At 43.1% G+C, this 52,422-nt stretch overlaps 1 protein-coding gene across 2 annotated transcripts; it reads left to right on the top strand.

Annotated features, from left to right (window-relative positions):
- The first annotated feature begins 4,485 nt into the window (after nucleotides 1–4,485).
- On the top strand, nucleotides 4,486–46,427 carry SEC14L1 (SEC14 like lipid binding 1). 2 transcript variants are annotated; one of them, XM_037410460.1, is made up of 16 exons: nucleotides 4,486–4,570; nucleotides 5,972–6,062; nucleotides 29,004–29,153; nucleotides 29,244–29,375; nucleotides 30,869–30,997; nucleotides 31,250–31,484; nucleotides 32,199–32,308; nucleotides 33,095–33,284; nucleotides 36,219–36,307; nucleotides 37,248–37,318; nucleotides 38,971–39,142; nucleotides 39,455–39,589; nucleotides 41,039–41,173; nucleotides 41,622–41,873; nucleotides 42,880–43,058; nucleotides 43,619–46,427. In XM_037410460.1, exons 2-16 carry the CDS (start codon nucleotides 6,000–6,002, stop codon nucleotides 43,722–43,724), a joined length of 2,148 nt encoding a protein of 715 aa, XP_037266357.1. In that variant the 5' UTR covers nucleotides 4,486–4,570; nucleotides 5,972–5,999; the 3' UTR covers nucleotides 43,725–46,427. The 2 variants fall into 2 exon arrangements, with proteins under 2 accessions (XP_037266357.1, XP_037266365.1); XM_037410468.1 differs by lacking the exon at nucleotides 5,972–6,062 and having other exon boundaries at nucleotides 4,525–4,570.
- The last annotated feature ends 5,995 nt before the right edge of the window (nucleotides 46,428–52,422 follow it).

Genomic DNA, 52,422 nt, shown 5'->3' with positions numbered 1-52,422 from the left:
ACTCACTTAAAGCCTGTTAACAGGCTGTTCACTGTGAAGCAGGTACCAGGTGGCTCCCAGGCAGAGGCACATGGGCACAAGCGGTGTTTCCAAAGGCAATTAGAGAAGCTGGGCATTCCCAACAGCCCAGTAAACCCTTCCTTGCTTGCAGCTCCACCCCCCTGTATTATGAACATGTACCCCAGCAAATAAGCTATCATCCGAGTGGCTTTCCCTTTATACTGGAAAAAAGGTCATGGGGCTGAGTTCCCTTCGACATTTCCCCCACCCTGTGCCACCTCCTGATGTCTGAGGGATAAAATAATCCCACAGGAGCTCCGAAGGATGTCTCTGCCTCTGCACACTCCCCCAAAGAAGCCTGTGCTATCAACCTTTTGGGTGTTACAAATATCCAACATGGGTATCAGTATGAGTGTTGGATTTGATGCTTCATCCAAAACATACACTCCACTAGCTCCTCAGGCTTTAATTATTTCTCTACTAGCAGCCCCCCCTGTACCACCTGCTCACTTTTGCTTTAGCACACTGCTTATGGGCGGTGACACTGAATTCGATGCAGAATGCCTCCTGTGGCTACAGTCTTTGCAATGAGAGGATGTGAATAAGGGCTGGAATACTTTCCACATGCTCATCCCAATTAATGTATTTTATGAATCAAGATTTAGTCCTATTTGCTAATGTTTGCCTATTTTGCTATGTCAGTGGTGCCTGTGCTCTCATGCCAGCTGCTGGAGTCCAAGTGCGGGAAGCAGGTATCTCTGGCCAGCTCCCAGCCTACAATTCAATTTTCCTATCAGTCCCTTGAGAAGAAAGGAAAAAAAATATGTTTCTGACTGTTAGTGGCATCAAAACATAAAGCGCTCCAGTCCACAAGGTAATTTAAGGCTTTTCTACACTGTGACACGTGGGAAAGTCCAGATGAATCAAATAATGGTATAAAGTTAATACACCACTTCCACAGCACTAAACTACAGTAAACTAAGGCCAGTTTAATCCCGAATAAAAATCTCAGCACAAGAGTTCAATGCCGTCTAGGTTTTGTACATTAACATCACCTTTCTGAACACAGGCCGGTCTGGAGATATTTTACCCTGTTCCCAATCTTGTCAGTGGTGGAAAACGACCACGGAGCTAAAAGGCAGCAGGGTTTGGGAACAAGGGGATCACCCAGGAAGTGAAGAGCTCTGGTTTGTGCTTTTTCATACTGACTTACTACATGACTTTGCCTAAAGCAAAAAAAAAAATAATTATGGTGACCCACAATATTTATATCTGCATATTGGGATTATTAGTATCTTCCCTGCCTTTACAAAGGGCTTTAAGATCTCCAGAGACACGTGGAGAAATTTCTCCTCCTGTGTACCATTTCCCCAGCATGGGCTATACAGGGAGCTTACAAAAATACATACAGCTGTATGATGAGTGCATTCAGGTATGTGTCTGGAGGACTGAACTTGAGTGTCACCATTACTTTAGTTCTAAGAGTAAAGGAGTGACAGAATTCACAGCGCCCCATATCCAGCACCACCAGATACTGGCTCCCTAGACTGACAAGGGAAAGAAAAAATTGTGATACCTAGTTAAGTACTTATAAGGCATTTAATAACAACTCTGTGTAAACCAGAATCGCACGTCCTCAGGGCACAACTCTGTCCCATTAGCTGTTTGTCAGTCATCATGCTTATTTTAGCTGGAAATGTTATCACTTGGGACCTTTTTCATGGTTTTAAAGGTTTAAGAAGCAGGCATTTATTTCAATGTAGCCAGCGGTGCATAAAAAATTCTAACTCAGATGGGACTGATTTATTAGGGAATGGCTCTTGAAGAATTCAGTATACCTGAATTCAAAAGCTCATCCCTCTTTCACATACTTTTAATAAACATACAGCTCAGCAGCAAGACCTTGAATGAATGCATGTTCTCTCTCATTGAGAACTCTAACAATATCCTCTCTTTAGTACAAAAGCTGTGAAGATGAGACCTGTGGGACAGTAGGAAGCCAGGACCACTTTGCTTTTATTCACTTTCTGGGATGCAGAGAAAAGAAACCAGAGCAAGTCTCTGCCTGCTGAAATTCCAGGGGCTTGCACTGAATTACAGCAAGGCCTGGAGGCATTTTGAATCTTTTCCTGTACACTCACCCCTGCACGGCTCCCAGGCAATTGTACTTTAAGTTAGTTATTATTAATAATAAAGGATTGACTACCAATAGTTGCCATTTATTTCCACAGCAATATAGCCTTAAACCAGATAAATGGCTGGGGTTTTAGTTGTGTAACCCAAGTTCGTGAAGGAATGCAATCCAGTAAAGCATTCAGATGGTGGGGAGTGGCCGACCTTGCATAACCTCCCTCAGGCCCAACTTCCCTTCCTATCTAGCAAGCTGCATTGCTCATTTTCTGAAAATATTGAATGGTTTGCACTTTCAGCCTGTCCTCTGGGCTTCAGTCTTCAGCATGCCTCACAGCTTTCCTTAAACATTTCACCCACCCGTTTATTCATTTATATTCCTTCTAACGATGCACTGCTGGAGCTTCTGTAAGAGAAAAGGTAACAGGAACATAAACAATAATAGAAAAATTTAAAAACATATGGCTTTCCTCTTCTGTGTCTATCTTGTCAAGATTTTTGTTTCTGCAGAAAACAGGTGAGATACCTACCATGATTGATTTAGACATGAAATAATAGGCTTTCACTTTAATGCTTTCACTCTATCAATAAACTCCGAATACCTTTAAAAGCCCCCATAAAGCTTTTCTGGTTATATGGCCATTTGGTTAAGTAGAATAGTGGCAGTCAGGAAGAATTAAAACATTTCCCAGAATCTAGAGAGGAACGTTACGAACAAAGAGGAATCTGAGTGGGTGTAAATTCCTCGCCCTGTTATGCCGGTAGGATTATATCTCAGGCTTTCGCAGCAGGAAAAGGATGTTACAGGCATAATGGCAGGCAGTATCAATCAGATAACTTAATTCTAATTACAGAGTTACTAGATTAACTAGTTATCTTCAGCTACATGAAGGCAACTGGCCAAGTGCCACAGCAGAAACCAGATTCAGAGGAACAATTTCTCAACACATTAAACAACTTCTTGCAACAACTAGCTTCAGATCAGACAACAGACTATTCTTGACTAGCTTTAAGACATATGGTTTGTGTAAGAAAGATCTGTAGCTGAATCACTCAATAGTAACCACAAATTCAGCCTTCCTAGAGAAAGAATTGCACCAAAAGAACAGGATAATGACTCTAAATTTTAGTAGAAAGATTCAGTTTCTGAGGGAGTAAGCCAGTAATAAAACATGTTCTGGGTAAACAAATTGCCTTAATAGAGTCACTGAAGGGAGCAGAGGCAGGGGCCTTTTCAAGTCCTTATTTTAACTCGGGTTTGTAACGTACTGGTACCATACAAAACTGAACTGTATTTCTTGCTTTTAGTACATCACAGTTAAACCATGCTAGACATGGTCCAAGACTGAACTCTTTCAACTATCCCAAACCGCAGAGCACCCCAGCCTGGGTGACAGCTGGCTGAAGAGACAAGAAGCAGAAGATGCTCAAGCGGTGACTGAGGCAGGCCTGCGGGCAGAGCAGTGTGCCTGCAGAGCTCGGGTGGGTGCTGCTGCCCTGGCCTGCGCACCTCTGCGCCCCCGGGGTGGGACCGGCACCTCCTCGTGATCAGCCTAAGCAGGGTGACTGCTCACTACTAATGAAACCACAGAGTACTTCATCCCAGGAGACACTGCCTGTGATCCTGGGTGGCAGCTCTCCGCCCTGTCAGGAGAGGTAACCATGTCCCAGCCAGGCCTTTGGGGCAGCTTCTCTCCCGCGCTTGCTCCTTGCATCCCGGTGCCATCACGGCGGCTGCCCTCCTCTGCGCTCACCTCAGCCCCAGCATGGCTCCCTAAACTCACCCCGTCTCCCACCCTACCCAGCACCCACCCCGAGCCCCTCAGGAGCCCCAGGCCCAGGCGGACCTGTGGCCTCTACTCCAGGAGGGCTCCATCTGCCAAAGCCCTGCACTGGGGGGAGCATGGAAGGGTTTAGGACCGAAGTGATGCTCAGTGAGGGGCTGAGGGAAGCGGTGCTGCCCACCCCGCAGGCCCGTGCTCCTCTATGAGGGGTGCGCGTGTATGAGGGGAGCGTGTGCCTGTGTGAGTCGTCTGTGTCTGAGGGGTGTCCGCGCCCGTATGACAGGCGCGGGTGCCTGTACGAGGGCCTGTCCGCTGGGTGCGCGTGCCCGGGCGACCGCCATCCCCATGGCCGCGGCCCAGGGCTCGCCGCTCCCCGCACTGGGCATGCGCCGCGCCGCACCGCCCCCCCCTCCCCCACCCGCCGGAACCAGCGCGCAGGCGCAGCGGCAGCGCGGGGAGACGGCGCCCGCCCTCGCCTCCCCGCCGCGCGGCCGCGCATGCGCAGCGCCTGGCCGGGGGCCAAGCTCCGCCCCCGCGCCCTGTCACCACTAACAACTGGCGGCGGCGGCCCCGCCCCTCCCCCGGCGGAACTGGCGGCGGCGCTGCCCCGTGCCGGCATGAGGCCAGAGCGCGGCCGGCCGTCGTGACGGGAGGCGGTAAGGGGCGCCGCGCCGGTACCTGCCCCCCCCCGCCCTCCCCTCCCCTCCCCGTGCCCCGCCGCCCGCGCTTCCCCCTCCCTTCCCCCGGAGCCCCTTCGGCCCCGCCGCTGCTGTCCCCCGCAGCACCCTCCCCGCTGCCCTCAGCGCTGCCGGTGGGGGTGGGCGCAGAGAGGCGAGCGGCGCTCCCTGGGGTGTGGGGGCTAACGGCCCGCGGGACGGGGGCGGCCGGGCGCCCCGGGGCTGTTACAGGTGCCGGGCGGGCGGAGGCGGCGCGGGCCGGGCGGGCGGTGCGGGGAACGTTGAGTTTCTTTGTTGTGTAACTCTTTTTGTCCATGGATTAGGGGAGGTTTGCGGCTTTTTTTTTTTTTTTTTTTTTTTTGCTGATTCAGGTGTTTTTTGTAAATGCGGGGTAGTCATGGGTAAATTCCGCTCTTGAGCAGGCGGTCGGGTGAACTTTGTTGTGCCGCTGGCCGCGGAGCTGCTGTGCCCCGCTCCCGGAGCCGCTGACGGTGCCCCGCAGCGCTGCCGGTAACGCCAGAGCCCATTAAAAAACCCAATAAAACTAACTTATTGTAATAAACCCATTTCTCGCTAAAATGAGTCTGGCTGGCAGCCCGTGGTTGCGTCTGCCAGCGCTGCTGCCGGTGTTTTTCAATAGATGTGATGGCATTCGGGAGAGTTCGGGGCACACGCTGCCGGGGAGAGCAGCCACCGAGCCGGGGGGTCACCGTTCCGTTTTGCCGGGGAATGTTTTCTGGACGTCTGCTGGAATGTCTGTAGTTTCTCTTAAGTTTTTCTCCCCAGCGCTCTCTCAAGTTTCTCTCGCAAAACTCTTGATTAATTTGATTTGGAAACGATGAAGGAATGCCTGGTATCAGTGTGCTGTAGTGATCCATTTTTTTCTTTATTTCTAAAAGCAAGGTTTTTTTAGCACTTGGTATATTTTTTAACCTTTTTTGTTTTACTTTTTTTTTTTTTTAAGCCAGTCCCAATTCAGGATAACCTATAGGCAAGGCAACCCACTTCCCTTGCTGGGGGACTGGGCAACGCTTTTCTGCTTTTAGCTGGTGTGTGTCAGTGTTTGGTTCTCAGCCACGCAGGAAGCCTCACCATCCTGATGAAGAGTCATGAAAGGTGTTGAAGATTTGTTACTAAAGCTGGACTGAAAATGAGTTAATTAGGCATCGTCTTTGGAAGAAATGATAAGGCATTTCTGACAAAAATATACATAGCTTTTCTTAGATCCCATTGCATCTTCCCTCCAAAAAAGGTCATCAAAGAATCGTGAAGGATTTCCTGTAGAATTGCTAGCGTGGTACCATGCATGGAACAATTGTAAGAGAAGATTGAAAATGGCTTCCTACACTTGACAGATGGCTTTAAAAATTTCTTTTTCAGGTTTGAGTTGATCTTACGAACTGCAGCTATGGTACAGAAGTATCAATCCCCCGTACGGGTGTATAAACACCCTTTTGAGTTAATTATGGCTGTAAGTATTAATTTTTGCTGTAATTTCCTTCCTTGATGGTTACTGGCATCACTAAAGTACTTGGCCTGGTTTGATAAGTACTGTGGAACGTACAAATCTGAAACAATATACAAAATGAGAGGCATTATGTTTTAATGGTGGCTTCTCTACCTGATGGGTTTTTTTGCAGAATGTGTTCTCTCTTTCTCCCAAAGTTTAGATGTAGTTTATAGATTTTTTTTTTTAAGTTACAGCAAAAGTAGGCTTGAACCATACTTCCCAGCTGATTACTGGGGGTAGACTATTCTAGTATGGGAGAAAGCATCGAGGATGACGTTTAGAAGGTTGTTGTTGTTATTCATCAGACTAGAGAGCACAGAGAAGACCATGAAAGCAAGGGTAAGCCTGAACAAAAGAGGAGAAAGTGTTTTGAGTGTTGGTAATATTCTGGGGGGCAGGGGGGAAGAAGACTGCTAGGGAGGGCAGAGATGAACAAAAAGCCTCTTGGGCGTGTGGTTGGCAATTTGTGTGCTAATGTTACAAATAGTAACAACAAAATCCTAATTGGGCTCACTTTTCTTTCCCTCTTCCCCACCCCCCCTGCCCTCTTATTTTTTCTTTTAAAAAACAGAAAGGAAGTAGGTATTTGAGATTTCTAAATATATTCAGCCAAAATGACAACTGTGTGGTTCTCGTGAGTTAGGAAGACTAGTTGAGGAGAGCAATCAGGTCAGCTACCTGATAAAATCAGTTAAAACTAAGTAATAATCTAAATAGTAATTGTTTTGTTTCACTTTCTGAAAATGCTATGTTTAATGGCTTCAGAGGAGAGTTTTAATAGAGTTCATAGTGTAAATATTTGGGTAGATCACATGGCTTGGTGTGCAGAGTTCCTTACAGAAGTGATCCTTCACAGTCACAGGGCAAAAAAGGATTAGATCACTCTGCAGGGAATACCTCCGTTTCTTTTTGTCTTATTTCTAAAGCTGCCTCCAGTATTACATGCACAGGTCTTGGTCTTGTGAACACTTCAGGGTGGAGAGTGGTTACTTTCATGAGTGGTGAAGAATCTGACTGTGATGCATTTAAGGTTTTTTAGGATTTTACCACACTCGTGACAGGTAGGGTTCAGATGGTTTCCACTTTACATTTGGTTCTGCGTCTAACTAGCTTTCAGTGAAGTATACTGATTGTTAGATCAGTCAACCAAAATGAGTTTCTTTGACAAAATTCTTTGGCTGTTTGCTGAACTGACAAGTCTTTACCTTGCTGTTGAATTGAAGGCAAAAATTCTTCTTTCAAGTTATTTCTTTAAGGGTATTTTGATTCAAAGTGCTGACATGAGGATTTTTTGCAATGCTTTATTGGGTTTAATTAGAAATACTTCTGACTATTAATAACTTTGAGTTCTCAAACTGTGTCTTGGCAATAACATTTGAAGAATAATTTTTAACAAATATTAAGTCTTTTCTTACATGAATGCTTTTCTCCTTTGCAGAGGAAGAGGCTATACTGTCTATGCAACTAGGATAAAACAATAGCTGAAAAATTAAAACAGTGAACTAAGAGGAGAAGAATCTTTATAAAAAGAAACAGCTGAACAGGATGCTTTTAGACTGGAAGTTTAGATTAGCAATAACACATATGATTTATTTAATCTGTGTCAAGGCAGTGAGTTACCACTTGCACTTGTTCAGAATGTGATCATTGGATGAACCTCCTTCTCCTGCCATGTTGCTTCTGTTACTGTTTTTTTAAACCATGTAAAATTCCTCATGGTGACTTATCAAAACTGTTCATGCATTTTCTGAAGTATGTAGAAGAGTACCTCCATAAACCAAATTCTTTAAAGAATATAAACAGTATAGGATAGTTTGAAACTTTTTGTTTCTGTTTTCCCCTGATTGAATAGCGATTGCCTAAGTTGATGAAGTATTTCTGGAAGGAATATTCCTGTCAAATTTTGTGCTCACTAAAGTGGAAGTACTATGTAGCATATTCCTAACAAAAAAGTGCTATAATGTTATTTTAACGGTGCCAGCAGCTCATCTGAAATGAGGAACACATGCTGGTATATACCAAGCTTGAATTTAAAGCACTCAACAAATGACTGTAACACTATGCATTTTATTTGATTTTTCTCTATCCCTCTCTTTTATTTGCACCCAGCCTTTGAGAATATGCGTCCTCAAATAGAGATTTAAACCCACACACCAGAGACACTCAGCTGTCAGTAAAAAGCCTCTTGAAGAAACCTTTGGCCAATGTGGCAGCAGTGTTCTTTATTATGAATTGGGTAAAAAAAAAAAAATTAAAAAAAAATCACTGTTTCTAGCCTGGATCTTGTTGTGTGGGATCTCATCTTTGTCTTAAGGTGCTGAGTACTTTAAAAAAATTTATTTGGAAAATTGTTCTCCCTTCCCTGCAAGTTTCACAGAACTGGAGGTAATTCCACTCTATAGAGTAATAATGAAGATCAGTGTCAGTGAAGCCCACGTGGACTGTAAAGATTTCCTGGATGATACATGTTCCAATTACAAATTGGAACTCATTAAGTCAAACTAATATTTAGCTTTCAGGCAGAAAAATCAGCATAAAATTCTTTTCTACAAGCAACTGAGTGAATGCCAGTTGCAGAATGGGTCATTTACACTACAGATTTCCTATATGCCCACATTTCCTTTCCTGGGTTTCAAAGAGGTACTTGAGGGAGAATAAAGTACAATCAGCATTCCATTCATGCTACCCTAGTGTGTTTTGAGAGAACTTTTTTCTCTCTGTGAGGGCTGAGTGCAGCTTTATTAAGACAAAAAAATGGATTTAATTCCACTGTGATCTAAACCAAGGTTGACAAGACAAGTGTTTTGCAGGCAATTATGATATAAAGACTTTTAAAATAGACACAGTGAAAATTCTTTTTCTAAGTTGAACTGGTGTTGAAAATAAGTTTCTGTTATGCTCCTCCACTGAAATCCAAAAATCATCTGTTGAACTTTTAATGTATCTCTATGACAATGTACTTGAAGGCACAACCCCTTATCTTTCAAGTCAGCGAGAGAATTGGTGAAGTACTGTTAATGCAGAGTCAGGAGGTCCATTGCTGATGCTTCTTGCCTGCCCTTGTCAGTAAAGGCAAGCTACATGAAATCTAATATGTTACTTGCCTTGAAGATTTCCTTGTACTAGCAAATCGCGTGTTCCAGGCGATACTGTAAGTTGCTTTAAAAACAGTAAGAACTGCATGCAAATATTTTAATGAAACTGTCTTCTGAACTTGAAAAGATTCTAGAATCATAGGCTCCAAATTACTGCATTTTGGTCTGACACGCCTATCACAGGCAACAGATTTCGCCAAATGGTTACCAATGCTGACATGGTGCCTTCTGGCTGCTCTGTCACACATCTGTCATAATCAACTTCTTGAAAACTGTGTGTGTATATATATATTAAAAAAAGCAACAACCAAAGAAACCAAAACAACAACTTGCACCGCTGTTTAGCAGACTGAATAGAATCTTTCCTCATTTTTCCTCCTGTTCATGTTGAAGTTTACGTAATGCTGGAAGCAGCTGAGATCTAGAAAAGTGACTGTTTACTTAGAATTGCTTGTCAAGTTACCAAGGTTCGATATATTGGAGAAAAACTGAGAAGCTGCTTTTATAAAACTTTTAAAGATTATAGATTCAATTTTTTATTTTAGCTTAAAGAGGTCTACATTTAAATTAACATAGGGACTCTGCTGAATAAGTAGTTTTTAGTGTTAAAAGGCAGTTAAGAACTTGAATCTTTCTTAACACACATGAGGCTAAAATTAACTTTGGAGACTCACAGCTCATTTTCAGTCTTGACATGCATTAGAAAATGTCCCTTGAGTTTAATTTCCAAAGTAAATTTAAATAATGAATAATCAGCTACTATGGCATTCCAAGAGTGGAATTTATGCAAACTGAAAATAAGTACGATTTTTTGGGGAAAAAAACCACATTGAATTGAACCATTGACCAGAGGGGTCTTTTGTAGTTTCTGGAAGCTCTGTGGAAAATCTATTGCTTTTCAGCCCATTTAGAAAATGTCCTATTTACAGCCACAAATTAGCTTCAGAAATACACATGAATAGTAACGTGACTGAACACAGCAAGTGTGCTCTGAACCTGTCCTGTTACATTTAGTCACATTGATGTAAGTTTTAAGAACTTGTGGCTTTGTGAAAATGACTGTTTTTCAAATCTGCCAGTGACAGGAGGCAGACTTTCAAAGGTATTTTGCAGTCTTTTGAATACCTAAAATAATGTTTCCACTTTGTTAAAGTTCCTGGCATTTGTCAGCTTCCACTGGTGCCAAAGTATGAAGAGAAGTCTGTAAGTAAATTAGTCATCACTGTCAGGAGCTTGCAGTTGTGGAAAAATGCATTTAATTTTTATTTTAAAGTCAAAATTGCAATTAATCTTGTGCTGCCTTGACGCTGGAGACTACTTCCTTCCAAGCTATGTATTTTCATCAAAATACTTACAAAAAAAAAAATTGGTCTCCTGTTTTCCCTTTGTTTTGGTGGAATATCTAAAGTATAAATCTTTCTCAGTAAGTACAATGTGTAGTGCCTTTTTCCTTACAATATAATTTTAATGGTTCAGATTTGCTGCATGTGGACAGCAGGCTGCCTGGCTTGCTTTGGTTTTATAGATCTGAAAAAAATAAGCATTTAAGGTAATGCTTAATTCTCTGTGAATGAAACTATCCCTAAATTACAGGAAAGTAATAAGATTGTAGATGGCATGAATATGCTTCAATGATAGAGTAGATTAGAAAAAAATTACGTTTTTCCAGATGGAAAAATCAAAGTATAATCCCTTGATCTAGATTGTAATGAGTTTCCTGATCAGGCAGTACATCATCTTCATTGTAAAGGTTATTACTTTAAAATGTCATTTAGAAAGAATAACTCTATCAAGTGTCACACCTGCTCATAAATCCCTACAGTTTTTATTCCTTCTATAGTCTCATTTTCTTTCTCTTGGAAAAAATGCATTCCACACACCATATGGAGAGGTGCTGAGAGGCCAGGGAGAAAAAGAAGACATTCCCCAAGTGCTTTTGAAAGCACAGAGTAGGCTTTAAATGTATAGAGAAGTAATTTATTCCCTCGGCACGGTACACCTTCTTGAGGATTTGTCTTGGATGCTTAAAGCCTGGGGAAGGGAGCAAACAGTGTCCGCTGCCGAGCCTGCTCAGCTGTTCTCCCTTTTGCTGCGTGACTCCCAGACTCTCATCTCCTTTGCTTCCTGTCTTTGTTGAAAATTCAGGCTTATTTACTGATGGAAACGTGTTGGTAAAACTGCAGTGGAACAGTGTTTGTATGGATTTTCTGGCGAATTTTTGACCAATTGTTTGGAATGAGCCGTGGTTAACAAATGTAAGAGTTAAGCTGAGCACTAGGGAAAAATGTTGACTTAGCAGCCTGCTTACTGTGCAATTCACTTGTTGTTTCATGGCCTGCTTAGATATTTCCATGGCTAGCTGTTTCCTGTTTTTTTTCTGTGGGCAAACACATGACCTGACTGTAGCTGACAGCTGCAGTTCTCTTCTTCACCAAATGCTTTTAGTGAGTTTTTTTAACAAGTCTTTTACACTTTAAAAGCTAAACTACCACTACTGTCAAACTGTGAAAGGTGTCAATAGAAGAAAAAAAAAAAGTAGCAAACCCATTTTTGTTGCTTTGTTCTGAAAGCACTCCAAGCTTTTAACGCTTTGCAGTTGTTTTAGCTCTGAGGCTGGTGCGCAGTGCTGCACTAGGGTCTGTTTATCAGCCAAGTGACATTGCCTTTGAGCGAAAACTCTTAAACATGTGGGAACCTGGCAGAAAGGAAGTGGTTAACACGCTCTGCAGAGTCCTAGACACTCATGATAGTCAGTTACGATCTGGAAAAGGTATATAACTTCATGCCCGTAATTTAACTTGTGGTTAGCCATTAAGATGTATGTGTAAGAACCTTCAAACCCTGCCCCCCTCTACCCCTGTGGGAAAGAGATACGATGTATTTTTTTTTGTCAATTATAAAAACATGTCCAATGAGAAGCCAGGAGTTGGAGATCAGAGACCTCAGCTGTGTGTCGTGTGAGGCGTTTCTGTATAGTATGGCCACTGTGTGCACCTCCAGCTCGAGCGATAGGCACGTCCTGTTCATGCGGAGTTCTTGCTGCTCTTGCAGCAGAACGTTTGAGCAGCTCTGCCAACAAGCACACCACGAAAGGGGGAGTAGAAGGAGAGCCTGAGGGATTGGAGGCACCCCCTGAGGGCTTTCCATAAAGCGTGCGTTCACTCGAGAGTCCACACTTTGAAAGAACACGGAACTGAGGGGTATTCGTTGTAACCAAGACTGGTTTTGCTTTGCACTTGGTTTGAGTTCAGTTCTTTTCTAGAAGGAGGGCAGCAATGTGATCTTATAACTGTTGCGCTCTGAATATAGAATGACTCTTCTGAGATTTTGCATGGAAATCTCTTAATTAGCTCAAGTTAAAATTAATTACAGGTTAGTCTTAAATGGTCTATTTTCTTTTCTCCCAAGTGAATGTCTTCCAATTTTTCATGTAGTTTAAAACTACTGTGTATATATTCTAAATGAAGAACTAGGCTGTTAAGCTGAATTATTAACTTTTTATCTCATTTCTGTGCTGTAGTTAAGACAGGTCAGGTTAAGTAATGTTAAGTAAGGCCTATTACAGGTAATATAATTCAGCTTTCTCACAGTCGATTCACATGCAGCTGGTTTCAGTTGTTATTGGTGATGTCTGAGGTGAGAGTCATGCCAGGGACCATGCTGGTGGCAGCATGGCTGGAAGCTTGTGTTGGAAGGACCGGCTGGCATCCTCTGGGCTCCACTGCGGTGTGGGGCAGCGTTGCCAAAAGAGTACAAGCAAGCAATGAGCCATCAAAATTTGAGATCAAGTCTCAAGGTCTTGGCTGTCCCCTGCATTGCTTTTGCTTGAGCAGTGCTGATTTCAGCCCTATCCACAGAGGTTTTCAGCTTGTGGTTCATGGGCTCTGTCTTCTAAGGGGCAGAGAAACATCACCAACTGTGTGGTTTCCCATTACAGTAAAGCTGGTGTACCAGCTCGCTCTTGTTGCTTTCTTGCAAAGACACGTTTCATCAGCAAGCCAATTTAGGGAGATAGGCTGGTCAAAAGCTGTCTTGGAAAGAAGGGAAAATAAATACCTTGTTAGCTTGGTTTCCTCACCAGGCTCGCTTCAGGCTGGTGAGCACCCATGTGGGAGCAGGTGCTCATCCCCTCCTGCGCTGTTAGCAAGCTGATGGCAGCTGGCCACAAGAAAGAAAGCAAGTCAGCAGGGCATTTGTTGGTACATGTTGCCCTGTGGGAGCCCTTGATTCTATGGGGAAATAATTAGGGATCTGCAGTTTGAAAAATGCCAAAGCCCATTGCTGTAACAGTAAATGAAGGGCCCATTAGATACTTGATTCAGCAGTCTTCAGGCCTGGTAGCAGGGTAAAGTATTTTTTGCTTAAATTGTGCTTAATTGCTTGGAGTTGTGGGTTCTGTGAGTTGCTTTTGCAGAAAGGGGAATCTGTCCTTTTTTTTTTTTTTTAGAAAAATGAAAGAAAATATACAATCTAATGGTGGGGTGGTGTGTGAGCTGACTGGTTGGCTTTCTTGCTTTGTATTCAGATTTGAACATTTTCGGTCTTGGATTCCTCTTGGGTTTTACTTTATGATAATTAGGTTTGGGGACTATATATCAATAAATCTGAAAATAAAAATAGCATAGGGCTGTTGAAACCTGACAGCTTTAACTCTGGCGACAGCAGAGTGATCGTGGGAGGGAGCAAAGAGAAGCTACCTTGTATTAAAAACAAATTTTTAAACTGCTTTAGTTCTTGATTATGTATGTTTGGGTTCTCTTAAATTAGCATTCCAAGACTTTGTCACAGTCAGATTTATGAAGTTAAATATCTTAAGTCTGTAGAGTTATGTACAGTTTGGATTGCTTGTTGGATAATTACATCTGTTTTCATTCTGATGTTATTTATATTCTCAGAACTTGAGTATAGATGCTTTTTGAAACACGTGCAGATCACTAACAGTTCAAAACTACATTGCAAACCTCTCAACATTTCAGTATCTCTGTGACTGGTAACTTTCTGCCTTGCCTACTGCTGCTGTGACATTATATCATATTGCTTGGATAATAATAGATCTCATTTTGTGAAAATGTCTGTTTCTCTAGTGATGGTCAGGATGGCGATGTGTCATTTATATTTGTTTATGCCACCACAGAAGGGGAACAGTTAGTTTCCTGATGAGAGCACTTCCTTTCTCAAGTGCATTGTCTCTTCATTTAGTGTAAAATATGAATGCTATAGCTGTTAAGTCCAGTTCAGGAACATCAGTCAGCAGAATCCTTTCCAGAGGATGTTTTTTTTCTGGCTGTTTCATTCAGTGTGTAAATTATACTACTTAATTTGCAAAGCTCTCTCTTTGCTGTGCAATTCATTGGCCTGTGGATAAATTCTTCATTACTGAATTCAGGGCTCTATAAAATTACTTATTTCTATTGAAGTGTTTCATGGTCTGCATGGTGCAGCCACTGATATTGTAACAAACAGAATTTAAAGCAATTTCACTTGAACCTTGTTTGTTCTGTGTTGACTAAACTTGCTTTTGTTTGCCTTTCTTTGCTGTAAAGGAGGGTAAAGAACAAAGAACTGATTGTCTATAATCTATGATTTTAATTGCCTTTTAGGAAAGAAAGGAATCTTGGCTGTTCCTCTATTAATTGGCTTATCTTTTGAAGCTAGGTAGTATCTTTCTGTTTGTATTTTATTGGGGAACAGGGTTTGGGATGCAGAAGTTGTACCACCTTAACATACCAGTGATGCATCTAGCAGTGGTATTACCTGATTGAGTGCTTAATGATGTATTTGGATGTGGGAAAATGGATTGTGTTCTGTCTCTTAATGAGAACAGTGCTGATGCCCATCTAGCTAGTGTGCTATGTATCTGGCAGTGGCCAAGGGCAGTATCTGCCTCCAGGGAAGAGGATAAGAATGATAACACCATACTGTAACACTCTCGGGATACTCATCCTACAGTGATGTGTCTTGACAGCCCTTCTGGTCCAGAATGTGCCCGTTGTCTATAATAGCACCGCATGCACTTACTTTCTTGTGCCTGCCCAATTCCGTTCTGGAGCCAAGCAAACTCTTATCGTGACACCCTCCAGCAGGAGTTTGTGCTTCATGACACGCTCTGTCAAAAGATGTATCCTTTATGTAGAGCCTGGCTCCTGCTCGCTCAGCTTCACACCACCTGCTTCTTGTGTTGGAAGAGGCATTCAGACTCTGCTCACATTCTTCATGCTGCTTGCCATTTTAGATCTGTAAGATATCTCCCTCAGTTTTTAAATCAGTCTTTTTCATGGAGGCTTAGTCAGTTTAATAGTTTATGGTTCCATAGGAACATAGGAACCACTGTTAATCTTCCACCATCAATTTCTAGCCTTTTTGAGACTCTCCTGATAAATCAGACATGTATGTAAGGTTAAGATTTTTTTTTTGGTAAATGTTACATGTAACTTCCTAGCTTAAGAGGTAAATTGTCTGCAGGCCCCAGATCCTATCATGCTGTGTTTTGATGATATTCCATTGATATTAGTGAATGGTCAAGATGTAATTGATGTGCTTAAAATTTAATTGGTTTGCTTAATGGAGTACAGCTGCTGTCTGTGGAAGCTGGTGTTTTGCTGGTCCAAAAGCCAAACTGAGACCTTTACGATTGAGCCATGCTACTTACTTTGAATTATGCCCTTTTGGCAGAGCTTTCTTTACTGTACTGATTATACTGTTGGTAGAGTGAAATCACTCTTACAGTGCTTGTTGGAGGCCAGGTGCCTCTGGGCCAAATGAAAACCTGGTGGGTGCAGTTTGAGACAATGAAGTCAAACCTGTTTCACTGAACCTCCATGGCAGGGGTGATCTAGATGGAGATCAGGAGACCGTTTCTTGTGGTACTAGAGTCTTTGACCTTTCAGGCAATGGTTTAATGACAAATTCTGAGGCTACGCCGACTGTAGCTATAGTCATCCTTTCTTTCCCCACTCCTAACTTAGTTTTTGTCGACACAGTAATAATTTTATTTAAACTACTGTAATATCTTCCAGATGTTAAACATGTTTTAACAGACCTGCTTATTTAAAGTGTCTGTGATTCTAAGACCAAAAAAGTGACAAATACCAGTTGTAGGACTTGTAAAAGTGAGACTTAAGCATGGAACAGTAGAGCAGTAAGGAATATTTAACTATTCCAAAAATAGATCCTCAGTGGACATAGTAGGATTGCAGCTGAATTTTAAAGTAAAACTGGCTGCAGAAGAACCAGACCTGCAGTTTTGTTCACTGGAAAGGAATGGAGAACCTAAGTACCAAATTCTGCTTTCAGTGTGACAGTATCCTGTGCACTTGAGATGCCTGTTAGCAATGCAGAACATAGTTGTCACTGTTCAGCTGCTATAAGACAAGTAATGGTTATTTACAAGCAATGGGAAGGCAACCTTTATGGTTTATAGTCATTCTGATATGCGTATCTTAAATTTCAATGAAAGATATGTTCCTGTGTTGTGTAAAGGTTTACGTATTGCCATTGTTGCAGAGAAATAGGAAGTGCTTGATAATAGCTCACATTCCTCAGTAATCAGGTCAGTCTCCAAGCATTTAAGCTTTCACTGGCCTGTTGCCAGCCTTTACTGTGATGCTCTTTTGGAGGTCAGCCTCTTCTCCATAGTACTTTGACCTTGAGCCAAAACAGTCATGTCCTGTGCAATTGGGGTCAGAAGCCAAGCTTCCTATCCTAGAAACTATTGAAGTTGACTCTAATTGCAGGGCACGTTCTGTCAAACAAGGCACTGTGCTTAGAGCTATGCGGCTTCTGGGCCAGAACTGATTTCCATCTGTCTTGCTTGGAACATGGGCAGAGCAAACACTCATTTTCTCTGTAGAACATAGTTTTGCACATGTGCGTAATATATACAAGTTAAAGTGGAATTGCAAGTTAATCTGATATTGCTGTTGCCCCCACTGAGCCAGCTAAGCTCTGCATACACTGAGAAGCAACTTATAGCAGCATGGCTATAAATTCTGTCCTTGGTGTTCCACCTTCAACATAGACCAGAGCAATGTGAGTTGCTTTTTTTTTTTTCCTAAGCAGCAATTTGATATTGGTCTTCCAGTCACAAGCCAGCCTAACCTGAGTGATCAGGCTTTCCTAGCTTACTCCAAAGGGAAGGAAGATTAGAATTATTTTATTTACATTCAGTATGTTTGCGATTCCCGTTCTTAATCTTTTTTTTTTTCCATGAGGGAGGCGTGTAACTTGCTCAACTCCTCTATTCTAGCTTCTCGTTTAGAGATTCATGTCTCAAGATTGTGCAGAGGTTGCAGTTGAAGTTAGCCTTGCTCACTCTTTAGCGCTGGAGTGGCGGTATGCTTTTGGCTCTTTTAGGCTCTCTGACCTTCTTGAAGGGAGGAAAAGAATTATTGATCCTCTTGTGGGTATCTGGAAGGCAAGCAGGTGTAACTCTATACTCTTACACTGGCTACCCACTTTCTCAAATCCCTGCCTGGTCATTCACTTGTTCTCTGAAGATGGACATTCATTCAGGCTCCCATGCAAGAATCAAATATTACACAGTTCCAGCTGTGCAAATTTATTTAAGCAAACCACAAATGACTTGTATCTCTTTTACAGAAACCACTCTTCCAATTAAAGTATTGTTGAGACATGCCTGTGGTCATTAAAGATCATCTTTTACAGATAAAAGGTGGAATGTTAGCCCTTGTCTTCAGGTCAAGTTCTTTATCCCAAAACTGTTTTGCCTCCCGAGTCAGTATACCTCTTGCCACCAGGAGTATGAATAAAGTTGCATTAAGTCATTGAAGAGTTTACTTTTTATCTGGAAGAAGATTGCATCTCTGCACATAACAAAATGGTTCTTGGGTGGTTAAGAGCCAGTGCTCTTCCAGTTTCATGACATGCAGCTGTATGCAACAATCAGGCCACTATCGTTTTGCTAGTAAAGCTTCCCTGTGCGATCACTCTTCTGAAATGAAAATGCCCAGCTATTGAATAATATCCATGAGGGAAGGGTACGCTCATGGGGATAAAGTAGTGATCTGTATAGAAAGAGCCTACGTGGGCAGCTTGACTGGTCACATCCCTTGTGAGAATAGAGGCTTCTCTGTCTGGCTATCCCTTCCAGTGCAGGAAAGCACAGGCTCTTTGCTTGGTCTGGTAAGTTGGTTGCCACAGTTGCATAACTCAATAGTGAATTACCAGTAAAATTCCACTTATGTGGAAGATTGCTTCATAGACTGCTTTGCATCTCCTGCTTTATTTATAAGGTCTAAATTATTTTAATGAAATATTAAAATAGTAAAGTAACATTATTCATGCTTGAAAACACTGGACACCAAAGCTGAGATTCACTAGCTCGGTACCTTACATATTCATGTTCCAATACAGAGGAAGTTTGCTTCAGACCTTCCTGTCCCCTAGTAACTCCTTGATCCTCCTTTTTGCCTTTTCTTCTATCTCCTACCTTGCTTTTGGTTTTACACAGTCTTAAGAAAATATGGTGAGCTTTCTTTTAGTATAACTCAAACTTACCAAGAATGATTTATGAGTATGTGTTATCAAGTATTACCTTGGATAAGCTTAGAGTTGTACTGATACTTAGTTGTAGGTGCTATCTAAATAGAGCATCCTTTCAATAAGTTGCCTGTGAAATGCTTTTGATTTTTGGTTTGTATGCTAGTAGAAAATTGAGCACTTGGTTCACACATACATTCACAGGGAATGTAAGCTAAAATTCTGAAATGTGTGTGAACTTTTTAAATTACTACAAGGAAAATGGACTACTTTTTCCCAGAAATTGTTAGTATCTTCTTGACGTTGCTTGATGTTGTCTATAACTTTTAATAGCAGTAGAAGATAATTAGTTCTAAATCCTGTTAATGAAAGTGACACTAATGCATAATCCTATCTGGTCAATGCATACTTAGCATGAATTTCTCCAGAATACTCTCTGCAACAGCTGCTTTGAGGTGTACTTGTTGCAAACAGTATCCTGTGATTGACAGCTCAGATAATATCCCAAAGTGCATGTAGTTCAGGGTGGTGATTTGTGTAGTAATTTTGATGTCTGTAGGACTCTTGATGGCATCCCTGCATGGTGGCATCAAGGGAAAGAAGTTTAAGCACAAGCAAGGCAAACTGATTTTTGAAACTGGTACTGAAGTTTTAGTGTATGCTGTAGATGCTGTGAGGAAACAGATTGAAGATCTGTCCAGTTTAAGTGACTGCTTTTACAAACGACCTGGATGATCTAATGAACAGTGCGCTTGCTAAGTTTTCAGTGGTGGGCTTGGCAGTGCTGGGTTAATGGTTGCACTTGATCATCGTAAAGGTCTTTTCCAGCCTAAATGATTCTATGATTCTGATTTGGGAGTGCATTACACCTCACAGGGACCCAAAGCTAAAGAACTAGCCTGCAGGGTAGCTAGGGCTCTTTATGCGTTTAGTCTATATTTGGAATGTACTTAAAGCAATAGTCATCAACACTGTAACCATGGAAATGCTGCCTGAACTAAAGAGATGAACAAAAACGCCAGTATTTGTGTGTTTGTGCTATTACATTCACATAAGTGCTTTGTAGCAGTGTTACCACATGAACGGTCCTGTTGTCAGAAATCCAGGGTGGTGTGTGATGTGCTGTATAAGCAGCACTTTGGCTGCAAGATATTGAGTGTACAGTTATGTTTATAATACAGTTTCAGTGGTATTTCATGATTTTTGTGATTGGCAGCGTGTATAAACTATTGCTGTGCCTAAAATCTGACATGAAGCTAGCTGTGCCTTTTATACTGCATAAGACTTCAAAGAGATTAAATAGGTGTGAAGAAGCCTGGACTCTGTATGTGGGCCTGGAGATAAGCATTGATGCTTCCCCTTAGGTGTGATGGGGCTTTGTTCCTTGTCAAAAGCCACAGGGTCTCTGTTCTGAAAGGTGGTTTTGCTTCCCCTGTGTACATCTCATACGTGTTGGGGGTGACTGGTGGTTGCACGCTGTTTGCAGTGATGGTGATCCAGAAGCAAACACAAAAAATTGTCTCTAAATTTTTATGACCTCAGAGTAACTTATTTGAAACAGCACAAGAATAGCTTCTCTGCTGTTTCCTGACTCCACAGAGATTTTAAATTTATTGAATCAAAGTCCTTCATACAACATTACGAATTAGCTATTGAATGCCAGTTGAATCTGTATACTGGGTTATTTTGTTGTGGGCAGTGTCCTCGTTGCTTTCAGCCACGTTCTGTTTCAGGAATTGGCAGAATGGATGTGAAGGTCAGAAGCTTTCTCACTGTGTTGCTAGGATTTGAGCAGCAAATTACTGTGCCTGCTTTGCATGTGGCATGCCTGTTAACCTCTTTGGTAGAACAAATAGGTATTGTTTATTCTGTGGTGAGATCCACAAGATGACTTTAACAGGTTTTCATTAGCTCTGTTCATACCATCTAGGAGTAGGGTATATTTGAAATGTGCAAGAAATATAACTGGGTACTTCAAAGTACTGTCGACTTCTGATACAGCTGAATGTAGGAACAGACAGAACAGTCTTGCTCTCTTACTCATACAAAGTATTGAAGCCTAAGGCTTTATATAGTTAACGGGTGAATTTAAATGTATTGGAATAAATCTCTTCTCATTGTCCCTCTTTCTGTGTGGACATTGGCAAGGTATGAGTGGGTCACTCATAGCAGTGTGGAGTCTGAAATCCTTTTCAATGAAACCTGATCAGATCAAGAGGACTGCTTTAAACAAGCAGGAGCATCAAAAGAAGACAAGGAGTAGGGATTAAGCTCTTTGTACACCTAATAAAAACTTCCGCGCAGAACTCTTGAGTGACAGAGGAGCTGTCAGTGGCAAGAATTTAATGGTTTTGGTGAATGCCAGGGAAAGAAAAGTTTTCTTGCCTGCCTATGTTTATAGTTGGTTTCATTTCCCTCAACTCCTGGTTTCCGGGGGAGTTTCTCAGGAATTTCATTTCCATTCTACAAAAGGAGAGGTGAGCTGAGAAAGCTCAATTTACTGGCTTGACTAGCTTTCAAATGGTTTTCTAGAGACAAGGATACTGTAAACAGCAAGTCATCTTAGCACTTCATACTCTAACAAGATCAAGTGAAGCCCTGGTGATGTTAATGAAGTGGTTTCTCTAGTGACCTTCAGCGTTGGTGAGGTTGTCTGGGCTGTTAGACCATAGGTTGTCTAACAACTGTGGGTAGGGAATGCTTTGAGACCTGTGCAGGATTCAATAATGTCTATATGGTTGTAACGGATTCGGTGTGTTATTCTCTTGAATAATCAGCTGGATCCTTGATCTTCTGAATGAGGTGTAGACCTGGGCTATAAATCTGACCACCACTTCAGTGCAATATCATACATATGGCATTATAAGAATCTGAATATCATACTGCAATAAGTTCTTGAGCCACTGCTAACTTTTCTTCCCAGATAATCTACCTGAAAGCTCTGTTCACCATACTGAAGAACATCCAAGGTTATTTTTCAAGCTTGCTTCTCTCACTGTTTGAGAAATTAATTGGCCTTCAATTACAATTCATGAACAGAATCTGTGCAGAGTAGATTCTTGTTAGTACTTGTCTCATAATTTGTGTAATAATGTGTTTGTGTGGTCTATATAAAAAAAACCAACCAAAAAAATTAGAACTTCAAAAAATGAAAAGTCGTCGTAGTTCAAGGATTTGCTGCATAATTATATAAAACTTTAACAGCCCCCTTTGTGAAAATTTTAGACAAACTGCATCATTGTGGCGCTTTAAAGCTGGGATGTATTCCCGCAAAGTAGAAGCAGCTGGGCCATTTTGGGCAATTGCTTGGAAATGCTTTACTTTAGTAGACTGTGTGAATAGTGCAAGTACTGCTTGTTGCCAGTGCTATAAGCTTGTGCTCTTAATACACTAATGATTATTTCATCAGAAAGTCTTAGGTGAGTAGTACTTTTTACACTTGCATAGTAAAAAAGAACTTTTTTGCCTCTAAGATGAAGCAGGATGCTTGTCTTATTGATACTGATTTGTCTTACTGATTTTTCTGTGTAACTTATAGAAGGTTTATTTATTCGGTCTTCGGTATATGTAATGGTCATCATTAATACCTGAGGCCAAATTTCATCTTGTACCAGGGAGCAGAGTGTAAAGGCAATGTATCTTGTTCCTGACTTGTGCCACAACAGGGTAAAATGCTTTTGGACTGGTAACAGAAGGAGGGTAGGAGAGGGACAAAGTAAAACAAGATCAGGATGCAGTTGCCAGTGTAGTAGAGTATGATGGGGAGAAAGAGTTGTTGTGCGATTATTTTTTTTTTTATTTTTTTTTGCCTGTACTTTAGGGTAAGGGGCTACTCGCATTTGCCAGGTGAATGTCAGTAAGATCCCATTTTAAGAGATTTACCGGCATACACCCCACCACACAATGCAGCTGTCCCCTCAGAGCCATCTGCATGGCTGTCGGATTGAATGTTCTGCCAGTTCTTCTCTACTATTCATACCCTCCTGAAGTACAGCTCAGTTTGTAAAGGCTGGATTTTCCTCTTCAGTGAAACTCTGCTCTTCATAGAGTGGAAGGGGTTTTCCTGTTCCAAAATTAAAGTATTAAAATGAAGGTGTATTCAAATGCATGGCACCAGGATTTAGTTTTTTTAACAAAAGATGGAACACGGAGCCTTCCTTTTTAATAGATGCTCGCTGCCTACTTAATTTGTCTTGTTTCTTAAAATCTTTGAAGTGGCTCTCATTCAGGTGAAGGATTGTAATTTTTTAAAACAGAAGGAAGGCATCCACACAACGTATTACCTGATGTACCTTCTGGTTGCTTAAATCCAGTTCAGTGATTAAGTTGTTACACAAACGTCTTTTGTTGGTCATGCTGTGATAGGCAGCAAGTTAACAACCACTGGTGAATCTTGCTGGAAAAGCTTTGGAGGAGCATATTGTGTTCTAGTTCTAATTCCAACCTTTTAAACACCTTTTAAAAGTAGAAATTGCAATGGAACCTTAAACTGTCTTTTTTTCCCCTTTTAAAATAAGTCATAGTGTTCTCTGCACTGTTAGGAATTGTAGTAGGGAAGGTCTCTTGCATCTAATACCCACTTTTACAAATACCGGTTGTGCAGTGGGTTATCATCCCAGTACTTTGAAAATTGGACTAGTCATATCTTGATAGCATAGACCAGGCCAAGATGTACAGACAAGTCAAAAATAAGGTGGTTTAAACTACCTCATATTTGTCAAGGACTAGAAGCATGGGTATAGAAAATTTGTGTCAGGTGATACACAGCCATAGGTCTGAACCTGCCCGGTCAGTGCTGGGTGGCCATCTGTGGTGCCTACCAGCCTCGCGGGTAGTCCTGTGTAACTACAGCTGCCTCGGTCTTTTCCAGAGAGACAGCTCTCCGTACTGAGGCACTGCCAAGCAGCCTTTGTCTCCCAGCAATAAGAAAATAACTTCTCTCTTTGTAAATGAGAACATTTAATGAAGTGAAAACGCAGCGAAGAAAAAACCACTTAAGCCTGCTTTGAACAGGGCTGCTGTGGAGAGCCATATTGATGGGGGAGGGTAACTGCAAAAAAGCAAAGTTTAACTGTGCTGCTTGCAGGGCAGCTGGGGTCTGGCTTGTAGCAGTGAGGGTGTCCTGTCAGAGACTGCTTGTCCTTCCCCAACAGGCTTCACAGGGATGCTCCTTTCCGAAGAGCTGCCTACCTGTACATTAAAGATGTTTTTTCTTTCCCATGCTGCAGTCCAGTTTACATGGCTACCTTACCAAAAAACTATTTCTAGAGCTCTTTGAGGTATATCCGCTCTGACCATCTGTTTTCTTCAACACACCGCACACACACACCCCCCGAGCTTATCACTAACACGTGAACTGGCATCCATGAGGCACACTGGCACTGAGATAGCATGCTTCTTTGTAGGCGTATAATGTTTTTTTAACACATGTATGTATTATAAAGAGAATAGAAAAGAGCTATGAACAGCAGTTTAGGGGGGATGAGAAGATATTTTCTGCTTTGTGAGAGTCACTCCAGAATTGTCTTTCCAAACGCAGCTGCCAAGAATTTGAAACCTCTTGGTTGGCCTCCCATGAGTCGATGTTTTTCCTATTGATCTACAGTGCTCTAATGCAGGGGGAGGAAGGGGATGTAGCGATACGCTGGGATGATCGAGCTGCTGGAATGCAGCCTGTCATGCTAGGGCAGCACCCTGCTTGAGTGACCCTTCTTGTTCCTTCTGTGTTCATGAGTAATTCAGAAATTCCACATACTGGAAGTGAGTAGGAAAGCATGGTGGCTGGTGGGATGCACTTGCAGATTAGTACCCAAACATGGTCAGGTATTGCAGGCAGAAATTAAAGTTTGTATGTGGCACACAAAGTGCAGTGGACTAGATTTCATTGGCAGGATGAATCTCTTCATGTGTTTTCTTGCGGTGCCCTTGGAGAACATTGTGCTATCCTTAGAAGGTTACTGTTCTAGCAATTCTGAACAGAAAACATAAAGAAATGAACCAGCTTGTTTCATGCAATTAAGCTATTAAGAAAGCATTCAATATGCTTCACTTTCTGAATGGTGACTGAAATTCCTACTTACTTCACCAGGTTGGAAGTTCTGTTTGGAGAATTCAGCTACTATAACAGCATAGTGTAAGATCACTTGCAAGTTTTTTCCAATCTTTTTTCCTTTTTTTTAAGTATAGAAGTTAGTTTTGAGTCATCTAATGGAAATACTGAACAATCCCTATCCTTTAAGGCAGGAGACTGGGAATACATTAATCTGGCCAGAGAAGCTGAGTAATTTATTTGCATAAATGACTGACTTTCCCCACTGAGGAGTGAGCACATACCTATTATCAAGGTATTTTATTAGCCCTAGGCATGGTTTGAGAAGCAAAAAGCCAGAAGTCTTTAGTCCTCTGGAAAATTGTGTTGGGGTCATACCTACGTGCTATTCTGGAGGTGGTATTTTTTTAAAGGATCCTGTTACTGCTGATATTAAAATCCTAAAATCTAAGGGCAGCAGCAGCAAGTGTAATTCCCTCAGGTATGGAAAATTACTGCAGTGGGTTTAAAATAGTGTCCCTTTTGAATTGCTTTCATGTCTTTAAACACAGCTGAAATACTAGCAAAGATAAAAGTAAAATAAATCCTGTTATTTTGGCTCTAGTCTGAACATGAGTTGCTAAGGGAAGCAGTTGGAAAAGAAGCTTTAATACAGTGCTATTTTGGTCGAAATTACGCTTGTCAGTGTTCTTACTGTTAACATGCATTAAGAAAGTTAAGGGTTTATATAATGAGCCCGTTAAATCTGAAGTTCAAGCTGCTTCACCATACTGTGTTTTTCTTGATGCACAATGCCAGCTTCTAATATATCGGAGTACACAAATGTTCCAGAGGCTGGTGAGAAATTGTAAAAGTACATTATTAGGGAACAACAGAATTGCAGGCTTAAAATCTTTTTTTGAAAGATCTGTACATAAATGTCTCTTAGCCAAAGAGGCATTGCAGCTTTTCATGTCAAGCCCAGCACCAATTGTAGAGATTTTGAGGATGAGCACGCCTGTGCTTTTTACTTGTTACTTATCAGAATCTTCACACACTGTATTTTTAAATGTGACAAAAGAAAATGGTAAAATTAAGTAATGTCCTTGCAACATCTTTCTTACGATGCATTTAGTCCTACAGCAAGAGCATTTCAGTCTTGCATTGAGCCCATCAGGATTATTGCAGCTGCTTTGCTTTTAAGGAACTAATTGTCTTTTGTGATTGTATCTGTACAGTAAAATTGAAATCTTGAGACAAAGGTGTGTAATAGCTAATGATTTTATTTGTAAAGAGACACCTATCATGCAGGAAAAATGTGTAGATTTTCTAATATACTCTGCTTTATCAGACTGCTAAAGGAATATTGAATAATGCAGTTCAGCTATTTCCGATCTGCAAAGCTGGACTTGAGACAAAAGTTCTGGTTCAAAACACCTTGTAACGCAACAAAATCCATTCAATTCTATTATTAGAAAAGAAAGTAGCGCTTGATCTTTCTTTAATATTTTCATGCTCTTGTAATAGCTCCAGTCTTGGTGATGCATGTGCTGTGTTGTACCACAAATTACGGGTTTTTATCCTGTGCTGCTTTGGCCCATGGCGAAGCGAGATCTTCGCGTCCTATAGCCTTTAGCAGCTTTTACCTGCCTGCTCAGCAGTGTGGAAGAGAACTGTTTGCCCCATGTGGAAGGCATGGCTATGCTTAAATTGGATGGAATATTTTGATGTGGCTACAGTTTACTATAATCACTTTATCTTCAAACAAGGCTGTGCTGAGAAATGATGCATTACAAGAACGTATTGGCAATGGTACATATAGAAATAAAACCAGCCTAATTTAAGATCCCAATAAAACTGACTCTGAACAGTTTTCAATACTCTATGTGCCTGTTCTTTAGGGAGAAAGAATCCTGTGTCGCTGTTAATCTCTTTGAAACCTTCAAGTGCTTTATTGCTGTAAGCATTGAGCTTGCCAACTTCTGGCAGATAATTATTTTGTTCTCTTCCAAATTGAACGCATTCAATTCAGTCTTCCAATTCAGAACAACAAATTCTTCTTGGCCACTTTTTTTGCTCACAGTTCAGTAAACACTTATGAGCAGGTAATGTTGTAATTTGCAAGTGTTACAGGGCAAATGGGAAGCATTCTGAGGACTAAGATGAGAAATGTCTCAATATGTGCAACGAAGGAGACTTGCAAAGGCCTGGCATAGAGGAGGCTACTCAGATGGGGAAAATTCATTGTGATCCAAAAGTAAAAATATCTTGAAAACCATGAGAAAAACGTTAGATGTCTACTTCCCTTCTCTCCTGTCTACAAAATAGTTGTTCTAACATAAGATCCTGAAATAAAATAAAAGCTATAAATGAAGAAACCTGAAAACCAGAAGTACTTCTCAATTCTGCTGCTTCTGGACATTTTTTTTCTTCCTGACTTAGGACAATGTTTAACTACAGTCAATCTAGTTAAAATAAGGATTAATATAGAGACAATGCTGAGCCTTATTCAGGGAAAGGGCTGAGATATTCTTGGGCAACTGTAAAATGTACAGCCTTCTGTCCAGAACAAGAGCCTCATAAAAGAAATAAGAAACCTCTTATACCATATTAATAGGACCCCTCCTCCCATTCTTTTGGAGCTGTGACAGATTTTTTTCCGCACTGCTTGCTATTGTGCTACAACACTAATGCTCTGTCAATTCTATTGTGCACACATCTCTGAACCCAGAAATTATTTCTATTCTTAATTTAAACAAAACCAGCTGTGCACAGATGAAAAATCTGAAAAAGTGTGTGTACTCACTGGTTGTACTTCTAGTATGTTACGGAGGAGCTTTATGAACTCAGGACAACTGTGCTGCAAAAACGGTTAAAAATATGCACAAGGGCAAAAAACCTGACACTGTTTTTTAGTGCATTGCAGCATTGTCACCATAATACTGCATTCAAACTGTTTGAACACTGGTAACAAACTGAGTATTTTAATTCTTGTAAGGGGAGGACTGAGACTTCTCTTCCAGAGCCATTCTTGCATACTTTCAGCAGCTGCTGCTTATTTTCTTCCACACCCTCTCCCTGTTGGTGCTGTTACTCTGCTACAACCCAGCTATATTCAGAGCAGTTAAAATCATCTGAAAGGACAGAGTGGATATTTTAGCTTTTTTAAAGAATTGTTTCATGTTCTAGTCTCAGATTTAATTTGTGTTACTGAAGTTTCCTTCTGCATTGGAACACCTGCAAATGCTACCTTTTCATCAAAGCCAACTAGGTTCTGAGAATAGCAAAAATGAAAGAATTCTGAATGTGGAAAGAAAGCTAAAAGAATTAGTTAGTTTCCTGCTACCCTATGAGGAAGAAAGCCACAGAAAAGTGGAGGTATACTGGTGACTGTGAAAGAAAAGGAAAGAAAAAAACAAGTTGTGTTTGTATTTTCCAGCCACAGTGGTTCTAAAAATAAAATTCAACAGGTTTACTAGTGGGGATATCTCTTATTTTCCTCTTACCTGTTTTACTGATCCCAGATTACCTGCCTTTTCTGAGTGTGTCTGACTTAATAGTCTTCTGCGTGTGTGTCAGGTATTTAAGAGATTAACTATTTACATATTCTTTAACCAGAATCAAAGCTAGTGCTAGCTCTGCATTCTTGCAAAAAGTTTATTTTCAGAAGTATGAAATGGCCTCAGAATATTGGAAAGACTTACTGTATGTTGTTGGACAGAACTGTAAGCTGATAAACTGTGCAGTGAAATCACTATGAATATTCTGTGCACAAGGAGCTCGAGAGCTCTGTTAGCTTAAGAAATAGGTTTTGAAATGTTTTTATTAGACCTTTGGGAGCTGTAATGGAAAACCCTCTAGACAGCTTGGAGAAACACCGATAATTAGCATGTGGGTTTTTTTAATCCAACACGTAATTGTTTTGTCTTGTGGTATTTTAGAACTAGAGGGTCTTATTTTCCTTTTACTGCTGACAAGAGGGTTGTCGTTGTAGATAATGACCAGTTTCCTTTTTGGAGGGAGGGAAGATATGGGGTATTTCATGTGTCTTAAAAATTGTTTTACCTGGAAAGGGCTATATTAGGAACATATTAATGGATTCTTTGGAATGCACTGTGGCTTTTTTCAGCTATACTGTGGACTCCAGGAAGGCTCAGTCCCTTCTACAAATGGTATGAAGGGTGCTGTGCCCTCCATATGCTGGTGATGTAAACGAAGGAACCCTATGCACACCCTCGGGAATTAATTGTGGTGACAGTTTTTCTTTTTTTATCTTTATAGGCATATGAAAGAAGGTTTCCTACATGCCCTCTGATCCCTATGTTTGTGGCCAGTGACACTGTAAATGAATACAAGAGTGAGGATGACGCTATCCACGTGATTGAACGGCGCTGTAAGCTGGATATAGATGCACCACGGCTATTGAAAAAGGTGATTAGGTCTAAAGTGCCTGTTTTATACTTTTGGATATCCTTTCACATGAATATTGTATCTTAACGGAGTTTATGTAATCTTCCTCAGATTGCAGGAGTGGATTATGTCTACTTTGTCCAGAAGAATTCTTTGAACAGACGAGAAAGGACTTTGCATATAGAAGCCTACAATGAAACCTTCTCTAATAGAGTCATTATTAATGAACACTGCTGTTACACAGTGAGTAACAGGCTCTTGGTGGTGCTACAGATGGAGCTAAGTTAGTGTTCAGATTTCAGGAGTCACAGAAGTTGGGTTGTTCTTGGCTTTTGCCTTGCAAGAAAAAAAACAACACTCCGCCATGAGTGATAATTGTTGTTTGTGTTAAATGTAACACACTTGCTTGAAGAACTGAAACAAGTTTGGCACCCTCTTGCTTGAGCATCTTCTCAGAGAGCAGAACACAACATAATTTTTTGTTTGACAGCTCTGTTTAGGCAAATCTGTGGTCTGTAATAGCAGTGTGGGACTTGGTGAGGCTTATGATACCCTGACAGAACTGTTAAAGGGGAGTTCAGCGTAGCTTATTTGCCTTCTGCTCAGCTCAGACAAATGTTCAAGTCAGCTGTGTTTTAACCTAAGTCTTTCCATTGTTCTTGGTCTTCAGTGCAGGCATTTTCTGATACAGAGGAGTTTGGTGGCATGCTTGCTGCTATGCTCTGGTCATGTTTTTTTTAATGGCTTTAGCCAATGCTCATAGGCTAAGACAGCATACACATGTAGCAGTAAAATTTCAAATCTATGTTAAAGGTCAGATCAAAGCTAGCCAATGTAACCTATTTTATTTGTATCATAGCATTCTTTTTACATGCAGGTGATAACATTTTCTGTTGTGTACAGAATCATGGTTAAAAGGTCAGTGGATTTCAAACCTGCTTGACACTTACCTGATTTTTATATTTGTGCGGTTTTCAAGGCACATTTAAAAATACCTTTCCACCTGCAATTTTTCTGTGAAAGCTCTGTTTAAATGGGAAATGCTATACAGAAAAATGCATGTGGTTTATAAATAGTACAAAACATTTGTTGCTCTACTCGATCAAGAAATTAGTAGGTAAATAGAAAGCTAGAATTTTAATTCAAGAATAAATTGGTTTTAGAAGTTCATTCTTAATAATTTTATAAGTGAATTTATGAAAGGACAGGGAGATTCAACAGTAAGTCTGTTGAAAACATGTCTAGACTACAGTGCTTGGAAATGCTTATGCTGTGCTTGGAAATGCTTATGCTATATTTGCTGCAGTCCTCAAGCTAGCTGGCCTTGGTCTATCAGTCTAACCTGCAGCAGCAGCAAGTTCATTGTGGAGTATTTTACCCCGTTCCACAGATACACTACAGTCACAGCCCGTATCTAGAATGAGGTACTGTTAATTGTATAAATGTGCTAGTCCTTTGGCTTTTGGCTAGTGCACCAGTATTTCTCCTCCCTCCCCTTGTTAAGCAAAATATGTGCTGTGCTAGCCGTGGGACGGTAGGAGGGCTTCTCAGCCTTTTTCTTCAGCGTAACCTTCTCTGAACCATGTTTTGCAAATGAAGAAAAAGACTGCAAATTCCACTTTAATGTTTTTGACTATGTGAATCTGTAAAACAGTCATTGCAAATGTTGTGAGGGGGGAAAAAGAACCCGCACTTAAGTGGGTAACTAAGCTGTGTGACCTCCTTTTAACTAACAGGTTCATCCTGACAATGAAGATTGGACCTGTTTTGAACAGTCAGCAAGTCTGGATATAAAATCTTTTTTTGGTTTTGAAAGCACAGTGGAAAAGATTGCAATGAAGCAATACACCAGCAATATTAAAAAGGTAAGCTTGCCGTCGTGAAGGAGGTGCCTGGCTCCAAGTTAGCAAAAGACAATGTAGTTGCTGCTAAGTAACAGGCTGCTCTGCTCAAAAAGCTTGACTGTTCACTCTAGCTTGGGGCAGCATGTGTGTGTAGGTCTGTGTTTTCAAATGGAATCTTTAGAGAGGTCTGGCCACTTAACGGGTTTTCAGCCCAATCCTTTCTGTGTCTAAATGGGTGGTCTCAGTAGCTGAAGCAAGTTTTTCTTTTTGAAGGGAAAAGAAATAATAGAGTACTACCTGAAGCAGCTGGAGGAAGAAGGAATAACTTTTGTTCCTCGCTGGACTCCTCCTGTTGCATGTAAATTGGAGAGCAGTACGTCCCACACAAGACGACCAGTTTCACCTGCTATTAATATACCAGACTCTGCCACAAAGGAGGGCTTGAACAATAAGGAGATCCTCAACACCTCAAGCAGCCCCTCGGAGCCCACAGCAGGAACGCCTGATGGTATGGTGGTTTGACTTGTTTTAGTGGGATTCTTTGCATTGTAGAAGCTTTCAGCACTGTGCTGCTTCTCATGGGTAGCTGAAAATTTTCACATTGGCTCTTCATTTGATAACACACAATGTTAAAGTGCAGGCTTGCGATGCAGTAATGTGGGATAGCCTGGATGGCTGTTACAGGCTGATGTTTTTAGTAAATGAAGATCAGATAGGAGTGGAAAAACTTTTCACTTTGTTCATTAGGTTGCAAATGAATGGCCTACTTCTTGCCCTGAAATTCAGGGATGGGTATAACTGTAGGAATAATAGGGAGGAAAGGGATGAAGCTTCCCTGGATGCAGTCGTCTTTTGTGTCTTCCCCTGTTAGCAAGGGAATTTAGGAAAATTCTTGCACTGGGACATTTAGATCAAAGCTTCTCTAAGTATTTCCAGAAGAAGCAAGCCCTATGGTGCTGTGGATTGACAAATCTGAGTATACTGGCAAAATGTTTTTATAAATGTGCCTGTCTACTCCTCTCTCAGTTGCAGAAGGAAAATCTTGGTTAACCATTAAGATGGCTGTGTATGTTACCTTGCTCATCTTGTCATTCATTCAATTCTGACTGTACAGAACATAGAGCAGCTGCTTCTCTGCTTCAGATATCGGTATAGATGATCACTTGCTACTTTGACTAGATCAGTTGAGGACCACTGTAATCACATGTACATCTCCTTTTAGACAAGCTAGATGCAGACTACATCAAGCGGTATCTGGGTGACTTGACACCAATGCAGGAAAGCTGCCTCATTCGACTGAGGCAATGGCTGCAGGAGACACACAAAGGCAAAGTAAGTTACTGTTGGTCTCTTGTGACTCTGTCTTGGAATGTGTATTATACAAGGTGTACCTGGTGAAACATCATGCCACACCTTCTGTGGCAAATGGTTCCTGTTAAGTGGCCCTCCATGACCAAAACCTAATTTAAGTCTGTACAGTGGCAACAGAAGTAGTTCATTGTGACTGTCTAGCTGACTTTGCCAGCTGAGGTGTTTAAATGATTAGCATGACTGGCTTTCAGAATGTCAGTAAACAAGCACAGGGAAATAACACTGTTTTTTATAAGTCTGCCTGGTTCTACAATAACCTTACTTTTACATCTGTTTTGGTGGAACATTGTATTCTCAAATTTATGTCCCTAAGTGCAGTACTGAAAGGGAAGCAATGTGGCTAGTTAAATCACTGATAGCAAGGCTGGGGTTTTGCAGTGGCTTGTGATTTGCATGTATGTCTCTGCTTCCTCTTACTTAGCAGTGAAATACAGTCTGCGTTTCATCCTTAGATTCATTTAAATTGGACCGACTTAGCATGGCCATACAGATGTGAATGATTACATTACAGTTCATGAAATGTGTATCCCATATATGAAGGTAGCTGCAGTACCTGACAGGGCTGATGGTTTTGTTGTAAACAGACTGATCTGCTTGAGTAACTTCCAGTGTGACGTACATCCTCTTGCATGGGTTCAGAGCTATGTGTTTTCCAGCTTCCTTTGGTTTTTTAGTTCTTGTTTCAAACTTTGAATACAAAATGTTTAGGGTTTGGGTGGTTGTTTGTTTGGTTTTTTTTTTTAATAGATCCCAAAGGATGAGCACATTTTAAGATTCCTGCGTGCCCGGGACTTCAACATTGATAAAGCAAGAGAGATCCTTTGCCAATCACTGACCTGGCGTAAGCAGCACCAGGTAGACTATATTCTAGATACCTGGAACCCTCCTCAAGTACTCCAAGATTACTATGCAGGAGGCTGGCATCACCATGACAAAGGTATGCTCTGTAGGGTGGATATTGAATGGCCTTTTTATGTTCTGAATTAGAAGTGATAATTGTTCTTCTGTTAACTAGAGATGACTGGAAAAATGGCTAGAACTTCTCAGTTACGTCCTAAATGCATTTAAATGGATGTTGCCAGCCTCTGAGTTGGTGGAGGCAGACTTCTACGTCCTAATCTTTCTGGCTACCACTGACTTAGTTAACTCTCTAAAGAGCTCTGCTTTGCCAGTAGCTCAAAAAAAGTTATTAATTGCACTTCTGTAGTGCTCCAAGATGCTTAGAAGGGTGTTATGCAAATGCTGAGTGTTCTTTCAGTGATTAAAAGATGTTTGTAAATAAGTATATCTTTCTAATCAATTTATTTCTGATGTTGTATATCTACTGATGGCATAAATAAATACTTAAGCTGATTGTAATGCCAGGTAAATGGGATGTTGCAAAAACATCAAATAGAGGAGGTTTATTTAAGCAGGGAAGAAGCTTTGGCTGAATTCCCTTTGTATGGTGTGCAACTGCTAGATCTTTAAAACACGGACAACTGTCTGACATGATCCCCTATCCCTCGGCTTGCTTTATCGTGCACTGATCTTGTTACTAATACGTAGGAATGAAATGTTTTGGAATTTGTTGCTTGAGGCAAGCTGGGCTCTCTAGATAAGGAAATGATCTCTTACCGTGAGCTATCTGTGTTCCGATTTAGTCTTTTCCCCACTAGGCACCATTGTTTCTGCTAGCTGTTCCTGTTACAAGAAGTGTATGAAATGGGACAGGATGCTGTCAGCAGTAGTGGCCAGGAGACAGGGAGGACACAGGAGAAATTTAATCACTGTAAAGCTGAAGAGCTTGAAGGGCTCTCCCCTGCTGCTTTGGGTTTGACAGGCCTCAAAATGAGAAAACTCAAAATGAGCATGTTTGTAGAGATTGTAGGGGAAAAAGACCTGTGAATAAGTTCTCCCTTTGTCTGTTCCTCGTCAGTCCTTTGCAAAGACTTCCTCTGTCAGTAGCACATAACTGGGTCCTGCCAGTGAGTAGAAAGGTACAGAATGCATCAAAGGGTTGTTTAATGTTTTTCTGAGCAATTCTTCAGTCTTGTGGTGAACTTTATGCCATCCCTCCTTTCCCCTCCATTTCCTTTGATCTCTTTTGCAGCATGCCCACCAGTAAAGCATGGGTTTGTCAATAATGGAAACGGAACTTCAAAACTGAGCAGTCCTCTGTAATTTAAAATTTTACAGTGGTAGGCTCTTTTTTTAAAACCTCTTTTCTAGTACTGCTCTTTTCCTCCTACATATGCTAAATGTGCCAACTTAAGCTGGTTGAATTCTGTATAGCTTTTAGTACTAAGGCAAAGGCAGCAGTGCTAATGAAGCATGTTGTCTAGAATGAGCTATTAGTGCAAAAGAATTAAAAGTTAGTATTTTAGCTTGCAATTAGCACATTTTTCTATACATCTGAGTGGCTTTTATTTTGGCAGGAATGCTTCAATCAAATGGGTTTTCAAATCATAAAGCTTTGATGGAATATGAGATATACAGTGATAATACAGCACTGTCAGCTGAGACTTTTCATCATGTGTCATTTGGGTGGACCAGGGTTAGTAAGCTATTAGTTTGGTTGTGGATGCGTGTGCATCTGTGAGGGAGGGAGACCTGCTATGAAGCTTAATAATACTTTTTGTTTAGTATTTAAAAAGCTAAGCAGTACATTCCAAGATAATTGTGTGCTGATGTTAAAATAACGTTTTCTTTTAGACCATCTGATAAAATAGAAAATACTGTGAACTTTCATGGGGAGTAGTGTCTTTGCCAAATAAATAACTTGCCTTGACTCTGCAGTTTCAGTTGTTTTGGTTAATAACATATCTTGACAGTTTCATTCCTTGTGTCCCAAAGGACTTGATGATAATTTGATACCTGTCTTAACAGTTGTTGGAGGGAAGTTTATGTAGAAAGCTCTTTTTTTCTTTTAATTTTGATTTTCTGTCCTAGCATATTCAGTTTTATATAAGTTGGTGATTCTGTAGCTTGTGTACCAGAATAGATGGAGCAAAGTTTAAGAAATGCATCACAGCTTTGGGAGGAGGTTGGAAGCTGTTTCAGACAACTAGCTGCTATTACGAAGAGCCAGAAATGCAAGCTTTAATTCTCAAATGCAGCTAACACAGTTGTTAAGCTTAGTGCCTCAGTATCCTGGACAGTATTGGGATGCCTCAGTATGCAGCAAGATGACTGAAAAGCAAGTCTTTGAATGCAGAGGGTTCATCTGATGCTGATCTCTGGAACAGAGTCTGTTCTCACCAGGCTTAACCTGCATAAGTGAGGCTGTGTGCCAGTTCTGCATAATATGTAATGACAGAGCTGGAAGGTGTGACTCCAGCAAATACTGCAGAAAGCAAGTCTCTGGGTTAACACTTTGTTTCACTAATTCCCAGAACTCCGTGTAGCTACTTTTCCAGAAGGGTGGTTGCAAGTTATCCAGAGCAGTATTGCATCATGTGTGCAGCAGGCTTACAGCCCTCATTGCAACTCTTCAGCTACGTTAATGGACTGAAGTTTTTCCTGCATCTTAGCTGTCCTGGAAGCTAATTATAATCCTCTGTCTTTAATCGTGTATACCAAAATCCTGTGTGTACTGACATACTTGTTGAAGTCCTTTGAACTTTCCTTGCAGATAGGTGAGCTATTTTTGCGTCAAGATGTCTCCATTAAACTTCAGCCGTTCATTTACAGGCAATCTTTCAGTGTAGCTGGACAAGGTGAAGTTTATGTTGCCATCTGCTCCAGGTTCTCCCTCTTCCAGCTGTACAACAGAGTTTGAACTGATCATGGCTTGTTTCCATTTGGATTTTTAGCAAAAAACTAGCTCACTTAAATTGTCTATTGCTGTAAAAATAAGTGTTATATTGACATATTTGTTCTCATTATTCAGATGGTCGCCCGCTGTATGTGCTGAGATTGGGACAGATGGATACCAAAGGCTTAGTGCGAGCGCTTGGGGAAGAGGCCTTGCTTCGCTACGTAAGTATTTTTGGAGCCAGCAAGCTGCTAACAATGTGATATTTCTCATTTAGAAATTTCTTCCTCTGCCAAAACATTCATCACTCTGGATATTTTGATATACTCTCTGGCCGTCTGTTTTTGGTTTGAATGCATCTGAAAGCTCCTGGTAGCTGATCTTCTGCATTCTTTCCAACTGCGAACTGATGGCGGAAAGGCGTAGTTCTCGGCAACTCCTGTAGTTATTGGTTAGCATTTTCACAGATTCTTCTGCAGTTGTGCAGTGCTTCAAACTTAAGTGTCTATGTTTCTACAGAAGAGAAAATGCCATGCTCAGACTTTAAGCCTGTACTCCAAGGATGAGAATAACTTTTTAGAGAAAAAGTACTTGTTTATAATTTTGCATTCCTAAAGGCATCACGTAAATGTGCTATTGTGAACCTACTCAGTTTCCATGCAGAAAGCTGGCAGAGTTCCAGATTTGCAATAGTGGGTTTTTGACTCCTAGTAATGATAGTCATGGCCCGCCCACTGGAAGCAGGGGCTGGATTTTACTTTTTCTCCTCCAGTGGCATTTCTAGGCACATAATAAATTTTGTTTGGCCTAGTTCTGTTTCAAGGTTATGGTCTGTGACTCAAAAAGGGGCTGTCATTTCTGAATAAATAGGAAATCAGTGCTTAAAAGGGCAGAAGTATAGGGAGACCTCTTGGCTGTATCACTCATGGGCCTCAGTTTTCAGGAGGCTCTTGTTTATATTTTTCTGCTTTTATGGAAAGGTATACTTATTTTTCAACAAGATCCACCAGTGGGGTACATGTAGTGATTTCTAGTTCATTCTGTGGAAAAGTTTATGCTGGTTTGAGCTTGTAGTTTTAATTAGTCTTAGGATATAAAGAATTTTTTCTTTGTCCCATCTACTGAGTTTAAGACTACCTTCTCTGAACGTGTTTTCTTATATAGGTTCTTTCAATAAATGAAGAAGGACTGAGGCGATGTGAGGAGAATACGAAAGTATTTGGCAGGCCAATAAGGTAACTTACAAGTGGATCTGCTCTTTGGAAATTACCTGGTTTCATGGGGGTGGGGTGGGGAACATCAGGCAAGGTGGTGCTGCTGAGCAAAGTTTATTAAATGTAACAAGGAGAGGGTAGGCGCTCTGGCATGCAGGTAAAAGCACAGTTACAGTTGACTGAAAGCCTCCCCAGTTACTGATAGAGTGAGTCTGCATGGTTGAGCCTGAGGGAGACGCAACACCTGCTCCAGCAGTCTGTGCCACGCTCCTAATGGTTCTGCATGTGGGGTGTTATGCTTCTGCTCTCTTCTACTGTTGGATGTCTGCAAAGCAGTGCAGCCTAACTCCCATTTCTGTTTCTGGGGGGGGGGGGGGGGCGGGGGTTATAGACAGATGGTGGTACAGGCTGCCAAAAAAACCAAAAAAAATCAGGCCATGATAATATTGTGGATAACCTTTCCAGTAGTTTCAGGTATTGTTTTCATGTCACTCCTTCATCCATAGTCTGTCATGCTCAGTTCTAGTTTGTGTTCTTCATTTGTTATGTGTGATTACTCAACTCTTGATCCAAGGTGAGGTCACGAGGCTGCTGTGAAACCTGGGGTCTAGTTTTCGAAGTACTGGCATGACTTCATGTGAAGTTCAATCAAAAATGACTTGCTATCCCATTTTTAAATCATCACAGGGGTCACATATGAAAGTGTTAACTGCAAAATAGATTTAAGGGTGTGGAGTGAATGCAGGACTGGTTGAAAAGAGTCCTGTCACTCCACTGAAAAGAGACAGGGTTTCTTGGACTCTGTTCAATTTCTAGCTCCTTCCCTTAATGTGTAAGGGTTCAGGGATGCGTGGTATGTCTGCTTATGTTTTCCCTGTTAAAGAACTTGCTGTCCTAGCTCTCAGTGGGAGGTCAAATCCAAGAGATGGGTTTCATGTGTGTAACTGAAATTGTGCTGCCTACTGGATCTTCAAGTGTACAAGTAATCCTGAAGGACTACATATTAAACATTTAAAGTGAAACAAAGAAGGGTTTGCTGTTTCATAGGAGCCTTATGCATCATTTAATGGATGCTAGCTGGTGCAGCACAGCTGTAAATCTTGAATTTGCGCCCAGAGTGAGACCTGAACTTGGAAATAACTAAAGCATATGCAGAAGCTCAGCATCTAGTACTAAGAACGTACCTCTTCCTATAGAAAAAGCTTCCCGCCCTGACCACAGAATTATTTTTGACATGTAATGGAACTGTTACTGTCCTGTCTTAGTAGGAAATCTGCACCATGAATGATAAATTGCTTCACAGCAGCAGCATGGCCATTTAAGTGATTTCCTAGTCAAAGCAATGGCTTAACATTTAGGCTGGCTGTTGACAGGATCTTTTTTTGGCTCTATATTAACCTTCACCTGGAGTCTGAAATGTCTGGTTGGGAATACACGTGATGTGGTAAGTGGTCATTGCACATACTCTGCAACTGCACTGGGCACACACTCTTAAGACATTTCTGTTCTAAGGGTCTTAAACTCGGTGTCTACAGGTAGTGCAAAGGAAGGAGGTAAAACAGAAGAAACCAAAACACGCAGTGGGGTCAGCACATTTCATTATTTTGAACACTTGTATAAGAAAGGACAATTTTGATGCAATTAAAATCTTTCTTTTTTTGTCTTATATTCAGCTCTTGGACCTGTCTAGTAGATCTGGAAGGCTTGAACATGCGACACTTATGGAGACCTGGTGTCAAAGCATTGCTAAGAATTATTGAGGTGGTTGAAGCTAATTACCCTGAGACTTTGGGTCGACTTCTTATCCTGAGAGCACCTCGAGTATTCCCAGTTCTTTGGACACTGGTATGTTTGTAATTCAAGGTATTCCTCAGCATTCTCAGTACGCTGTTACTTGTAGTTTGTAAAAGCGCTTTAGAGATAAGGCTCTGTAAGTAGGAAACGTTACTATCTGGAAGAATATCTTCTATAGGATTCCTGAAATGGATTTTTTAAAAAAACACTACCCAAGAACTTGCTTACATAGCCAGTTAATTTAGCTTCTTTGTAGTGTGAGCTTTACATAACAAGGATGGTAACACTTAATGTGATCAAACTTCAAAATTGACTTGAGAAAAATGTGGGAGCCTGATGTATTCTGTTTTCTTTTGCTTGTAGGTTAGTCCATTCATTGATGACAACACTAGAAAGAAATTCCTTATTTATGCTGGAAATGACTACCAGGGTCCTGGGGGACTGCTGGATTACATCGATAAAGAAATTATCCCTGATTTTCTTGGTGGAGAGTGCATGGTATGAATATAAACTAGTGCATATAGCAACTTACTTGTGGGTGGTTTATTTTTCCCCTCCACTCCTCTAAACAAAGAAGCCTAGAAGCACAGAATGAGTCCTAATGTATTTTGGGTGTGGGGGCTATGGTGTAGGATTCCAGGCTCAATGTTTTCTTCTGGATCCACTTTAGTGGACTGCAGGATACTAATTTCTCAGTCCCTTGTCATATGCCTTAATAGCTGTTTCCTGCCCAGGCTATGCGTGTTAACTGAGTGTGTCATTTTACCATCTTAATGATATCGTAAGGTTTGTTTTCTCTGTAATGTTTTTGACAACACAGGCTCGCTGGTGTGACTGAGGTGTTAGGAGTGAGGCATTTTCTGGAGCCTCTGTCACAGTAACACTTAGATGATCTTTTATTTTTGAACTCAGCTACATTAAAATACAATTTCAGGCTTGCCTTTTAAGCCCCTGTACAATATCTAGATTAATTTCTTGAAAATTCTTCTAGGTCTGTTCAAATACAGTTTCAAATTATAACGAAGTACGGTTAGACATGTTGGAGTAGAGCATGTGTTTTATCTTCAGTGGGCTGCTTTTTGCTGCAGCAGTAGCTTTCAGTGGAGAGAGTTTGTGCTCTCTAATTTGGAGCTGGAGAAGCTGGCAGAATCTGCTGCTTAAGTAAGCAAAAGTGAATGTTACCAGAAAGCAAATTGCTACAATGTTTCCTGCCACTCACAGGCAATGATAGTGTCTTTCTTTCTTGTCTTTACTTCTGGAAATTTGAACAAAAATGACTTCTCAGAGATCCTTTTAACTCTCTGTTGTAATTCAGTTATCAAACACTTCTACCATCCCAAAGACTTCTATGGATCCTGTTCCTGATAAAATAGTTGCCTAACTTCATTACTAGAGAATTTTTAAAAGAGAAGATTGCTTACAGAAGTTGTGTACTGAGCTTTCAAGACAGTTGTAGCTTCAAAACCGTTACCTTCTTGACTGCAATATCTTTTACCTGTTTAGAAACTTAACTGTATCTCCCCCACACTTTTAGCTACCCCAGTTCTTTCAGGTCTCTGTAGGTTATATTTTATTTTCCAACTGAGTTGCTATTTCCACTTTCCTCAGGATTCTTAAGTGGCTCTCATCTTCCTTCAGCCAAGGGCAGTATGAGTGATAACTGTAGTTATTTGCACGCTCATTTTCTGTAGTGGTGGCTGGTGTGTATATACAAGATCTGTTTCTGTGGTGTCTAATTCTGCAAGCTCACCTAAACCAGATCATTGTAAAACAGATTTATATATGTATGATGTACAAGCTATAAAATTACTTTCAAGCTCTGTTCATACCTCATTCTTCAGAATACTTGCTGAATGTGAGTTTGTTTCTGAAGCTCTCGGGCAGAGAGCATGACAGGGTGTGGGTGTACAGATGGGGATACTTTTTAATGGCTGTTTATGCTTTTAGTGTGAAGTACCAGAGGGTGGGCTGGTTCCCAAATCCCTCTACCGGACGGCAGAAGAGTTGGAAAATGAAGACATAAAGCTTTGGACTGAAACAATCTACCAGTCTGCAAGTGTCTTCAAAGGAGCTCCGCATGAGGTACGGTTGCAGCCTACCCTTCTTTACTTCTATCTCAGCCCACTGCTCTGGACTTTATCTCTTGGACTGAAAATGGTTTAGAACTTGGATTATTTAGTTGCCATGCTTCAGCCTTGTTCTTCTGTAGTTCTGGTGCATAATGATGCTTTAGGAGCTGAAGTTTGTGACCATTTCTAGTATTGTTGCCATTTAGAGAATATCACTGTTTTTCAATCTATTCAAGCTATGTCCTAACTGAAGACAATATTCTCAGAAGCTAATTGAGAGCTTCTGGGAGTCATGTGTTAAAATAAAGACACTCTGTCAGGAGAGAATTTGTATCTACAATGTCTTTTTAATAGTCAAAACTAAGCCCAGCAACCAAAAGCTTTGCTCTGAGTCTTCCTTCCTGGTAGGAGTTTGTCTTTCTAAGCAAATGGCTGTTGTCTAATGACTTTTCTGTCTTAAGGTTCTCATTCAGATTGTGGATGCCTCATCTGTGATCACATGGGATTTTGACGTGTGCAAGGGCGACATTGTTTTTAACATCTTTCATTCCAAAAGAGCCCCCCAGCCTCCTAAAAAGGACTCTCTGGGTGCCCACAGTATTACATCTCCCGGTGGGAACAACGTTCAGTTGATAGACAAAGTCTGGCAGTTGGGGCGTGATTACAGTATGGTGGAGTCTCCTCTTATCTGCAAAGAAGGGGAAAGTGTGCAGGTAAGGCTGCCGGATCCTTGTGTGGGAGCAGATGGAGGCTAGCTCCTAAACTACACGTTCTAATTCACAATCATTGATGACTGGGTGGTGATTCAGCTCCGGACTATCTGCTTGCTTTTGGCTGACATTTCAGCGTCATTTCAGTTCCTAGCTGTATCCTGTAGGGAACAGGGATAGTATTTACATGGGATCTGCTGTGAGCAGAGCTTGCATCAGTCCAACAGTGACTGGGACTGCTCAGCCAGGAATATAGGGGAGTCACCTGGAAGGAAGTGTGCATCCAGAAAGTAGCAAGACATGCTTTGTGCTGTAACTTGGACCATTATTTTCTCAAGCAGTGTGTTTGAAGAATATCAGTGTCTTACCTCAGTTATGAGAGAAGTCTGGAAATTAAGACTGAGCTTCTCTCTCTGTTTGTTCTTCTAACAGGCACCATAAGGAGCTCCCTATGGCCAGGGCTCCTGAAGGTGTTTTTTTTATGGCATTTGTAACCTATCCCTTAAATACTAAGTTGGGTATTACATGCAGCATGTTTGCAGTTGTACTCTGCCACTGCTATTCCTTTTGACTTGAAATAAAAGTTAAACAACTTTTGACAGAGGAGCTCCTTAAGTCATCTAATCGGAGGTGTTAAACTGGAAATACAGGCAGTGACCTGTTGAACTGTACTTTCTCTTTCTGTGAGGCAAGAGCCTTGACTGCCCTTTTCACAGTCTCAAAGGCCAGCTGTTAATGAAAATAGAAAAAAAAAAACCAGTTTTAAACAAGAACTTAATCCTTTCAGTATATTTCTGTCAAAAAGCAGGAGGAACTGCTGGTGTTCTATCGTAACTTTTGTAAGCATGTTGTGTGGGAGAGTTGACCAGCACTGCCAGTTGGCTGAGGAGCTGAATTATTGGCACTGGGGAAAAAATTATGGGCACATAAGCAGATTTTCTAAGCTTGGGAAAGAAATTTCAAGCCTGCAAATCTTTGTGTTAATACATGTTGCTGTGGCTGCTTCCAGGGATCACATGTGACCAGGTGGCCTGGCTTCTATATTCTCCAGTGGAAGTTTCATAGCATGCCTGCCTGTGCTACAACCAACCTGCCTCGTGTGGATGATGTATTAGCATCTCTACAGGTCTCCTCTCACAAATGTAAAGTGATGTACTATACAGAAGTAATTGGATCTGAAGACTTCAGGTATGTCTGGCCAAGGTTCATGAAGGTCAGCCGATGTCAAACGTTTCTGATACTTGGGTAATCAAGCCAGTGTCAAGTTCACTTAAATACAAGTAAATTGTCAGTTGTGTTTTCTTAGGCCTTAAAAAAAACAAAACAAACACACAATCAAAAAAACCCACCCCAAATCCAAACAAATTCAACCAGTACTGGCACTGTGGGCAGCTAGTGTATAAAAAGGGTTAATTAGTTATCATAATCATCACTAGTCACTTGTTCTGCTTTGAAAGCATATAGAAATGGGTGCAGCCTAGTGATGGAATAGTCAGTTCAGTTGCCTGCCGGTGGATTTAGTTGACTGAAACTAGTTCCTCAGACTTTCTGAACAGCATCTGTTTTCTGCAAGGTGTTCAGTGTCCCCATTACCTTATGTGGCAGGGCAGAAAAGTATTTGGGTATCTGCACCAAAACTGTTACTTGCTTTTTATTCAGTGTGCAAACAAATACAGTGTAGATGTATAACAGAAATCAAAATCTTTGTATGTTCTGAAGCTTCGAGCTACTTTTGTTTGTTATTGCAGGGGATCTATGACCAGCCTTGAATCAAGCCACAGTGGATTCTCCCAGCTCAGTGCTGCCACCACCTCTTCTAGCCAGTCCCATTCCAGCTCCATGATTTCCAGGTAGTGCCACAACAGATGAAAAAAGCAAATGGATGAGATGGCTGGACCCTCGCCTGTGGCAGCTGACTGCAATACAGCATATTCAACTGGCAATTGTGCAAAAAAAAACCCCCACCCCACAAAGCCTTTTATAGATAGAAAAGTAGCTGTTTGAATTTTAAACTTAGTGGTTTTGGTCCTTGTTAGATCCAACAGCTTGTCTCTTAACTTTAACCCTTTTTCCTAACTCAGCCATAAGTATTTTTGCAAGTGTGCTTGCACAAATCCTAACTCTGAACACAAGGGCTCTCATTGAAAGGAAAAATAACCAGGACATCAGTCAAGAATAATTTTTTAACTGTGTAAATGTTAAAAAGAAGAAAAAAGAGAAAAAACCCGACCAAAAATGCTCCGTAGTGCATTAGAGATCAACTGCAAGTCTCCTGTCAGGACATCCCTTGCCATCTTAAATCCCCTGTGATCTTCCAGTGCTGCAAACTCTTCTCCCATTGCCACTAAGTGATGTCCGAGACAAAGAAAAGCAGTTGCTGGATACTTGACTTTGTGAGTCCATTTTTTTCAAAGCATGCCCACAGAGCTGTGGCCAGGCTGTAAACACTAATACCTTTTGTATGAGCACACTTCTGGGGAATTTGAGCTCTGGATCTTGATGGGTTAAAGCAATTCATTCTTTGCTTGAAGCACTGTGGAGAGAGAGGCAGAGAGCAGGCTCTCCCTCACTGTGTCATGCTGGGCTGATCCAGAATTGCTCCGAGGATTTATTCCCAGCTCTGTGCTGGAGCTTCACTTCCTTAGTATATTCCATGTGAACTGATTTTACTGAGACTCTGTTCTTATCAGGAATTTATGGAGAGCTTAAAGTTGCTTCTTAAATCAGTCTAAAGGAGGTATGGCTTGCATCCTTCCTGTGCGCTTTTCAATCCCTCTTGCCTCCTGTCCTTCCCTGTGCATTTCAGAAGTGGAGCGCTTTATTTCTGAGCAGCAGAAGCTTTAATGTAGGCAGGGAGCACAGGGATCTGTGCTCTGAGTGATACAGTTGAAGATGCTCGAAGCAGTGCCTGCCTGACCATTTTCAGTCTTGCTACTGCCAGTGGTGAATTGCCTTTCTGGATGTTGTCCCTATTCTACCCAGGCCCAAGCAGTTCTGCTTGAACTCTTTTTGTTAAATTCTGTTCAGGTATTCTTCTGCTTCGAGCCCCCTCTCCCATGCACAGCAAAAGGCACAAAAGACTGAATTAGCGAGCAAAGGGCTGCCTGCAGACAACTACAAACCATACCCAGAGTGGAGCGGAGAAGATTTCGGTCTGAAATGCAGCAGGATTTGCATAGTTAGACCCTGCTTGGTCTTTCCTCACCTGCTCAGAGCTAAATTATCCATCCAGGTAGAAGGAGCTACTGTGCTGGCTGCAGTCCCTACTAGAAAGCTGGATAGGCTCTGTTAAGTCTTGGGGAGGCAGCACTGTTGTGGGTAAGTGGTAGAGGAGCTTGTGGAGGTATTGCCCTTTCAGAGCAGAACTCCCTTAAAATGCTTCCTGGATGCCCTGCCTGAGGAAAGCTGGTTCTGATCTCAGTATAAATCCTTTTTACGACTGCAAAGCTTCTGGATGGCAGGTTACTAACCTCTAACAGCACCTCTTCCGTGGACCAGTTCTGGCTGTGGAACGTGGCAGACAGAACTGACAAGGAAGTATTTTAGTAACAGATTTAGAGGTGCTGAGAAGCCAGTCTCCTTAAACTGAACCAAACTGGTCTATTTTGTCTTTTTTTGAACTTGGAAGTTGAAAATGGAGGTTAGACTGTTCTTTAGGCTGCTGAAGTGTGCTGTTGTGCCAGATGGGCCACTGCTTTGGTGTCGGAGCAGCTCCCCACCCCGTGTCTGCACAGCAGACAACCACATGCTGTGGCGCTCAGCCTGCCCGTATGAGCTGTCTGCCTAGGAGGAACCCAGCCTTCCAAGGAGTGGTTTGGTTCTTGACATGCAGGAACCAGTATTCCCAGGTGCAGGGGAGCTAGTGCAGCAGGAGCCGCCGTGAGCTTAACTTAATGACACTCCTGGCTCTTTGCAAACGCCACTTTCCATTTACCAGGCTGCAAGGGTTGAAGATGGTCCCCTTTCTTTCTCTCTCTCTCTCAGATGGCGATTTTGCTGACAACTGTAAAGAAACTGCTTCATTCAACACTCCACATCTGTCCAGAGGTGTCTGGCTTTGTAGACCTTTTTGAGTTGCAATCACTTTTCAAGTCTGAAGATCTATATTTTGTTTTTCACTTGAGCTGGCTCAAAAGTGGCACTTTGGGTTTTTCCTGCTATTAATCTTAACACATCTTTTAGAGCTCAAAGCACATGACAGCACAAACAGCTGGGGAGATAAAATTCCAGAAAAACAATAGTTAATCCTCCTCTAAGCAAAGTGCTGTGGCAATATGACTTGATCACTGCAGTCTGACTAATTAATTTCCCATACCCTGGTCTTTCTTTGTGTGATATTACTGCTTTTCTTCCTTCTCTCAGCCAATGACTCTTCTGATCGCTTTTTTTTTCCTGTTATCAGTGTCCTTCTGCACTTTCCTGTCTGTACTCATGAACTGCATATCAAATTCTGTAAATGTTTTGTATACATAATACCTCATTCTTGGTAATAAAATACAGATAGTCTTTAAAAGATTTTTTTATCATTATCAATAAATGTGAACTGTTTGGAGAAAAGGGGTCAGCCTCTTTATTTCATTCATCTGATGCAAAGCTTCCAGGTTACTTCGTGTTGAATTCAAGTCTGCCAGAGCTGCTCAGGGGCAGTGCTGTTCAGCAGGAGCCGTCTGCCACTGGGGAGAGGTTTCAGAAAAGCAGTCTGTCTTGGCGAGTGGAACCCTGAGCAGCAGGTACAAGGTACAAGAATGTGGTTTTTAGAGGAGGAATGGCCTCTGCTAGGCACTTCCCTGTCATAACAGCATCCTATATTCCCCACAGTACATATATACAGGGGTTTTTTTACTAGTCTGTGAATACACAAAAGGTACAAAATACTGTGCTTAAAAAGTCTTAAAAAAAATAGCTGCTTTTATGGATTATATGATGACTCTGTACTCTTATCACAGTTTGAAATGGAGCTTCAGCCTTAGCTGTTCAGCTGATTGCAGCAGCATCCCTTGTGGAGTGTGTTATGTGTGTTATCGAAGAGGCTCGCATGGATAAGCTTAGCGCAGCAAGGGTACAGTTAAATCTGCCTCACTTGCCCCAGTGCAGGCTGGAGGGTGCCTGGCCACCTGAACTAGCAACTGCAGTAACTTTTCTTTTTCCACCCACTTTGTTACGCTGTGGCCCTGCTGTAGACTTTGGGAGAGCGAACGGCTGACTGCATCCCCAGGCGGAGCACGTGCTGTCCGGGGAAAACCTGTGGGCACAGCTCAGAGCCACAGAAGTGCCTGCAAACCCCCATCCTGCCGGTCCCGCTGAGCCCTGCCGGCCTGGCCTTGCTGTGGTGCTGGGTGGGAGCCGCTCTGGTCCCTGGTGTACAGCATGGGCTTGGGGAGAGGGATGCCTCCTTGAAGGTGAACGTCCAGCTGCACTGTTCTGTGGTGTTTGGCAGGTGCAGGTGCAGCTGCTGTGAGTGTGGGATGAGGGCTGGTTGGTTTTTTTTTAACTGAAATTTAACAATATAAAGGTTGCAATAATTTTCTATTACTCAAAAATAAGCCTGCTGCTCTGCAGGGCTTGCCATACAGGGGTTTGACACTGCCCACTTTGGTGTGGAGGAGATGAGCTCCTTGGTGGTCCCCACCACTGATGCTGCCTTGAGTGGGAGGCTGTGGCAATCACATTTGGGGAATTTAGATTTTTTTTTTAATTATGATTATTAGAAGACAAAGCTTTAGCTACTTCTAAAACAGGAGCCTATAAATGTCAACCTGTGGTTTTTCTAGACCCTGGAGTTGGAGCAGTGGCTGAAACATCCATTTATGGTTGGCCTTTCAGATTTTATCCTAGCTGTAAAGTTTCTAAAACAAGAATCTTTAACTATGGTTGTGGAGGTCTGTCAGCAAGACCAGATGGCTGCCTGACCTACTTCAAGTTTTAACATGTGGCCAATATTTTTATGCCAGCACGTAATTATAATGGACTGGCTTACTGCTGCTCTGGACATTACTAAATACAAAAGCCCTTGAAAAGACATGGTTCAAGAAAGTGGTGCTTGCTGTTCAGCTCTGCTGTGCCCCGGGAGGTGCCGGGAAAGCTGCCTTGCCTGGCCAGTGCTCCTCTCCAAATGGCAATCAAAACACAGAGCCTCCGATCTTATTTGAGCTGAGCAGATGACAATGGTGCAGGCCAGGGCTGCTCGGCCGTGCAGCTCCCCTTGGAAAAGGTATGTATCTGTTTGAACCAGGTATTTATTTTTGGGACTTTCTTGGTGGATTTTTTTGAGATAAAGCAAAACTCCTGGCAGGCATTTCACCTTCGTCCCCTGCCAGCCCTCCCTACTCCCTGCAAAGCCAAGGGCTCCCAGTTCTCCAGCCGTGAGACCCTGTTGTCCTTTCTCATTTGCACATTAGCTTGCCGAAGAGCTTCTAACTTCTGTCATGCAAGGGGAAGGCTCGTGAACTGGTTCAAAGCCTCTCCGTGCAACCCTCCAGCTGGAGCAGGGGCTGGTGCTGTCTCCCTGCCCGGCATCGCTGCCCTAACAGCAGCGCACGCATTTCCCCCGGGAGCACCCACCACGGTTTGGTTTGCCCCTGGCTTCGCGGGGCGAGCTAATTCTGGTTCGTGGTGCAGGCAGGCAAGTTAAAACGACGGAAAACAGACGTCTGCCCGTCCCCGCTCGCACGCAGGCGGTGCGGGATGCACGCAGAGCCCGTGCTGCGGGTGGGCGCTGCACGGCCGGTGGGCGCTGCACGGCGGGTGGGCCGGGGCCAGCCTGGCACCCCCCGCACCCCGGCTCCTTGGGGCTGCGCCCGGCCGCCTGCTTCGGGGCAAGGTGCGGGGCCGGGGGGCGCCGCTTGGCTGCCAGGCACGGGAACAGGCTCTCCGGGGGAGGGCTGGGATTAACCCCTGCAGGCATTTTAAAAACCTGCGGCTGTGGGTTAGTGACGGACTTGGCAATGCTGGGTTAACGGACGGACTGGATGATCTTAAACGTCTGTTTTCCAAGCGAAACGATTCTGTGACTCTGCGAAATGCGCCATCCAGCACGGCGGGCGGGGCCGGGGCCGTGAGGCCTGAGCCCGTATAACCACCCTGTCCCGGGGGCACGAGGCCGGGGCAGGTCCCCTGGCGGGGCGGCAGGCGGGGGCGGCGGGGCAGCCCCCCAGGCAGCCCGGGGACAGTGTCGCTGTCCCAGGGGACAGGCCCCGGGCGCGGCGGTGGCTGCGGCGCAGCGAGTGCCCGGCGCGTACCCGCTAGGTGGCGCCAGCGGCGCGGCTCCAGCCGGGCGGGGGCAGAGTGGGCTCGTATGGGCCATACTGGGAGCCGCAAACAGGGTGGGTGCCCCCGTGTAACCCCTTCAGCAAGGGGAAGGCGTTCTGCAGGGAGCAGCCCTCTCTCCGGTCCGCGGACCCACCGGACAGCGTCGCCAGAGCCTCACCCTGTGCGACCCTGAACCACCCAGCCTGCGGCCAGAGGGTGCTTGACCCTCCTTCGAGCGGCAGCCTGTCTTTTGGCTCACCCTTCTGCTACTAGGGTTCCCCCAAACCAGTCGTCATTTCAAAAAAATTGCTGAGAAAGTTGCTCAACGTTGGGGAAAACCCTTGAGGAGCTGGTGGGAGAGATCCTGTAGAAGTGAAAAAATATTCCGCTTATTGCTATGGCCCCAGTAAGAATTTGCCCGTGAGCTGCAGTGGGTCGTAGTCAAGTATTTAACTATGTGCAGGACTCTGCAGGGAAAGGGAGATGGAAGGAGAAGGACCAGCCCAGTGAAAAAGCTGGGAACTGAAAATACAGCATTATTCCTCACCAGACCATAAGCTGACCCAGGGTGGGCATCGGCCCTAGCCACCACACTGTGTAGCAAAATGTTGTGCCTCGTGCTGTGGAGCAGGCAGGTACTGGCTTCTCTTCCATTTGGGCTCTTCTGGCTTCCCACGCACATCCCGGGGCAGGAGCAGCAGGGGTGCACCCACCCGGTTTCAGTCTTAATTTAGTCTTGCCCTTCCCAAGGCAGGGATGCAGCTGTGCTGCGCTTCATCAGCTTGTGCATGCAAGTTCTCCTGAAAAAGAGCCTTGAAGAGATAGCAAACCTAAATTTTTCTCAAGTACTTTCGCCTTTGCATGATTATTTGTATTATTATAACATACAGGCTCTTCTTGCAGGTGTCAAAATAGCAGCAGAGGGGCTGGAGGACTCTTCAGTCCAAAAATATTTGCTGGAGTTGGGAGGGCAGGACTTGCTCCTCTCCCCATGGCTGGCACCAGTGCTGCCAGGTCCTGGCTGGGGGCTTTACCAGCTCTGGGGAGTGATGGGCAGGTCAGCGCATCCCCCCTGGAAGCTTCTGCCATTCCCTCCGGCTGGCTGGAGAGGCCAAAGAGTGCCGGCTTCTCTGACTGCGGCCCTGCTCGAACCACAGAGCCCATCTGCCAAGGCAGCAGAGGACACATGCTGCTGTAAATACAGCCAGTTAATTGATTGCTCTTGCTCCAGCACATTTCCGTGAAATCCCTCATCAGTTGATGATGGATCTGTTTCATAACAGCTCCCAGAAACCTTCTCCCATCACAGCTTGTGCCAGCAGAGCATTGCTGGGCTCGCTCACATCCCAGCCGCGTGGTGCAGCCCCTGCCTTGCTGCACTTTGCCTCCTCCACGGGGTTTTCCGGGACCGAACCCTGTCTCCTGAGCGATGAAGGGCCTGTCTCCCCAGCAGCCTCGCCAAGGAGCTGCCTGCGTGCCCCCTGCCCCGGTGCTTCTGAAGAGCAGCCCAGGACACACTTGTGTGATGACTTTGGTGCCCTGAGCCAGCTCTGGGCAGCCACAGACACGTGTATTTGTTTGTCCTTCACAAGAATTTAACAAGAAAAGCAGGAAAGGATCACGTAAGCTCTCTCCCTGGGGAGGACTGGAGCAGGGACAGCTGCCAGGCACTGATGGGAACGTCGCCCCCCTGCCAGCATCCACAGGCAGGGTCATGGCCCCCTCCAGCCCACCCAGTAACGCTCCCCAGATAATGCCACAGCAAGGCAGCATGCCCTGGGCAAGGCAACCCTGCAGCCAGCTGGGGCCCACGGCAGCCTCAGCATCCGAGGAGCGCAGGAGCAGGCGCTGCTCTGCAGGCAGGCCAGGAGCTCCAGCTCTTCTTGCACCATCCTCCCCTCCCTGGAGGTCAGGTTTTGGGCTGTGCAGAGCTCCCTGGTGCTGGCCTGCCTGCAGCAGCTGCGATGAGCAATTCTCTTTGAAGTTCTTTAATGCTCTGCTGCACAGCAGAGAGGAGTAAGCCCTTTCTTCACCAGCCTCTCTGACTCTCTCCTGAGCCCTAGATGCTGCTGAGAGGAACTGCAAAGAACTGAGAAGGAGGAGGAATGGCAAAACCTGTCCCCTGGGACAAAGGAACCTCTCCAGATCTAGGCAGCAGCCTTCTTCCCCACCTGGGACAAGGCAGGACCTTGCTAAGTGGCAGCTGGTGCCGCTGCCCAGGACTCGTGCAGAGCAGCAGGAGGCTGGGGCATCCCAACACCCAGGCACAGCCCAAATGGCATCCCCATGACTGGCACCAGAGCAGTGGGCACCATAAGGACCTGTCCCACATTGTGACCAGTGTGGCCATGGGGAGCACTGGTGTGAAGGTGGATGCACCAGACTGGCCCAGTCACCCCTCCTGGCACCGCAGTGGCTGTCCTGCAGGACCTCCTGCAGCAGGATGCTCTGCAGTCACATCTCCAGGCTCTTCCCCTGGGGGACCTTGAGAAATGGCACCGATCTGTGCAAGCAGATATCCAAAACCCCATTGGACACGCTGCTGTGGGGGGAGCTGTGGGGGGGCGCGCACACACACACGCACGCACACACACACACACACACACCCCGAGAGCGTGCCACCACCAGTGCTGGGTCTTTGCCCCCTAAAATAGAAGAAAAAATGTGTTCAGGCTTAAAGGCTGCAGTGCTCTGCCATGGTCACATTGCTTTGCCTTCTGAGATCACCCTCGCTGGGGGCAGAGATGTGCTTAGGGGGGTGAGTTAGGCCTGTGGGGCACTGCTGCTGTGTGGGTCTGAAATAACATCCTTGGGGATGGTGCTGGACCCCTCCCAGGGCAGTGGAGGAGCAGGGCTCAGCTGTGGGGGCCGGGGGCTGAGGTGACTTACAGGGAGCCTGGCACAGGACCTGCGGCCGAGCTGCAGGAGGAGGAGGGTGCAGGTTAATTAGCGAGGGGCTGGGAGAGCGGATGAGAAGTAGGTTAGTGGATAACACACAGCACTGGGTTCTTGGAAAGCTCCTGCGGCTTCGTGGCATGTCGGTGACCCGGCGGTGCCCGCAGCTGCCCCAGGACTCCCCATGGAGGTTGGCCAGGAGATGGTGTCATCCATGCCTCCAGCCCAGGCGGAAGAGCAGCCCTAACCCACCCCCAGGTTAAGAAACCTGTTTAAGGAGTCAGCAGGGATGAATAGAAAGACTGTGGGGACCTGGCACACACATACCAACCTCCTCCAGGGGAGTGTGGAGACCCCAGGCAGGCAGGGCTGGATGGGGGTGGAGCAGGCAGGTCCTCGGGGCTCTGCA

The sequence above is a fragment of the Falco rusticolus genome, chromosome 1 (genome assembly GCF_015220075.1).
Source record: "Falco rusticolus isolate bFalRus1 chromosome 1, bFalRus1.pri, whole genome shotgun sequence".
Classification (NCBI taxonomy): domain Eukaryota; kingdom Metazoa; phylum Chordata; class Aves; order Falconiformes; family Falconidae; genus Falco; species Falco rusticolus.
The sequence above is the reverse complement of the archived record's forward strand: the minus strand, read 5'-3'. Positions and strand labels throughout refer to the sequence as shown.

Bases quoted from the DNA above. Each gene is read 5' to 3' on its own strand.
- SEC14L1 (XM_037410460.1), top strand. From the start codon at position 6,000: ATGGTACAGAAGTATCAATCCCCCGTACGGGTGTATAAACACCCTTTT. The intron at 41,874-42,879 runs GTAAGGCTGCCG...GGCTGCTTCCAG, and splicing joins AAGAAGGGGAAAGTGTGCAG to GGATCACATGTGACCAGGTG. The intron at 43,059-43,618 runs GTATGTCTGGCC...TTGTTATTGCAG, and splicing joins ATTGGATCTGAAGACTTCAG to GGGATCTATGACCAGCCTTG.